Genomic DNA, 72,089 nt, shown 5'->3' on the forward strand with positions numbered 1-72,089 from the left:
TTCAGATTGTTGGGAATGAGATGGAATTCCCAGAATCTCAACTGACGTTTCTACCTGAGAAGATGGTCGATTTTGACAGTTTGAAGGAAAATGGGTATGATGTGAAGCCGTATTTCTCTGCTCAAGGATGGAATAAGTACTTCGACATGTTGAATGGTCCTATTTATCCAGATCTTTTGAAGAAATTCTGGATGAAAGCAAGAGTCTTTACAAAGTTTGAAGCTAAGCAAGAAGAACTTGCAGCAATCGAAAGAGATCCTAGTCTGAAAGGAAAAACTAGGAAGGAGATGGGTCTATTGGAGTTCACTGGTACACAGATTAGGTCTAACATCTGTGGTATCAATCTTACCTTCTCTCCAATTCACTTCAATGCTTTGTTGGGTTTGGACAACTCTGGGTTAGTACTTGATGATTTTGAGAAGGATACAAGATTCAGAGACGAACTTCTGCACAGGATGTGCATTGATATGAAGTTGAAGGGAAAGGTTAAAGGCCTGACAGATGAATGCAGAGTTTTATTCAAGATTATTTTGTCAACTATCAGTCCAAGAGTTGGTGGTACTGATACTATTTCATGGCCTCATCGTCATCTGATATACTTCCTTCTGACTGAAAGGAAAGTAAATTTGGGTAAATACTTCTTTGAGAGGATCTGTGAAGCCATATTCTTAAGCAAGTCTCAGAGGAAAACGACCATTGTTTATCCTAGATTGCTTTCAGATCTTCTTTTCCAAGGTCACATAGTTCAGAATCTGAAGAAGTTCTATCCAGAACTTATGGCTCAGAAGCTCTCGCCAGAAGTTCTGAATGCAAGCTTTTTGACAAAGATGCATTTAATCAACACCAAGCTGGTTCAACCTAAACAAGAGTTTAGAGTTAGTCTGGAAGATCGCCTGTATGTGGATGGATATCCAGTAATCTCTGAAATGGATGCTGAGCACATCATTCAAGATTATCTGAAGGTTCTTCAAAGTGAAGGTTATACTGTTGATAGGAGTATGGTTCCAAAGGCTCCAATAAACATGTATAAGCCTAAGAGGAAACCCAAGAGGAAAGCTGATTCTCAGGATGAACAAGTTAAGCCAGATCTTCTTGCTCAGAAGAAAGTTAAGGTTGAGCAATCAATGGCTGAACAGAGAACTAAGAAGAAACATGAGGATGTTGCTAACAAGGCTGCTGAAGCATCATCTAAAAAGCCAATTATTGTTGAGGAGGATAGCTCATCTGATGAGACTGAGTCTGATGATGAAACTGAATCTGATGAAGAGACTATTGGTGCCAAGCTACGTAAGAGACAAGTTCCTGATCCTAAAGGTTCTTGGTGTGTCCCTCTGATGTGGATATGGAGGTGTCACTACTCAAGGCAAAAATCTGCAATGCTCTGGATGCAGTGGGTGATGATATCAAGTCTGTTATTGGAAAAAGGGATATGGAGGTTGTTCATCTGATGAAGGAAGGCTTAGCAAGGGCTGGTTTGAAAAGGCTGACTATGTATAGTCATGAAGAGAATGAGCGTGCCAAGTTTGCTGCTGTGAGGCGTCTGTCAGCTTTCAAGGATTGCTGGGTTGATTCCAAACTTTTCAAGAGTCTTGAAGATCAAAGGATTGAAAATGAGCGTATGGCTGAAGCTGCTGCAAGGATTGCCCAACTAGCTGATGAGCTGAACCAAGAGGATGCTCCAGATGCTGACGTTCTTATGATTGATTATCAAGAGGATGGTGAACTCTCCTCTGATAAAGGAAAAGCTCCTATGGTTTCAGATCAGCTAAGAATTCTTCAGGATGCATTGAGGCAACAACAAGAAGATCTTGAGAGGCACAGATCAAATCATCAGAACTTAGAGTCCAAGGTGGATAAGCTTGACTCCAAAGTGGACTCCCTGAACGACAAATTTGACATCCTCTTAGCTTTTCTTCAAAAACCCTAGGCTTCTATGCACTTTATGTTTTTAATGTTATTTATCGTCTGAACAATCTTTTTGAATTTTAACTTGTTTATTGGTTTGATATTTTTTGTGTGTTGTTTACTTTTATTTTTTTACGATAAACAAGAACATAAGAACACAAGGTGAATTTAAAAGAAAATTTTTATTGCTGATCTGACAACGATGAGTACATTGGTAAAAAGAAAAAGACGACCTAATCCTAGTCAGATGGATAATACTCAGAAGAAATCTCAGATTTCTCCTCAGCATCCTCTGATGAAATTTCTATAGGATCTGGGTTCTGCTCTTCTTCTTCTTCGTCCTGTTCTTCTTCTGGAACATAGCCAGCCAAGAACTCAACGTAGTCAGCATCATCTTCATTTTCTTCAGCTTCAGAGTCTGATGAAATGATTATAACTTCAGCATCTTGTGGTTTCTTGTTGTCCTCTTTATCTTTTTCATCTTTTTCGCGTTCTTCTTCTTCTTTCTTTCTACGAACCTCTGCAATACGTGAACTAAATCTTCTCATTCTTCTTGATTCTTCTTGATATGCTTGTTTATTTTTTGTTGTGAAGAATGTTTGTTAACTCGTTCACTTTTTATAGGCTTTTTGGCGCGTTGGTTTTCGCTTTTGAAATAAATTCACCTTTGTAACAACCAATTTCCTTCCTTGACTGTCTTGGTTATCTAATTTTTTTTACTTTTTGATAATGACAAAAGGGGGAGTAGTTACGCATTAATTGAAAAGTTGATAAGTTTCAAAAAGCTGAAACCACTTTTGTTTGTTAAGTTATTAAGTTAGTTTTAAATTGTTTTACGTATTTCAATGCGGAGATTAAGTAATTTAAAACTGAAATTAAATTTCATAAGTAAGGATAAGTTAAAAGTGCAATTTTAACTTAGCCTTGTGAGACTCAGGGGAGAGCTTGCAAACCTCTCGCTCTGAAGAAAGATATGAAATTTGTTTTACTTTAAATACTTAAGTCTTATACTAAATTAAATTTTCATGGATAAAACTTAAAGCTTAGGCTTTATGGAGTATCAATCTTAGGGGGAGCTTGCAAACCTCATAAACCTAAGAGAAACATGATAAGTTAATTTAACAACAATTGTCAATTAATACTTATGTTTGTCATCATCAAAAAGGGGGAGATTGTTGGAACAAAATTGATTTAAAAATGTTTGCTCCTAAATCTATTAAGGTTTTGATGATAACAAAGTATTAATAAACAATTGGAAGGACTAAAATTTTAATCTAAGTGTGCAGATATTAGCTTCAGATAAGCTCTGAGTGAAGCTCAGAAGATAAGTTTTCAGAAGTTTACAAGCGCTCAGAAGATGTTGAACTTCAGAAGTTACAACCTTCAGATGATGAAGTCGTCAGAACTTCTTAAGTGTCTAAAGCTTCATCAACCTCTGAAGATCTTCTTGAAGTCTGTGAAGATTCTCTTTTGCAAGTCAACTCTTCTACCAATGAAGAAAAGGACCTTTCAAGCTTGATCAGAACAGCTACTCTCATTTTGTCTGTCCACTCTTGAGAACGTGGGTCATCAGACTTGTTAGCTGAATAAGGAAAGTCTTCTCTGCACATGGTCAAAGTGTCTGAAACTCTTACTCAGTTTTAGAAACAACCAAACTGCATCAAGACAAGTTGCTTGAAGACAAAAGGCTATCTTCTTCAACGGTCATTTCTGCAACGACTCTTTTCTAGCTGTATATATACTAGAAGGATCAGTTGTATTATCAAGATTATCAAGGATTTAACACGCGCTGAACAAACTCTGAATTCTGTGTATACAAGCTCTGAACCTCTGATCTAGTGTTTTTGCACTTGTAGTTCAAATACTTTGTATTCATTGTATTTGCTCTCGTTTAGGTTCTTCTAAGAGCAATTGTATACTTTCATCAATTTTACTATTTCTAATAGTTGAGGAAACTTAAGCTCGTGTGCTTAAGTGTGAAGTCTTAAGCTTGTGTGCTTGAGCATTGTGGTGAAGTCTCTTGCTTGTGTGCTTGAACATTTGTAATCTTGTGTGATTATAGTGAACTCCCTTGGAAGTGCAAGGGGACTGGACTACTCTCGTTTTGTGAGAGGAACCAGTATAAAATTGCTTGTGTGCTTTCTCTCTCTCTATCTTGTTATTATTTGTGTTACTTATCCGCTGCTAACGTAGTTAAGTTAAGAACTTTGAAAAAGTTTTAACTTAGCTAAAACAGAATTCAACCCCCCCCCCCCTTCTTGTGTTTTCACACCTTCATTCTTCATTGTGCTAAAGAAGCCTTTTATTAAGAAAAAGGTCCAACTAGTTGAGATCATCTCACTCACATGTGAAGTTACTTTTTTCGCTACTTGTTTCGTGCTCTTGAAGAAAGACTTTTCTGTGAGAACTGAGACAAAATTTGGGATTTTCATGCTTGTGCTGTTTTTAGTAGGGTATTGTTCACAAATTACTAACGAATGGTATGCTTTATGTGCACAAACAAAGCTACTAGACCCTGAGGAGAAATCATTGTTAACAGGTTTGAAGATTGCTTCAATTGGGCTTCTTTTGTATTTCATCCCTAAAAAATGGATCAAAAACTTGGAAAAGAAGTTACCTCAAAATGGCCATGCGAACAACGAAACTTGGGACATTGGTTTGGCGGTTGAAAGAAGCATGCACTCAGGTAGCAGGAGCTCAGGCACACCTGATATACCATGGTTGAAAAGAATAAGGGAACTCGCAAAACGTAGCTTTAGTAAGGATAGAAGTGGAGTTCAAATTACTGATCCTTCTACTAGTAGTACTACTAGATGGAGTGGTTTTTGGGGAAACAAGAGAAGTGGTAGTTCTTCTTCTGATTATAAGTCAAAACCAAAAGCTTTGTATGAAGATATGGAAGCCATTTTTGCTTCCAAGTCATAATACAAAAAATATACTTTAGACTTTGTGGATTTGCCATCTCTATATATATATATATGCCTACCAGCAAGCTTGTTTCCACGGTTTAATGTACAGAAAGGTTTAACGGCACAACTTGTTGTCAGTCTACCTTTTGTTTACGTGTAATTATCTTTTATATTTTGATTTGTTTGTGCATTTGCACAAAATACTTATACACATAGGTTGCTGGATTGGATCTAATAAAGTATTGAGTTGGGTTATTAATACAACCGATGCATCACCTTTAGAGCTAGTTAAACTTGTATGATGTTTAGTAAGTAAATTATTATACTCAATTTTCAAATAATAAATCATAGACACACATATAATAAATGAAAATCAAAGGGACTAGTTTAAATTCCAGATGTTAATAGATTAAATAAAAGTGACTTGTATTCTCTTTGGGCTTAGTCGCCTCTTCTTTAGCAAATCCAGAACTGCACACACACAAAAGATACATTTTTAGGACTGGGATTGAGTGACTTTTGCGCGCGAAAGTCACGTAACTTTCTCTCGTTATGCTCCACTCGATTCATCCTACATTTCAAAATGCTCCACGTGGCCAACTCAAAAATAATACTATATTTTGATTAACGGCACAACTTGTTGTCAGTCTACCTTTTGTTTACGTGTAATTATATTTTGATTTGTTTGTGCATTTGCACAAAATACTTATACACATAGGTTGCTGGATTGGATCTAATAAAGTATTGAGTTGGGTTATTAATACAACTGATGCATCACCTTTAGAGCTAGTTAAACTTGTATGATCTAATAAAGTATTGAGTTGGGTTATTAACTAGCAACAAAGCAATTTCTTTGTAAGAAAAAGAAATTAAAAGCCAAAAAAGCAAAATTCAAATTGTGAAAATATTAGTAGTTATCCATATATATACAATAATTCTGGTGTGGCTATAGCTACAGTCAGCCCCTACATGCATCCGTCCCTGTACACAGTGGTTGTCACTGCCTTGTGTTGTTTGTGTTTCTGCTCTTTGACTCTCTGATTATTTTTCATAGTTGTTGAGACTTTGTAAGTTTGCATGTTCCATGATGGCACTGTCTTATTATTCGTCTTAGTCCTTGTGATTGATTCGGAATGTGGTGATATCCTTGTCGTCCATCTGAAATGACTATGATTGCTTGATGTTGCTTGTAGTGAATTGTTGGTTAATGAATTTGTTACTTTGTTCACCGTCGGGTTCATTTGCCATTATCAAAGTTTTTCTGGTTTTTCTGTTTACTTGTTACCCGTTACTCTGATATTTGTATAGATCTGTTGAGATCTGCATGTTTCATGTTTGCCTCCGACACATTGGTGTCACTTAATATCCATATCAATTCATTGGGTTTTGGATCGTTTTTATATCTTTGTCCTTCTTTAGTTTGACGCCGGACTGATTGGCGTGAAAAAATTATTAATGCTTCCTATCATTTGTTGCAAGGAGCTTTGTACGTGGCCTTGTTTCCATGTTGACAGTCAGTTCACTTGCTAATATTTAAAACTCTAATTAGTACTCATAATAGTGCTCATTTTTTCTTTAAAAAAAAATTGTGCTCATTTGTTATGATTTAAAACACACGGAGAAAGAAAATTATAGGTTTAAAATTTATATGGATAAATAAAAAATAAAAAAAAAAAAAAAGTAAATTGATAGTTTTTTTATAAAAGCCAAAACTGATAGTAAATTGTTAGTTAAGCGACTATATATTTAAAGCAAAATAAATTAATATGTCTAATTAGATTAAGAGCGTCCCAATGATATATTATTTTGGGTATCATAAATTACTAATAAGTGGTTCATACAATATCATGTAATATTTATGCAACTCATATCTATTTTGTTCTAGTGGTGATACTACTTTGAGTACCATACATTATTAATAAGTGGTCTCTTCTATATTTATTTTTTAAACTTAAAATTGATGACATTAAATTGATGATACGATATATCATCAATTTTGATACCCTCTATATCACGTAAGAATCTCCAATAATAAAAATAAAAAAGTTTTTTCTAACCTGTGCAATGTTACACAGGATAAACAACAATTAATACACCCTTTTTTATGTTTTTTTTTTAGAAATACTATATGTCCCGAAAAAATAATCACAAAAAAATCTCCAATTGCTTTTTATACTAGTATCCGGACCCGTGCCAAGCACGGGGAAAAATATGACAAAAAAGAAAATCATTTTAATATATTAAATTTAAAATAAAAAATAAAAAAATAATATAAATTTAACATGCATAAATCAATATGCTCAATATAAATAACACTTAGTTAACTTTTGCTTATAATAATGACTAAAATTTGAAATGGTTTTTTAACACACTGGAATTTGTTCACTACACATGTAGTAAAATTTGAAATGTTTTTTTACGTATAAATGTGATCGGAAGAAGTATATTTTTATATTTTGACTATATTTTGTAAATGATAATATATTCTAATTAAAAAAGTGTATAATAGATATTAATTTTACTTAAGATACCTAAATTTCTCAAAAGAGTCATAAATATTAAGGACGAATTAGAAATAATCAATTAAGCTCAATGTTATATTGATTGATTTTTTTTAGTTGACAAAGCTTGTTTTTTAAAATCAAATCAATAAAGTTACGATTAAGTTAGCAAGAAGAAGTTAGAAGATCCTAAATAACATAGCCGTAAAATAAATATATTTTGCACTTTTAATCCCCTGAAATTTTACCTTTGCACCCACCAAAGAGAAGAAGCAAACACAAGAGAAAGAAAATAGAAAAGAGTACATTTGCTAAGAAGTTAGACGAAGCAGGTAAAAAAAGAAAACAGAAATATGTGAGTGAGTTGGGAAAAACAAGAACTAACGCAAAAAAAATACAGAGCGGCGGTTAGGAAGATGGTAGTGAGTTTTAGGTTTTCTTGAAGTCAATTTGGGCTTTTAACTATATGCCCAGCTTTTAATTTGTGTTTGAACTTTTCTCTCCCGACCCCTCTCATTTCTTTTCTACCCCCCAAAAATCTCATTTTGCCCTTTGCGGTATGAAATTTTTTTGTCAACAAACTTCGGTTTATATAAACCGAAGTTTTTAAACATGGAAAAAAAATTCGGTTTATATAAACCGAAATAACATATACCCCCCAAAAAGAAGGAAAATTTATGTGAAAATTCGTGTAGAGCTACCTGTGGTAAATTTAGCATATCTCTCTGCATATAGGTCGTATGCTAATGATTTTTAATCCAGTGTAAATAAGACAAAATTTACTTTAAGATTGACACCGGAATTATTAAATTTCATTAAGTATAGTATGAGAGAATCTACCTCTAAGTTTGAGAAACGTTTCTATAAAATGTTGTAGAGATACCTGTGGTAAATTTACCATAGCTCTCTGAATATTAGTCGTATGCTAATGATTTTTCATCCAGTGTAAAGAAGACAAAATTTACTACAATATTGACACCGGAAGTGTTAAATTTCATTAAGTATAGTATGAGAAAAGCTACCTACAAGTTTGAGAAAACTTTCTGCAAAATGTTGTAGAGATACCTGTGGTAAATTTATCATAACTCTCTGAATATAAGTTGTATGCTAATGATTTTTAATCCAGCGTAAAGAAGACAAAATTTAATACAAGATTGACACCAGAATTGTTAAATTTAATTAATTATAGTATGGGAAAATCTACCTACAAGTTTGAGAAAAGTTTATGCTCTGTTTCTGTACCAGTACCCATTATTTGGTCAAACTGAACCAAATGGATAGTTAACCCTCAAAAAAAAAATTATATTTGTATTCTTGACACCCTAAGCTTTCCAACGAGTGGTCGTTTACTCAAATCGGACATTGTTTAGTATTTCAAATAAATTGTGGAAGTTGGGGGTCTCATGCAGAATTTATGCAGGAAAGCTGAAAAAAATTTGGAACACAATATTTCGGTTTATATAAACCGAAATTTTTTAGCATGACAAAATAATTCGGTTCGTATAAACCGAAGTACCCCCAAGGACAAAAACGGAAATTCAGGGGTAGAAAAGAAATGAAGGGGTCGGGAAAGAAACCATTTTTGTGTTTATTTTTAGGCTTTTTAGTAGGTAGCCCATATGTTATTTTATGTGTTTAATAATTGCATTAACACACACACGCACATATATATATATATATATATATATATATATATATATATATACAGTGGCGGAACTAGAAAAAATATCGTGGGTGGGCCGAAAAATAGTCAATCTATTTTCAAATTGAATTTTTTGCTCTTCTATTTTCACATGTTACTATTTTGGTACCAACAAACTATATTTTTACTCTAAAAATTGTGATTTTTGGCTATAAAGGTGATTTATTGTCTCCAACATTGAATCTAAAGATGAAATATCAAATTTGAGACCAAAATTCACAATTTTTTCCAATTAAAATTCGCTAATTTTACAGCAAAAAAGTAATAAAAAAATATTGAGATAGGACTAAAATTGCAACAAATGTAAAATTATGGGACTTTAAAAATTTAATATTAATTAAACATATTTTTTATGTCATTTCATATTTATATACGCTAGTTCAAATGCTAATTTTATCTATTATTATAAATTCAATTAATTATAAACTAACATTTACAATAATACTTGAACTAATATGTGTACCGAATTACTTATAGTCATCAATAATATACTCTAAATTAATATTTATATTAATATTTGTACATATATATACCGGATGACTTAAAATCATTAATAATACATTTAAATTAATACCCTACACATAAAAAATTTATTTTTTGGGGGTGGGGTGGGCCGCGGCCCACCTCAGCCCACCCCTAGGTCCGCTGCTATATATATATATATATATATATATATATATATATATATATATATATATATATATATATATATATATATATATATATATATATATATATATATATATTTGAATGAACACTAAGCATCCCGTACAAACATAAAAAGAAAACAATTGCATCCCAAAAAAAATATTTTTTTCATTTTTCACCATTATATCAATTATTAATATGTCTCATCATATTTTATTTGATCTACTTTGACGACCTTATGATACAGTCTCATTTATGGAGTTGTGGGGGTTGCGACGGGCTGACGTTACTACTACACAGTCAGAGACACATCCAGACCTGATATATTGGTGTGGCTAAAAAAATTATGTTCACAAACTTTATAGTTAAAAAAAAATCACGCTTGCAGATTAGTTGAAGAAATAGTTTTATCTCTATAAAGCACATTAAAAAATAACAAAATAACAAAAAAAAAAAAATTATATTTGTAGTTGTAGAGTTGAAAGGAAAGTAAAAAAGAATAAAATTTAATATGTTATTTTGATCAATGAAAGTGTATAAACCTTTAATGATAAATTTTAATTATCCGATAAATTTAAAATTAAACCTTTAATGTTGGTGAATTTCAATAACATATCAAATTATTTTAAATTTCGGTAAAATTTTACATGAATTATTTAGATGATATGAATTTTAAATTTAACGATAAATTTTGTAAGTTTTATACTCGTTAAAAAGTTACCTCAAGAGGAGCACACTCTCAGGTCTCAAGCCAATACCAATGCACCAACCCAAGTGGGTACATTAAGCTTTAACTTTGTTTTAATTTTCTCATCTGAAATCATACAGAGGTGTCTTATTTACAATACATTCATGAACAAATAATTAGATTCCTTTCAATTATTAAAAATATAGATGTGGAGAGTCATGTATAGATAACTCGGAGTTGAGAAATAGATTTGGTTAACTAGCTTAAAATCTTTCAAACATGAAAAAATCATTCACCTTTAACTTGTTTTAACTTTTTCATCTGAAAACAATTAGAAGTGTGTCTCATGTCCAGTGACCCTTGTGAATAAATAGTGAGATTCATTTAAATCATTAACCGTACAGATGTGGAGTTATGTGTAAATAATTGGGAGTTGAGCAATAGATTTGGTTAACTAGCTTAAAATCTTTCAAACATAAAAAAATCATTCACCTTTAACTTTATTTTAACTTTTTCATCTGAAAATCGTTAAAAGTGTGTCTCATATACAATGACATTTGTGATCAAATAGTGAGATTCCTTTCAATTATTAATAATACAAATTATGTGTAGATACCTGGGGAGTTTGGCAACATACATGGTTAACCGAATTAAAATCTTTCAAACAAGAAAAATTCATGCACCTTTAACTTTGTCTTAACATATATGTGAAGATCATTATTGGACAAATAGGATTAGATAGGAGACTCGAAGCATGAGAATAGCCTAGAGTTTCTTGAGACATTGGCGGAAAGGAGACAACATAGAATTTGTGCATCACTCCAAGTTATATCCCACACACAATATGATACAAATAATATCATGTTCAACCTTACATAGTTGTTAAAAAACAATCAAAACAGAAAACAAGAGTAACATATAACATTATTTCAAGTACATGACATTACAAATAAAATCCATAAGTTTCCCCCTAAATACTAAGTAATTAAATATGCAATAAACAATTCTCATGATAACAACAAAATCATGATAAGCCAATTCCTTTTCTTCCTCTCATCAGACAACTTGAACTTCAACTTCTCAATGTATTTACTGCCCATTTAAGCTTGTTGAACGAGTGTTGTTTCAGATAATTCATGTCAAGCAGACACCATTTGCAAATTAGTTGCTTCAAGCTAATCATACCATATGATAACTTGGAGTTGGCTACATCAGGTGAATCTCTTTGATGACATGCGTCCTGCTGCCCTACGTCATCCTGACCTACATCCCGCTGTCATTGTTTTCAAGCATCCTGACCTAGCTTATGCTGCAAATTAAATACGCACAAGTTGTGACTTCAGACATTAAAACAAATATTACCAAACGATCACATAAAAATATTTAGGATAAAAAAAAGCTAAAAGCTTGAGATCCCACAACATCTACACTGTTATATAACAATCCAGCCAAGACAATGTTTGGTTGTTGATTTTAAAAAAGTTTAGCCCAATAATGATCTTCACCTTTCGGTCTTTCGATCACTATCTACAATCATGTAAATGCACTAGCCACTACACTCACAAGACAATTAAGAAAATAGGACGAGATCAAACACACAAGATATTATAAATAAAGTAAGGAAAGAAAACATGAAAAATCCAAAGGTATGTTGTAGCAGCAAAGTGAAGAAAGAAAACATGAAAAATCCTTCAAATCTTAATTTATTGAATAAGAAAATAATATCCAAGTAACTTCTAATTTCAACTACCAAAGTAAGATCACATGGCATGTTCAATATACATATTTTCAACAAAGAGATGAGATGGAGCAATATAAATAAAAAGCGCAGCAGAGCATATGTAAGCAACCAAAAGTTAAAGTTTTGTCCTTGAATAAGTTTCATAGATAAAAGTTAAATGTGAAAGTTTATTGATCCTAATATACAGTTTTCAACTCTTTAGCCACTTCCAATTAAACTTATTCATCTTTCATTGGCATGTATTCAATCAATGTCAACGACGGTTTAAAGAAAATGGTCGCCAACCTTCAAACCAAAATAGCGGCGACAGTTGGAACTAAATTGCCGCTGTCATACTGTCGCAATTCCACAACTTTTTTGTAGTGATTATCAGTATTCTTCATCAATATTTGTATTTTTTTAGTTATTTATATTATTTATATTTTGAATTCCTCTATTACGTATCCACAATTGTATTTATTCCCTTATATAAAAGACAAACAAAAGGAATTAACTCTAATTTCTCAATTAAGCCTCACTATATTCCACAAATTACAAATTGAACTTCACAAAGGTTAACTAAAAAATTATTGTGTTGTCATCAAGTTCATCTCTTGTTTGACCCATTAGTTAGAAAACGCAGTATAGAAGCAAGCTAAAGAGAAACAACATGCAATCAATCAATACATTGGAACGGTAGAGAGATGAAGTTACTCCATACCTTGGAAATGCAGAGAACAACAGAGAACGGAGGAGGGGTTGTAGTTCTTCGACTGCGGAGGGTTTGACGGATTGTGGTTCGAGATTAAACTGTGAAGGAGAATGAACGGCGGTGGAGGAGATTGAACTGTGGAGGGACCACAGTAGTGAGCAATTTGTACGCGCTGCTGACCGTGTAACCACCACCAGTAGCATGCTTCCAAATCCACCGATCTGCAATTCTATCTTATCTCATCATCCAAAATAAATATTAGGTCTGGTTTTTTTTCCTCTAATGTCAGCTTTCTGTAGCTTGTTTGATAGATCTATTCATCACTCTTTAGAGCTTGTGCAATACAAATTATAATACTCATTATAAAACAACACTTTATAATATATTCGACAATTTACTTACCACCAAATGCTTCCAAATTTAATATTAAACATGTCAGCAGCATACTTACAGACATATTTATATTATAAGTCTAGAGGAACATCACAGAAAAAATTAAATGGTAGATAAATATTTTTACATGATATGGTAAAAATTGTGTCCTAAACATCCTTGACAGGGCCAAACTGACCAAATGGATCGTTCTGATCTTTTGGCCTTCAAACCAATTATCACAGTTGAAAAGACCAAATCAGTCTAGTAAATGCCATGGTAGAAGCAACCATAGAGAACACAAATCATAGAAACTTAGATAAGGAACCAAATGAAATAAGAAAAAAAGTTCATAACCTTGATCTACACAATAGAAAGACAAGAAACAAAAATTGTAACGGCCTTCACCTTGGCTTGGCTTTATACTGATAGCAGGAAAGTGGCAGCAGTTTAAACCAACCATATCATTCTAAAATATTAAAAAACTTCAAACCAAAATTAAATTAAAATTAACATCCAAAACTGCAACACCGACAATTATGTAGAAAATAGAATCATGCTCCCTACTTCTGCATGCAAGTTTTAAACTCTAAGCCTAGTGACCAAACAACTTGAAGACCATTCCAGTTCTCAATATTAGTCTTTAATGCATATTTGAGTAGATTATGCAGTTGTAATGAGGCCTTAGTTACTCAATAGACAGTAATTTAATGTAACCACAAGAACAATTAAAGTCATTCTCAGCTTAATTCACTTAAGTGCAAAGCCAAGCTTATGTCTGTTGTTTACAGCCCAGGTCCTATAAACTCAACCTTAAGCTTATCATTCTAAAACAGATAAGCTTCATAAGATTAGAACTATTATGCAGAAGTATAAGTATTAAAAAGAAAAATAATAATAAGCTTGCTTGTTCTGTCCCAATTCAGTTTTGTATCCCTAAGATAGACTCAACAGAACAAATATTAATTAACCCAGTTTCCTACGACCAATACCTCTTCTTAAGTTCAATTAAGAATAATAAATTCTGTACAAAAAGTGCAAACATTAGAATTTTGCAGCAAAACAGATATTGCAGAAAACGTTTCAGCTTATAATTTCATTACAAGCCACACACATAATCATTTCAAGTATTACACTCACAAGCCATTATCATTTCAGCTACCTTATAGCTTAATTTGATCAAACGGAGCCTAAATCAAATCAAGTAACTACTTGTATAGCTTTGAATTCATTTGTAAATACATAAAATCTCTTACAGGTTCCGGACCTCTGTAACGGGCGCTAGGACTTCACCTTGGCTTTATAGTGATAGCAGGAAATAGGCAGCAGTACAGAGGCAACAACTTTGCATATTCCACCAAATCATGCTTTCATCAACGGGTTCAATTTCTTTTTCAATTGCAACAAAAGCTTCATGTAGACATATGATCAAAACAACACATTGACATTAGGCAACTAAATCAGTTGACTACAATAGCCAAAGCTGGACACATTAAGCCCAATTTCCAGGAAAAAAAAAAAAAACCATTTTTCTTCTAAATCCAACCATTCAAGCATTTTATCAAATAGCTTGTGCATAATGATGATGAATGCTCATAGATTGTGAGAATACTAAAATCATTGAACCCCAATTTATAACCTAAATCATTTCACCCTAATCCTAATTCATTTTTAAAGAATGCTTACCTTAAGATAAACAGAGCTTCAGATAACAAATTGCAACGAGGAGAGTGAGAAAGAGATCACATTGCAGCGTGGAGAGCGAGAGAGATCGCATACGCAGTGAGTAGAGCGAGAGACAGAACAAGACACAAACAAGAAGGCGGCGGAGTGGAGAGAGACGACATGGCGGCGACTGTGGCAGCTTGAAGGGAAGAGGGAGCAACGGAAATAGAAAAAAAAGGAAATGGCTTAATTGCAGTTTTGGCCCCCAAGTTTTACAATTGTGCGATTTTGGCCCCCAAGTTTCAATTGTGCGATTTTAACCCCCTAAGTTTGATAGTTGTGTGATTTTGGCCTCCCAAGTTTAAATTGTGCAATTTTAGCCCCCAAGTTTATCTCATTTTGCATTTGCTATCCCCTCGTTGACTTTTTGACTAAAAATTATTTATGTGGCATTTTTTTTAAAAAAAAAGTTTTAAAAAGAAATAAACATATTAATTTTTAAAAGGTTTAATCATTATTGTTTTTCAAAAAAATAGTTTGTAAATTTTTTTAAATAAAATATGTTTTCAATTTTTTTAATAAAAGGTTGAATAATTATTTAAAAAAAGAAGTTTATAAAGTTTTAAAAATAATTTAAAATAATTATTTTTTTAATTAATTTTAAAAACTTTGTAAACTGTTTTTTTTTAAAAAAAAAAACAACAATTATTCAATCTTTTATTAAAAAAATTAATAGATTTTTTCAATTTTAAAACTAATTTTATTGTTTTAATTTTAAAATGCCACGTGAGCAATTTTTAGTTAAAAAAGTCAACGGGGATTAGCAAATGCAAAATGAGATAAATTTGGGGGGCCAAAATCGCACAATTGAAACTTGAGGGGCCAAAATCGCACAATTGTCAAACTTAGGGGGTTAAAATCACACAATTGAAACTTGGGGGGCCAAAATCACACAATTATAAAATTTGGGGGGCCAAAACTACAATTAAACCAAAGAAAAATGACGAAAGGATAATGTCCCACAAGTCACGTGTGAGAGGTTTCTTAATTAGTAAATTGATCAATATACCCCTTTGTATTGTATATTTGTTGCAGGGTTTTTGTCTGGATAACATTTCTGTTGATTGTTGCTTTATACTGTGCAATGTGCAATCTTGTGAAAATGTTGCGGATGATTAGGCTAAAAAAGTCTCTTTTGATAAGATTGAATTATGCATAGCGGACATATTAAGCTTCTTTTTACAGAGTCAACAACTCAACAATAGAAGAAACACAACAAAAATTCATCTACACCTCTTGGTATTTTTCTTCTCGTATTCAATTCCTTCGTTCGTGTCATCGCCGATCACCACAAAACCCTAATTCACACCTTCAAATTCAAATCTCAATCTTTACTTCGACATAAACTGTAATTTCAGCTTTTGTTCTTAATTAATCACTGCCACCAAGCAACATCAAATTCAAACAGCTGTACTCTGTTTTTATCTAACACCTGCCAATTCACACCCAAAGCTTAAAAGGAATGGGTTCTATTCTGAGTTCACATAATACTCAGATGACCAAAGAAGAAATGGAAAGTGCTTTGAATAAAGCTAAGGAGATCGCTGCCTCTTCCCCCGTCTTTGTTTTCAGGTTTATTATTTCTATCTAATCTTAGTAACATATTTTCCTTAATCAATTTCTTATTTTTTTTTTTTTTTGACAAAAATCAATTTCTTATTTTTAAACTACTAATTTTGTTGAAAAAAAAAAAACAAAGGAACTTTTTAATGGGATGTCCATGTTTTATTATTAGGTAATTAGGTAATAGAGGAATCTCAAAATAGAGAGGGTATATTTATTGCCTAGTACTCTGTATTGTATTTGGAAATTGATTGTGCAAGCAAGTTTAGTTGTGTGTCTTTTTTTTAGGTCTTTGTGTGAACCCTCACAGGTTTTTTCTTTGTAAAAGGATGATAAATGCGAGTCTAGTTGGATGAAATGTAACGAGAAATGTGAGTGTTTTATGTTGCGGCAAATGTGAAGGAAGTCTCGTTGCTTAGAAAAGTGGTGGTTTACGGATCTCTCACTTATATGTTGCTCAGTATCATCTCTTTCAAGCTCTAATATCACTGTTGGTCTTTAGGGGGGGTCTCACTGAGTTGGATCAACACATTGGGATAAGAGCAACTGCACGAGTAACTTTTAACACCACACTTTTACCCAAAAGCTAAAACATTATGTTTATGGAGAATGGGTCCTCTCAATTTTGTTTTCCTCAATTTTCACATCTCAACCATCAATCACCTTTTCTCCATTTCTTTTAAATTTAAATATTATCTTATATTTGTTATCCAATGGTCTATTATCAACATTATTTCCTCGATTTGTTTTTCAAATTGAGAGAATCCTCTCTCATGTTTATGTGTCCTCTGACTTATATGTTGTTCAACATCAACTATGCAAATCAACGTGGGACTTAACTCACACTTGATATATCTCAACATTTTGTAAAGTATATTCCTTTTTTTTTTTTCTAATTTTTTGGTTTAATGTTGATAATCTCATTTTGTTAATTTATGTTGCCCCAGTAAGACTTACTGTGGTTACTGCAACCGGGTCAAGGCTCTACTCAAACAGCTAGGAGCAACCTACAAGGTCCTTGAATTGGATACAGAGAGTGAGTTTGCTTTCAATGCTTTTTCAACGGAGTATTTTATTTTTTTTCAAAAGTTGATTGTGAGGACCACGTTTGTTGTCCTCTTTAGGTCTTGCTTGTTTTTTTGTTGACAATATTAGGTCTTGTTTGTTATTGACCCTCTTAAGCCATGTTTTTTAAGTATTCCAATTAGATAGTTTAGTTCTGGTGGATCAACTTAACTATGAGATGAGGTAAATTGATTAATACTATGCATATCATAGCATAACATATCTTATCATAAAATTGTTTTGAGTTCATTCTTAGTACTTTACTTTCATATTGTTCATGAGTTGTTACCACTACCAATAGCTACCCCTGTAGATCTAATGGCTGAACTTTAAGTCTATAAGGGATGAGGCCAACATCTCCACAATTGTAAAATAAACTTCAGAGCCTGTTAAGGATATAGAATCAAAGCATTCATTGTAAGAGTGATTCTAGGAAAAGCAATCACAACCGATCAAACATTATAGGAAAGGCAATTAAACTTGTAACTGACAAGAGAAATCATAGGAGTAATATTATGATAGAATTCAAACTTACATGTCATGAATCCTATATACGCATTGTTTACATAGTATACACGTATTGTTTATATAGGATTCATGAATCCTATATACTATGTAAACAATACGTATTTAGGATTCATGACATGTAAGTTTGAATTCTATCATAATATTACTCCTATGATTTCTCTTGTCAGTTACAAGTTTAATTGTCTTTCCTATAATGTTTGATCGGTTGTGATTGCTTTTCCTAGAATCACTCTTACAATGAATGCTTCGATTCTATATCCTTAACAGAGTCAATTGTAAAATACTCCATCCAAAATGAAATATAAGCAAAATTAACTCATCTTTTTTGTAATGTAATATAAGCAAAAGTTAACAAATTTTTGACCAAATTAACAACTTCTCTTGTATTTGATGATACAATCTCTAAATTATCTATCATTTAATTTAAGTTTTTATGTTTTCAATGACCCAATTTATTAGGTATGGACTTGGGAGGAGAAGATCTTATATCCCTCTATAACCTAATTTTGATTTACCTAGAGGATAATTTAGAGAATAAAATAGGATTTTTTTTTTTGTTTTGGATTTGCATAGATTAAATGTGGTAAATTACTTTTCTTAATGTGTAATTAATTCATTCCGGAGGGAGTAATAGTTAGTGTCACTAATTTTTTTTTTTTTTTTTTGCTAATTATTTAGAGTGAGTATCAATCGTTAGTTGGTCCGATGGTGATTGACACTGGACTTGGTAGGGAGGATCACGGTTCGATCTCCCACAACTGCGATTGGAAGGAGGCTAGAACCTCTTATGCCAGAACTGACCCCCGAACAAGATTAAGCGGTCCAGTGGTTCGGGTACTGGTGATGAAAACAAAAAATATAGTGACTAATCAGCTCCCATGTGATTTCTTAGTTAGATGTTTACTCCCTCCTTTCTAAATTATAAGAGAAACACATTAAGAAAAATTAAAACATGATGATTTGGAGTATTTTTTTTTTTGTGTTTTCCTTGAAATAAATTTCATAGGAATATGTAAAAACAATTTTCATTGGTTATTGTTTATTGAAAAAAGTTGAGAGAACAAAAATTCAATGCTATTTGTATTTAATTTCATGAGAATATGTAGAAAAGAAATGAAATTTAGAGTGAGTAGATATTCTCCGGTTTAAGGCATGGAACACCTTATGGTTTGAAGAACATTTACACTTTAATGGGCACTAGCGAGACTTGAACTCCAAACCCCTGGAATCATATAGTTAGTATCATTCTAGTAATTATTATTTTTTAGTTCTCCAATTTTATTTTTATTTTTCAGATTTCATTTTTATTATAGGACTGAATTTCATCATGCTTACATGGTACTCCTACAGAAGCAGTGATTTGGATTTCCTGCTATACAAAAAGCACACAGTTTCGCGTTGTACTACATTCTGGCCGTCCGATCACGATCCAACGGATCAGATATATAGTGGTTACTTTTTACTGTATTTAATCTAAGCTGTTGGATCGTGATCGGACGGCCAAGATACAGTACAGCGTGAAACTGCGTGCTTTTTGTACAGCAGGAAATCCAAATCCTATACGGTGATTGTGAATGTGGAATATGCATAAATGAGAGTCTTATTTACTTCCCATTAAATCCAATGTGGAATACTGTATGCATATAAATGAGAGTGTTATTGTCGCCTTCTGCTATTGAATTTGTCTTTACTACCTCTTTTGAAGGTGATGGGGGTGAGATTCAAGCAGCTTTAGCTGACTGGACAGGGCAAAGGACAGTACCTAACGTGTTTATTGGAGGCAAACACATTGGTGGTTGTGACTGTAAGTGTGTTACTACACTTCTTTGTTGCTTCTTTTCCATTTGGTGCCTACCTACCATGTGGCGAAGACAGAACTAATAATGTTGATATGTTTTTCTCTCTTTATTTGTGTGTACTGTATACTCCTAACAATTTTATCACTTGTGTTGTTTATTTGTTGCAGCTGTTTTGGAGAAACACCGTGCAGGTCAATTGGTTCCTCTTCTCAATGATGCTGGAGCTATTGCCAATAACACTGCTCAGTTCTGAATAGCCACAGTATTTCTCGCACAAAAATATTTGTGGCATTACTTTGTATGAATATACTAGTAGTAAACCGCACAACAAACACGTGTAATAATGCACTTTAATTACTAGTACTAGTATGTTTGTGGAGATAAATCAAATTGTTTGAATGCTTATTGAATGACAAAAAATAATTATAATTATAATTATAATTATTTTATACTTTTTCGGTCCTTTTTATAAGAACACTTTGGAAAAATCAGGTCAAAAAAACAGATTGCAAATAGTTATTTTCATTTAATACTCCTATAAATTTAAACTTATTCCATGTATATCCTTGTTTAATTACTCTTAATTTAACTAACTTATTTTTAATATTTTCTTTTCTATCATAATAAATAAGAGCAAAACTGAAATCAAGCATTTAAAATAGTTACAAATTGGTCAAAATTTCTTACAAAAAGGACCAAATTTTTTTCCCAAAATATTCTTATAAATAGGACCGGAGGGATCATATAGTAGGCACACGCACACATACATAGCCTAACTAAAAATTAAAGATAAAAGAATTAATTGATGATGACTAAATTATTTACGAAATTTAAATAGTTTGTATTTGTGCCCATAGAAGTGTTCCACCAACCTATCTTTTACCATGTTTAATTCCATTTTACTTGAATAAATGTCTAATTTCAACAAATTTAAATTATACGAGTGCCCTGAATTCACTTGTTGACAAGTGATACTTGTATCCTTAAACTTGGTTATACAAATTATATATCCTTAAATTTCCAGTACTGCACTATTTCCCCATTAACTACATGGAAGTTATGGACTACAATGTCTTCTGTGTAGCTATTTGACTATTTCTAATTCAACTCACAAATGTTAAGAAGTCAAACCCACACACTTGACTCTATTATTCTTCACAAATTTAGCCTTTGCCACCAAGAACAAAGAACTAATGAATGGTTTCAATGAACTCTTGTCATGTTCTAAATTCCATGACACATTTGAACTGTAATGATTTAAAAACCTCTTCATTAGCATCAATGATATTGATTCAGCACTCTAAAGATACATTTAATTAAGAGGTCAAACAACAATGTACATTTCAAAGCCATATAAAAGGAAAAACCAAATGTATGAACAAATTATAATAACCAAAATCAAATTTAATTTGTGCTTTGCAATTGGCTAGTGTCGAGTGATGCTCCAGCAGGGTCAAGTTTATTCCAAGCTTAAAATCTAGGTACCACTGCATCTGCATCCTTCAAACTATCAAAATAAGGATCAACCATGGTTGCAAAAAGAGGGGCGGAGGGGGGGGACACCCTGCAAAAGCATATTTAATGGTGTCAAAGTGTTTTAAAAACAAAAGCAAACATTTGGTAGATCATTGATCTCAAAAAGTAAGCTTTCAACAACACATCTAAGAATATCAACACTATAACAAATTCCCAATCAATTATAACTAAATTAATCATGATCTTTCTATAAAATACATGAGCATCTACAACTCCAGCTACACTTTGTATTGACTGCATACTATGTTACTATGTTTATGAGAACATAAAATAGGAAGTGGACCAATAGTGAAAACATCATCAAGAATGTCCCACATGGATACAAGAATGTCTTTATACCTACAAATCAAATTATATACTTATATTATCTAAGATGAAAATATTCTTTTATTATTCACATAACTAAAGAAAATCAAATTAACAGGAAAGTACATAAAAAATAAGGTTCAGAACAACAAGCAAGTAAATCAGTATGCCAATCTTTCACACTTTCTTGTTTTTTTGGCATAATTTTATGAGTCACGTTGATTTTAAGAATAAACAAACACCTTAGAATCTAATTGAGCAAAAAAATAAACACATTTTGCTTGCCAGGTTCAAATAAACTACAACACTGAATTGAACCAATTACTTTCTTTTTTTATGGTAAACACTACATTGCACTGAATTGGAACAACATTGTTACAGTGCGCAGCTTGCATATCTGCCACTTAACCTTAGCAGTTTACCTAAATTCTGCAACTGCATAACGATGCATGCCAAATACCTGAATACTTGCACCAGTTAAGCGGCAATCATACAAAGGAAGAGGCCTGCAATTAGTTACGTAATAAGATCATTAGCATACAGAAAAAGACAAGTAAAGTATTTAAATGGTTTAACCAAGAGATAGAGATCATAAGCTAATCACATAACTGAGTCCTTCAACCCAATTTATCAAAATCCCTGTATATATGCAGAACATACATCCAGAACCATACCTGGAATCTAACACCATCCTCACAATCGTATTCTTCAACCCAAGTTTTGTAAATATTTATTTTATCATAAGCATATGGTAGATGAATTTATTTAAATTGTAGTTGTTTAAAAGCAATAATTATTATGAAAAATCCCCAATGCCAAGCATTTTGTGCAATAACCCAAACAACACCAGTAACACCTGCAATTGCTCCAAGAGTTGAACTAAACAAAAGCCTTTTTTTTTAATAGGCAAATTTTATTGAATAAAACCCAAAAGCAGAAGAAGTGCTTGATGGGATAAAAGTACAAGAACAGGGAAACACAAAAAGGAAACGCCCTGGAAGATTAATCAACAGCAACCGAAACACCTATAAAGAAGCAATAAAAAACAAAAACAGCAAAAGAGGAGGAAAATGAATCACAGATAGCAGGAGAGAACACTGCAGCAAAAAAAAAAACACAGTGCTGGGTAGGCACATCCTAGTGCAAAGCCCAAACTGCAAAGCATCAACGGAGGAAGCAGTCTCTCAGGTTCCAAAGCATGTGTAACCCAATCTAATGTAGTATTAACGAAATTGAGAACAGTTGAAGCCATCATAATCTAACTATATCAATCAAATAAGCAATGAAACCTCAAAATCACTCATGCATAAGCTTTCAAGCTAGTCAAATTTCATGAAATTGTTAAATCAAGAAAAAATGTAAATCCTGCAAAGTATACGAAAAACAAACATAAATACTCTGATAAATTTCATGATTTTCTATCAGATTGAAGAATGAATGAATGAATAACCCAAACGACGTGGCGTACCTGGAGATTTAGAGCAAACAATCAAAAGCAAGAATGGTACCAGATGGTCTATAGTGTAACTTTAATCATGGAAGCTGCAAAGAATCAAAATACACAAAAACGAATGAAAAATATCCATTAATGACAAAAACATAGAAGCAAATCTTGGTGCTGAAACCACATCATGTATCGTGATAAAAAAACAAACACGTTGAGTTCACAAACAGCAAATACAATACAACATGTAACTAAACAAAGGGTTGAATCAAATTTTGATTTAAATCAATGAAATAACTCCATTGTTAGATGAAAAAGAAACAAGATACAAAATATACAAAATAGAATCACAAATAAAACAAGAAATAAGTTCAAACCTTGAAATGAAACAAAGAATTAAAATCAAATCCTGCAAAAGAAAAAAGAAAAAAATCACAAATGAACCCTTCAATTAAACGACCAAACAACCAAAACACACAAAATCTAATGAGAAGGAGAAAGAATAAATAAGGATAAAAATTGTAAAAACAATACACACCTTGGCATCAACCACAAACAAAACATAGACAAGCCTTTCCTCCAACTTCCTCCGAAACAGGTATAGCAGCTGCTTCCAAGCAGTAGTGTGAATTTTTCCACCCTGGAATTTGAAAAACGAAATCACCACCACAACAAACAAAAAAGAATAACAAAAATCTCAAACGATATATAAAAAACGAAATCACCACCACAACAAAGCAAAAAGAATAACAAAAATCCCACACAACACAGCATAACAAACAAACACAAAAATCAACAATAAATGAACCATAAATCAACAATAAAACAAGAAACAAACCTTACCATCAAGAAGAACCATTCCCTCAGATAACCAGTCACCTCCCTGTAACGGGAAAATAGATTCTAGGGACGAAACCGATAGAATCAAGTCTCAAAGTAAGAATTCTAATGAATTGAATAGAATTCGGTACAAGTGAGATTATGCAAAGATAACGTATTTATTATAATACATGTGAAAAAATATATGCCCATGTAAATTATAAATACAAAAGTCTTACGTAAATTATAAAATAAAAATAGATTTCCGTCTTAATATATGAATATAAATATATAATCTTCATATAAATCAACAAAAAAAAAGTCATATATAAATAACAAAAAAAATGAACACAGACCCGATAAAAAATACAAAAAATAGATCAATGTATGAATATATGAGTAAAAATATAAAATCTCGTATAAATGTCTTAAAATAAAGCCCCCGAGCAAACAGAAAAAGTTAAATTAATTTCATAATATCTAAAGTAAAATAACTATGAAAAAAATAGGAAAATGCTAACTTGTTCCCTTAAAATTAATGTAACACATTTAATGATTTAAATAAAAAAATATTTTATTAAAATTCATGCAGTTAATTCAAGTTTAAATTTTCATAAATAAAATGCAGAAAAATTTATTATATAAAAAAATGCACAAAAATGAAGAGAATATTTTGATATTTGGATTCTTTAACATGTACTCTAAGAATTAACATGACCCAATAGTCTACACTAATTTAATTATTTTGATATGCGGACATAATTTTTTATTATTTAATCGTACACATTAATAGTCTACACTAATTTAATTGCGCGACATAATTTTTCTAATTTTGAGTTTTTAAGAGACTTGGGGTTGTTGTTGTTTAACTCCAGGAACACGATGTATTGTGATGGGATCCTCTTCTTCTACTTTTCTATTATATGACTTTATTGGACAGTGTGAGTGTTCCGATTTTAGCATATCTTATGCCTTGATTAATAAAACCACCTTATGTAATAAAAAATTATCATAAATAATGCATTCGACACAAACATTGAAATTTAAAAAAAAAGTTATATATGTCTATATCATAAATCAAATTACATTACATTGCAACAACTGAACATAAATCTCCAAAACGTAAAAGTAGCAAATTGAAAAGACAAACAAAACTAAAAAATGTAAAGAATTATTCTTCAATATCTTAAACTCATGTCTTAGATGAGTCCGTCATCATTCTACCAAACAAATCTACATATAAAATAGATTTAAAAATTGCACATAGTTTGTGACAAAAGGAAAATTGATGTGGGGTATCTTAATTATCAAAGTCATTATCTTAATGATCAAAGTCATTATATTTGAAATTAAAAAAAAAATTGCACATAGTTTGTGACAAAAGAAAGATATAATGAAATATGACAAACTTTTAGTGTGTGAAAGAAGAAATAATTTTACTCAAACAATGTATTAATCTGCGTACATAAACGAATAGATCAAAACATCATTTTATGTTAGATGGAAGGAATATTATTTGATACATCACATATGAGATTACGATTGATTTTAAATTACGTCGGACAATTTTTTAATAACGATATCTCCATCATATCTGCAGATTATGGAAAAATAATTATTTCTAATATTCTTTTTAAAATAAAGTTGCAAATAATATTTGATGAAATTACTTACCAATAAAAAATCTAAGAACACATCTTAGTCCTTCTGCAAAAGAAAAAATACAAAGAAAATGGTGAAAATATAACATACAGTGCAATATATAAAAATATTACATTGAAATGATATTGAAAAAGAAAAGTTTCCAACTTTAAAGATTAAGATGATGGAATAGAAAGTTTCGAACACTATATAAATTTCAGACGTATGATCCTACACATTTCAACCACAACAATTAGAAACACAATAGCTACACAAAAAGGATATTCACAGACCAAATTAAAATTCTTACCATATGACCAAAGATATCAAAGTACATGTCTCAGATAAACCAAAAGTGCTATACAAAATAAAAATAAGTCGGGTTGTTACAGATAATGTTTTAGCTAAGTGTGCAATGTTACATCATTAATGTCTTTGACGATGGATGATAATAATAAACCGAGGCTTTGGCTAACATGCACAAGTGCACCATATGGTGCATGGTACACAAGTCACCGATTCCATTATAACAAATACGAATTTTACAAAATTCACCGTTGGATTAAAAGTTTATATCATATAGATCATCCATAATTTTTTTTGAAAAAATTAAAAATTATTTGATATGTTATTGAGACTCATAAAGATTAACGGTATTTAATAAAAATTCATAAACCGTTAATTTTGACGGACTCAATAACATATCAAATAATTTTCAATTTTTTCAACAAAAATTATGGATGATCGATATGATATAAACTTTCAATCCAACCGTGAATTTTGTAAAATTTGTATTCGTTATAATGAAATCGGCGACTTGTGCACTATGAACCATATCATGTACTTGTTCATGGTAGAACTTGCTATAAACTGATTATGACGATAAAGTTGTTGAGTATGGTGAATCAAAATATGGGGTTTCCACATTCATGAGGTTGAAGACAATGATGATGAAGAAGATAAGATTGAGAATGATGATGATAAATTGGATGAAGCTGAACCCAGATTTAGTGGATAAAGTTTGATGAACCCAAATTTAGTGGATAAAGTTTAATTATGTTTAATTATGTTTTTTCGTATAAAATAATTAAGGAGAAAGCTACCTTATGACACATGATAAGAAACTAAATATAAAAATGTTCGCTTTTTCCAATACAACTTTTCCACTTTTGAGTTCTTTTAACATGTTAGCAAAATTCAATAATTAAAATCCAAATAGTTTTTTGACAAAAATTAAAATCCAAATAGTTAAACTCAGAATAGAGGGGACAAAGGGTGGGACAAAGGAGAAAGAAAGTGCAAATACATTTTATTTGATGTTGGAAGTCTATAATAATTTTTATACATTTGTTGAAATCGAAAACAAAATTTTGAAAACTAATAGTCCATCATGGACCACTTGTGTGACCAGTCCATGAAAGCATCAACTTAGATCTGTGCATTTGGAAAGGCAAAGGCACTTATGACTGGTGAGTTTGCTTAATTTGGAATTTGCATTGAAAGAATGCAAAGAATGAGAAAGAAGAATGCAGCAGCGGCTGCGGTTATACAAATGGAATTAGGGTTGCTCTATTCACAATCATAGAAATATGGGTGATTTGGGTCACAGTCATAGCAACATGGGTGACTTAGTTAGTTACAGTCATAGAAATATGGGTAACTTGTACATGCTTATTTATGAATGCACACATGTGTGTCTACAACAACCATTAAGTGTTGATCACTCTGAATGAATGCTTCTGCTACTACAAGGATGTTGTAGTTCCTATGGTTGACTACATTGTATGCTTGTGCTCTATCAGGGGGAGTGGTAGTATGAATAAGTGACAAGTGTGATGCCAGATGCTGAGACATCTTGGCTTTATTCTCTGGTGGCTGGGAATTTATTTTTCCTAGTTCTATGTTTGTGGGAATTTATTTTTCCCTGGTGATCTTTTGTTGAATGGATGTACTCTGATTATAGGAGTTTATTTCTCCTATCTTTGAATCCACTATGAGAGTTTATTTCTCTCTATCTGCTCTGTGAGGCTATATGTGTTTATTCCTGCTATTGCATGCCTCTGATGCTACTTACCTCTCTTGGTAGTAGTCTTACTATGTGTTACTTTCTTTCCTAGTTGTGTGATCATGTTGACTCGAAGGAAAGGTAATACTGTATCTCTCTATATACTGGTCTAATATTGTTTTAGCCAAAATTTGCCAAAGGGGGAGATTGTTGGGTTTTTGTATGTTGGCTACATTTTGCAAAAACAACTTTTAGCCAAGTGTTGAGACATATGTGCGTACACCAAGTGTTGAGACAGATGTAACAACACTTGTATGTCTGATTGTTCGCGCCAGCTAGCGTTTTTATTTTCTTCTCAATCTTTCGAAGATTTGATTGAAGAATTGTTTCGTGGTTTCTTACTCAACAAGGCGCACGTGATCAATGTGTTTCAGAAGGCAGCTGAACCCTAGTTCTATTTTCTAAAGGAATAAAATAACTTTTAGAAAATATAATATTTGTTTCAAAAATATATCTTGTGAAGATTGCTGCAGAAAATATAAAAGATTTATTTCAAATAAATCTTTGTGCTTCAAGAAGATTAGAAGATTTAATTTTAAAATATATTTACAACAAATATATTTATGGGAGGAATATTTGATGCAAAGAAAGATTTGGTAAAAATATATATTTTGCATCTAGAAGATTTTTTTTTGGAGCTGGAGCATTGTGAAAAGCCCACGAGGCTGTGCTATATAAAGGGTGCTGCTAACCCTATTTTATATACTGAAACTTGAAGCTAAAATAGAATATCAAAGATGTAGTCTTTTAAGGGTTTCGTGTCTTTAAGCCACTCTCTAGGAGAGTTGGTGTAAAGTGAACCACTCGGGTTGTGAGATGGTCACTATGTCCTCACTCAGAAACCTGTAGGTAATGAGTTGAGTATTGTATTTGGAGGAAGCTTTTAAGCAACTCCAAATTGTGAACTTAGTCGTTGGCTAGGTGGTGATGTTATTGAAGTGTGTCGACTTCATCTTTGTCAAGGAGAGTGTCTTCATTCTGTTGTTATTGAAATCCTTACTGGTTGTAAGGTTGAGGGGAGTGAGACGGGGTCTCATATCTAGGAGTTCCTAGGTAGAAGTGTCATTGGGTAGGGATTAAGTGAGGAGTTGTAAACGGGGGAGTTTAGCTCCGAATTAATACTGCTGATAGTGAATTTCCTCCTGGATTGGTATCCCCCAGATTAGGCTGTTAGGCTGAACTGGGTTAACAATTATGTGTGTCGTTTATGCTTTTCAGTATATGTTTTTAATGCTCTGTTTTATTGTTCTTACTGCTAAGACAAGTGTTGCGACAAGTGTCTGCACATCGTGGACAACACTTGTCTACTGTGTACCAGAATTTCAATTGGTATCAGAGCAGGCATCCTGTTCTGTATCTGGGTGAGATCCTAGGGAAGATACTTTCTGGTTATGAACAAGTAAGGAATACTGAAAAGTTGTTTGGACTTGAAGAAGTTCATATTTGTTTGAATGGTCCCTAGAAGTGGAGGATGGACTATTCATGGCACGGTGTATAGCTTTGATGTTGAGCTTCTGTATGGTTTGATTTATTTTCAAACTTTTGTTGACATGTTGCACCTGGAGTGTGGAATTTGTGCAAAGGTCATTATGTTGTGCCTGAAGTTTGTTGAGGAGTTTTTCTGCTTTGAATTCCGCTGCATATATATATATATGATGGAAAACTCTTGGTGGTTTTGAGTGTGCAACACTCTGTTCTCCTCTGAAGAGGTTCAATTAACTTGTTGGAGATGCCAACGATACTTGAGGGTGATCTCAAGTCCACTCATAAAGGCACTCATACATGAGTTTGTTGAAGAGAGATCTGAAGGTAGTTATGAGCAATTTATTTTTGCTTCTAACCCTAAAAGCCAACCTCAAATAGCTTTGATAAAAGATCTCTTGGTGTGTTCCTTGAGAAGGGGACTGATGTCTTCCCAGATGTTAGTACATCTGACCAGCAGTATGCAGAATCTTGTTGGATTTATTTTTACACTAGAAACTTATGGTTGACTTCTTGGGTGAGTTTATTTCTGATCCAAGTAAGTGGTGGTGCAGATGTGTGTTTTGATTTTCCTGTGGAAGCTTGATAAAGGTATCTCATTTAGATTCTTTATGTGGAGGTCAAGCTCAAATGTCAAGGACATCTTCTCTGACATCTGGAGAATCCTTCTGATCAAAGGAACCAGATTTATGGAATCTTGTTTATGGCCATGAAACAGATTCTGTTTGGAGGAGAGTAACTTGCGTATACCAACCACTAGATGTGCAGCTATTAAAGGGGAGAATGTATAATTCTCTAGAGTGCTCTGAGAAGTTATTAATATGGAGTCCTTATTCTGAAGCTGTGAGATCTTGAAGACAAGTCAGACTCAATGTCTTGACATCTTGAGAACCTATTTTTTTGTTCAATATGTCTAGTGGTATTTCTCTAAAACAGGATGGAGGTTGTTTACTCTAACTTGATATTATCAAGTCTACGAGAGCATGGAACTCTTGTTCTGTTGTAGTGAAAAGAGCTTCATGGGATTATGAACATTGAAGCTGCTTCAACCTATATCCAATGGGTGAATTGTTATCTGCACTTTGGAGTGTCATCCAAATCACTTAGGATAGGCATTTCAGTTGTTTCTAGCAAGGAGGAGTTATTATTTTTGGGAGCAAAGGATTATTGCTCTTTGGTATTGAAAGTTGATCAACTACTGATGGTTGATTCTCTTGTGGCCCCCTGCTGTTGTTAATTATGATGTTGGTGCTTCTACTAAGACCACAAGTGAATGTGTTGCTGATTCTCTCAAGGGAATTGTCCCTGAGACTGATGTTGTGCCAAATATTGACACATTTGTGGCACCTGAGACGGATGTTGGGTCAGATGTTGACACATCTATGGCATTGGAGACAAATGTTGTGCCAAGTGTAGGTACATCTGTGGTACCTGAAATTGTCACAAGTGACACTGTTCATAATGATGCTACTGAAAAAGAAGGAACTCTTGTGGTAGCAAAATCTAGTAATAATCTTGTGGATTACTCTGAATCAGATGAAAGCAGTAAGACCCTATCTAAAGGTAAGAGAGTGAGTGATCCTGATGTTGTCTTCATGCATGAAAACGTTACAGGTGACAAACTTGTGACAGAAGTGCCTGATACTGGTGTTGGTAAAAGAACTAGAAGTAGGACAGGTAAAGGTGTGACAACTGTTAGTACACCTGTCCATCAGTCTGAGGCAGAGAAGTCTGCGAAAATGGCTGGGAAGAAAACTGTGACTGGTCCCCCTAGAACCAGGAGCAAGGTGATTCCAACTTCTGAGGTCAAGAAGAAGATCTTAAAGAGAAAAGAACCCCCTTCTAGTGATTCAGACTTTTAAAGGGAGACAAGTGTAGCTACATCTGGTGACACATCTTGAAGAAGTGTGAAAGGTTTGATGAGAAAAGTGTCTGATCTCGGTGACTGTTTTGATAAGCTGGTAAGGGAATTTGTAGTGAATGTTGCTGACAATTGTGATGACCCTAAAAAACCCTTAGTAAAGGCCAGGTTTGATTATGGCTCTTATGTGTTTGATGCCACTTTGGAACATGCTTTTCTTTTGCTCTACAACTGCCCATAGCATTTACAACCCTGTTGTGTGGTATTATACTTGACCAACATCCAACTATTCTTGTGGATGATGATGTTCCCTGTAGAAGGGCTAGTAAGCTGACCGTTAGTAAGAATTTACTGTCTAGGAGACATGTAGATGCCGGTGTAGGTACATCTATCCAGCAAAAGGCTGGTGCTCTCACTAGGTAGAAAATGATAACTGACTTTACTAAGTCTAGTAGAGCTGTTGAAGCCAATAAACTGAAGACTGTGATGATCCTTTGAGCTAGGAATTCATGAAGGGTTTTTTAACATGGGTTGATGTGTTGAATTTTCACCTGCTGTGATTAATAAGTTTTTGGCCAGGAGTGAAGATCCTGAAGCTGAGGTAGAGTTATCTGACTGTGCTATAGATTTGAGTAACTTCATCTACATTGTTGGTACCAAGACCAAATGAGGTTTTGACTCTTATATTTTTTAAAACTACTAAGCATGCTAAGTCTTTGGCTGTGAAGATGCCAACAACATTTCCCACTGTGCTTTGTAGTATTATTCTTGATCAGCATCCAAATATTTTGATCAGCTCTGATGTTGTCTGTAAGAGGGAATCTCCTCTCATATTGCACTATAGACTAGTTGAAGGGACAAATGTTCCACATAATGTTGCAACATCTGGCAAGAAAACTTCTGGCTTCATGATCAGAAAAGAGATGATTGCTGATTTGATGAGACCTATGCAAGTTGAAAACCTTGGTCGAAAGAAGTATGTCTTTTTAGTTGTTGATGATTCCTCCAGATTTACTTGGGTAAATTTTATTAAAGAAAAATCAAATACTTTTAATGCCTTCAAAGACCTTTGTCAACGCCTCCAAAGAGAGAATGAGGGTGTAATTGTCAGGATCAGAAGTGACCATCGGAAGGAATTTGAAAATGCTAAATTCTCTAACTTCTGCTCCTTTGAGGGAATTAGTCATGAGTTCTCATCTACCCTCTCTGAGCTTTGGAAGGGGAGAAAACCAAATGTTAATTATTTCTATGTCTTTGGGAGTAAGTGCTACATCTTGGCTAATAGAGAACAAAGACGAAAAGATGAATCTCAAAAGTGATGGTAGGAATGGTGATCCTTTTGTTGTTGTCAATAAATCCCATACTATGACATGTTTCTATCTTGAACCTATCAAAACCCCTAATGTCGAATCAAATGTTGTTACGCATGTTAAAAGTTTTGTCAGTTCAAATGTTGTGGGTAGTGTTGGAACATCTGTCAGATGTACCTCTCAAACTGTCAATCTAGTATGAATGTTGCTGTTGTTGATGACATTGTTGTTGAAATTGTGCATGTGTCATCTTCCAAGGTTGTTGGTTCTGACACTTTGTCATCCCTCACTAAAGTTGTGGTTGAGTCCCCCAAAGGAACCTAACATAAGTCTAATGTCATATCGGATGTTGAAACATCCTGGACCAACCCGTTAGTGTTGTTGAAACCTGTTCTGCAATCCCCCAAACTGATGGAGATATGGTTCTGAGAGTCCTCAATCTAATGAGCTTGAAGATCAACTAATGGTGGTTTGGAGTATTGAGGTTTTGAATTTGGTAGAAGAAACTGATCTTGAGGATCTTCCACTTGACCAAAGATGTTGCTGAAAGTGTGACTAAAAGAGAACTAGCATGGTACGATTGTTTGGATGTGCATTCTGCTGAGAAGTATTATAGGTGTTCAGATGTGTTATGATCAGATGCGATAATGCTCAGATATGTGATGATCAAAGGTGATTACTACTATGGTAAGTGACTGTTTCAGACCTGTTTCTGAAACCTCTAGTTTGATGTTCTTATATGATGACAATATATCTATTGTTGAAGATGCTTTTGGTATATGTCTCTTGAGATTGAAACTGAATAATACTCATCTGTGTTGAATAACTTGTCTGTTCTGGTACGAGATGTTGTAACATCTGTCTCAACATCGTGTTATCTTAAGTGTTCCAACATTGTGTACAACATCTGTCACCAAAATGCCAGAATGTGGTTGACTATGAGCCAAATATTGAGGATGATGTTCTGGGCATCATGTCACTTGATAGGAAGAAAGTTGACATCTCTTTTGTCCTCTTAGAATGTTTCATTCATTTTAAAGAAAATGTCTAGAAATAGAAATTTATGTTTTAAAGGAGATAATGTTATGAGAAGCTGGATTTTTTGTGAGTATGCTTTTAACTATGAAGCAAGCTACAACGTTTATGGTGAAGCTACCAATAACCTTTATGGGTGTAATCTCTAAAGAGTATTATGAGACAACTCTTTGAGATTGAAAGATCAGAAGCACTCCAAAGCCAAAAAGGGAGTGTCTTTGACTTCTGACTATAGATTCTTTTGTCGGACCACATGTTCCTAACATTGTTTTCTCTGCCGGTTGGTTACATGTTGTTTCCAAAGACAATGGTTTCTCATGCTCTTGTCATGTTGTGGAAACAAGGGGAAAATGTCTATTTTATGAGTGTTGACTATGGAGTTTGATGTGGTAGATATGATATGGTTCCTCCACTACTGATTTATATATGATAAGGTATGTATCCCATGGTGTTATCTTCAGTAGTAGTAGCTTTGTGCACTTTGTGGTTGATGTGATGAAGATAGTATAAGTTTATACCTTATGACTTATGATCTTCATGCTATATTGTTGGAGTTTGGTTATGGTATTGTGGATGAAAGTTCGCATGTTCTCTTTCCACTACTTCTGTTCTCCGTATATTTTGTGGGTCTTGCCCAGGATTTCTAGCACCTCTGTGTTGCTCTGTAATATATGCACTATGAAATTTCTGTTTTTGCTACTCTATGTTCTGATATGTATGATGTTTGTCAAAATTATGACTAAAAAGGGGGAGTAGTGTGTGTGGACAAATGTGTGGACCGATGTTCTTACATTTGGTGAAGTTGGTGTTCTTATGCTTCTATGCTCGTATTGAGGGGGAGTGTGAGTTATATATATATGCATGTGTTGAGGGGGAGTAATGCTATTCAGGAGGAGGAGTAGTGTGCAGCTAGCCTGATAATGTGTTCTGATAGCTTATGCTCTGATAGCGTGCTTGATGGTTGTGGGAGTGCTATGTTCCTGATGTGTGATGTCATGCCTTATGTCTAGACATCCTGATATGATGTGTGAGAATTTATTTTTCTCAGTATGTGGGAGTTTATTTCTCCCTATGTGGTTCTTTTGTGAGAGTTCAGTTCTCTCTGTTATATAACTTGCACTTCTGATACTGTTATGGTACCTCTATGCCTCTGTTCTTTTGTTTAATGCACACTGACTTTATTTGTCAGAATTTGTGGCTAAAAAGGGGGAGTAGTGATCTATGTAAGATCTATGTGCGTGATGTGTGGACAGATGTGCTGACATCTGGTGTGTATGTTGTTGTTGCGATTCTCCCTGCGATGTGTTAATCTGCTATGCCTATGTCTGAGCGGAGTAAATGTTACCTTCAGCTATGTGTGATGTGCATGCAAGAATTCCAAAAAGCATTTAAACTTGTAGCATAGGGCATGATCATAATCATAGTCATAGAAATATGGATGATTCATCGTGCTTAGTCATAATCATAGAAATATGGATGACTTTTATGCTTAGGATCACAATCATAGAAATATGGGAGATTTGGGTCACAGTCATAGCAATATGGGTGACTTATTTAGTTACAGTCATAGAAATATGGGTAACTTGTACATGCTTATTTATGAATGCACACATGTGTGTCTACAACAACCATTAAGTGTTGATCACTCTGATTGAATGTTTCTGCTACTACAAGGATGTTGTAGTTCCTATGGTTGACTACATTGTATGCTTGTGCTCTATCAGGGGGAGTGGTAGTATGAATAAGTGACAAGTGTGATGCCAGATGCTGAGACATCTTGGCTTTATTCTCTGGTGGCTGGGAATTTATTTTTCCTAGTTCTATGTTTGTGGGAATTTATTTTTCCCTGGTGATCTTTTGTTGAATGGATGTACTCTGATTATAGGAGTTTATTTCTCCTATCTTTGAATCCACTATGAGAGTTTATTTCTCTCTATCTGCTCTGTGAGGCTATATGTGTTTATTCCTGCTATTGCATGCCTCTGATGCTACTTACCTCTCTTGGTAGTAGTCTTACTATGTGTTACTTTCTTTCCTAGTTGTGTGATCATGTTGACTCGAAGGAAAGGTAATACTGTATCTCTCTATATACTGGTCTAATATTGTTTTAGCCAAAATTTGCCAAAGGGGGAGATTGTTGGGTTTTTGTATGTTGGCTACATTTTGCAAAAACAACTTTTAGCCAAGTGTTGAGACATATGTGCGTACACCAAGTGTTGAGACGGATGTAACAACACTTGTATGTCCGATTGTTCGCGCCAGCTAGCGTTTTTATTTTCTTCTCAATCTTTCGAAGATTTGATTGAAGAATTGTTTCGTGGTTTCTTACTCAACAAGGCGCACGTGATCAATGTGTTTCAGAAGGCAGCTGAACCCTAGTTCTATTTTCTAAAGGAATAAAATAACTTTTAGAAAATATAATATTTGTTTCAAAAATATATCTTGTGAAGATTGCTGCAGAAAATATAAAAGATTTATTTCAAATAAATCTTTGTGCTTCAAGAAGATTAGAAGATTTAATTTTAAAATATATTTACAACAAATATATTTATGGGAGGAATATTTGATGCAAAGAAAGATTTGGTAAAAATATATATTTTGCATCTAGAAGATTTTTTTTTGGAGCTGGAGCATTGTGAAAAGCCCACGAGGCTGTGCTATATAAAGGGTGCTGCTAACCCTATTTTATATACTGAAACTTGAAGCTAAAATAGAATATCAAAGATGTAGTCTTTTCAGGGTTTCGTGTCTTTAAGCCACTCTCTAGGAGAGTTGGTGTAAAGTGAACCACTCGGGTTGTGAGATGGTCACTATGTCCTCACTCAGAAACCTGTAGGTAATGAGTTGAGTATTGTATTTGGAGGAAGCTTTTAAGCAACTCCAAATTGTGAACTTAGTCGTTGGCTAGGTAGTGATGTTATTGAAGTGTGTCGACTTCATCTTTGTCAAGGAGAGTGTCTCCATTCTGTTGTTATTGAAATCCTTACTGGTTGTAAGGTTGAGGGTTGTGAGACGGGGTCTCATATCTAGGAGTTCCTAGGTAGAAGTGTCATTGGGTAGGGATTAAGTGAGGAGTTGTAAACAGGGGAGTTTAGCTCCGAATTAATACTGCTGATAGTGAATTTCCTCCTGGATTGGTATCCCCCAGATTAGGCTGTTAGGCTGAACTGGGTTAACAATTATGTGTGTCGTTTATGCTTTTCAGTATATGTTTTTAATGCTCTGTTTTATTGTTCTTACTGCTAAGACAAGTGTTGCGACAAGTGTCTGCACATCGTGGACAACACTTGTCTACTGTGTACCAGAATTTCATTTTGAACAGCACCAGAATCACTATCTATCATCACAAAAAAACAAAACTGCAAATTCTGCATCGAAAACCACAAAACTTTCAATTTGGGCCAAAACATATAATCATCTAAAGAACAAGATGAATTTTAAATTTAACAAATTGTTTTCAAACTTGAAAGTGTGTGATACCTATCATTATTGTTGTTGATCCAATAACATGTCCATCAAGTGCTTGACAAAGAAAATTCTATAAAGGCACTCATGAATTTTCTTTTGCATAACAGAACATTAATTTTCACCATTGTTCTTATTATTAGCAGTTCCAAAAAAAATTAGCATTATTATTAATAGTGGTAAATGGTGCTTTCAAAGAATCCCATTTGCTATTCGTACAAAACAATTTCCCCTCTCTAAAAGATCTCATTCATCAACCATCACCCCTTTGGTTTAATCCTGAAATTCTGGTATAGCAGAACCAGATGTTGTACAGGATGGCGAAACATCTGGTATGTCATGAATAATATGGCAAGGCATATAACATTAACAACAGATACTGAAAAACGTAAACAGTGGATGTTCTACACGATGCTCCAACATTTGTCAGGAGCGATAGTATACTGATGTTGAACGCGATGCTTAAGCATCTCGTACCAGTACAGACAAGTTAATAATAAAGTGCAGAACGTAAAACACAAGTTATTTGTTAACCCAGTTCGGTGCAACGTCACCTAATCTAGGGGATACCAATCCAGGGGTGAATCCACTATGATAGTATTAGTTCAAAGCTAAACTCACCCGTTTACAACTTATCACCTAATCACCACCCGTGCTATATTCTACCTAAGACACACCTAGGTATGAGAAGCTCCGCTCAACTCCTCTTATTCACAGCCACTGTGATTGTACACATAACAACTTGTAGATTAAGACACACTTCTTAAACATTCACCAATTCCGTACTTCAAAGCTTAGGAATGGTTCACACACACTATCTCCTTGCTTAGAAGCTCTAGAGATATTACAACACTCTACTCATTACCTAAAGGTTTCTGAGTGAGGACATAGTGACCATCTCACAACCCGAGTGGTTTACTTACACCAACTCTCCTAGAGAGTGGCTACATGACACGAAACCCTAAAAGACTACATCGTTGTAAATATTGATTTCGGTTTCGGTGGTTTGTACAATGGTGTCGGCTTCCTTTAAATAACCTGCGCTAGCATGGGCTAGGTCTTGAATTGGGCTTCGAAAACTAAGCAGGATCAAAAGTTCCTTCAAGGAATATTCTTCGAACAAATGTTTTGTTTCCTTAAATGGATGATTTGATTAGAAACAAAACTAGGTCATGGCCGCCATCTGAACCATAAGAAACGACGCTACTTGGCGCACAAGTAAAAATCACGTGGATTCCATAAATATAAAACGGCGCGAGATCACAACGTAACAGGCCCGTCCCACTGGATGTGGTATCCAATGTTGAAGCATTCTATGCAACATCTTGCTTGTACCGGATGCTGTAAGCATGTAGTTCCACATCTAGCTTGGACATTTGTTTTAGCAAAATGAGGCCAACATAAAACACCAACAATCTCCCCCTTTGGCAAATTTTTGGCTAAAACAATATTTGACCGTTTAACCATTCCAGAGAGATACAAACACATACATTCCATAAACACCAGAGGTATGCAACAGCGGAATACGAACACACCTGGCTTCACATAATACTTCGGCAGAGAGATATAAACTCTCACAGTAGAACCACACAAGGAGAAATAAACTCCTTCAAATAGAGAAAGATAATTTCTCTTTAAGAACAGATCATCCGGATGTTTCAACATTTGGTAGGTCATTAGACATACATTAAGCGCATACATTAAGCGCATACAAGCAGAGCACTACATCACTGTACTACTCCCCCTTAATCTCAGAACAAATACTCCCATTGAGTACATCAAATCATGCATATCATATAAAATATTAGGATAACCATATCAGGACACTAGAAAACAACGTTCTTACTCCCCCTGAATACATGCATGGTAGAGCATGAGCATACAACATATGAAGTTTTCAACATAGCATCAGGTAACATGATGCTTCAACATCAATTAAAACATTTAGCATTGCGCCAGATAAATCAAACCACCACACATAAGTCTACTCTTCACAGATTCAGTAGACAATCATCAGAACATCAGACGCAATCAGATCAGACATAAATACTAACTTAGTGCTCTCTCTCCTTTTTTGGCCACAAAATATGCCAAACAGAAACTTCATGCATTAGGAGCAATAATTATGAACATCACAGAAATCCATAATGCAGAGTATCAGAGCATAACAGGTCACATACCACACATGCAAAGCACATTCAAAACATATGCAGAGCACATACATCAGATATTATACATCACATACTGCTACCGTGCCACACCAGATGTTAGAGCATCCGTCAGCACATCATGTACACAGAACACATCATAGATCATCACTCCCCCTTTTAAGCCATAAATTCTGACAAATAACAACGCATTAAGCAAACCACAGAGTAGCAGTTGAGAAAGTAAATTCCAACATAACTGAGAAAAATAAATTCTCAGACAACCAGGATGTTTCAACATTTGTCGGGACATTGCGCTACACTCAAGTACAGAATCAGTCAGAGCAATCAAACAGACCATTACACAACAGAATAGTATCTGCTTACTTCATTATGCTACTCCCCCTCAATATCAGAATCAGAGAAATTAATTTCACTTCCCCTGAATATATCGACACATGCTTATCATAATGATAATCAAAAAACAATTCTTACTCCCCCTCAATTTTATCATCCATATCAGCATATAAGCATACAGCAACACAGATTCAATACTACACTACACGGATTAACAGATGTCTAAGCATCAGGTAGCACATCAGGCATTAGCAGCACAACTTATCATACCTACCAACTACCAAACCCCAACAATATAGCATGAAGATCATAAGTATAAGACACAAACCTATACTATCTTCATCACATCAATTACATAGTGCACAGAGCTACTACAACAGAAGATAACACTATATAAGATACATACCTCATCAGGTATAAATCAGCAGTGGATGAGTCATATTATATCCACCACATCAAACATCATAGTTAACACTCATAAAAGAGACATCTCCCCCTTGTTTGCATGACAAGGGCATAAGAAAATATTGTTCTAGTAACACTTCTCATAGCTCCTATCTATGGTAAAACACAGATTTCCAGAGACATTGTCTAAGACGACAGAAGAGACACTAACACCCCAACTTTCTTCTTGTCAAGTGACATGATGTTTAGCACATCATCCTCAACATCAGGCTCAGAGTCACAATAACCTTTGCGCAAAACTCCACACACCAGGTGCAACAGTTTAACACAGGTTTGAAAATAAATCAAACCATACTGCATCTCATCACCAAATCCACACGCCTGAACAACAATAGACAGGTTTAATACACACCCTGTCATAAATAGTCCATCCTCCACTTCTATGGATCATTCAATCAATATGAACTTCTCCAAGTTCAAACAATTTTTTAGTATTCCTTTCTTGCCCACAACCAGAAAGTATCTTCCCTAGGATCTCATCCAGAAAACAGAACAGGATGCCTGCTCTGATACCAATTGAAATTCTGGTATAGCAGAACCAGATGTTGTACAGGATGGTGAAACATCTGGTCTATCATGAATAATATGGCAAGGCATATAACATTAACAACAGATACTGAAAAACGTAAACAGTATATGTTCTACACGATGCTCCAACATTTGTCAGGAGCGATAGTATACTGATGTTGAACGCGATGCTTAACCATCTCGTACCAGTACAGACAAGTTAATAATAAAGTGCAGAACGTAAAACACAAGTTATTTGTTAACCCAGTTCGGTGCAACGTCACCTAATTTGGGGGATACCAATCCAAGAGTGAATCCACTATGATAGTATTAGTTCAAAGCTAAACTTGCCCGTTTACAACTTATCACCTAATCACCACCCGTGCTATATTCTACCTAAGACACACCTAGGTATGAGAACCTCCGCTCAACTCCTCTTAATCACAACCACTGTGATCGTAGACATAACAACTTGTAGATTAAGACACACTTCTTAAACATTCACCAATTCCGTACTTCAAATCTTAGGAATGGTTCACACACACTATCTCCTTGCTTAGAAGCTCTAGAGATATTACAACACTCTACTCATTACCTAAAGGTTTCTGAGTGAGGACATAGTGACCATCTCACAACCCGAGTGGTTCACTTACACCAACTCTCCTAGAGAGTGGCTACATGACACGAAACCCTAAAAGACTACATCGTTGTAAATATTGATTTTGGTTTCGGTGGTTTGTACAATGGTGTCGGCTTCCTTTAAATAACCTGCGCTAGCATGGGCTAAGTCTTGAATTGGGCTTCGAAAACTCAGCAGGATCAAAAGTTCCTTCAAGGAATATTCTTCGAACAAATGTTTTGTTTCCTTAAATGGTTGATTTGATTAGAAACAAAATGGATGATTTGATTAGAAACAAAACTAGGTCATGGCCGCCATCTGAACCATAAGAAACGGCACTACTTGGTGCACAAGTAAAAATCACGTGGATTCCATAAATATAAAATGGCGCGAGATCACAACGTAACGGGCCCGACCCATTGGATGTGGTATCCAATGTTGAAGCATTCTATGCAACATCTTGCTTGTACTGGATGCTGGAAGCATGTAGTTCCACATCTAGCTTGGACATTTGTTTTAGCAAAATGAGGCCAACATAAAACACCAACAAATCCAATTCATAAATTAATTTAAAATAAATAAAAATTCCATCTTCTTAATTTCAAGTGTGATGAATGGCAAAATTAAGGTTAAAATCTGAAAGGAAATTATGAAAATGGACGTTTGGAGAGAGAAGGGGAGACCAAAATTTAGTGTGGCAAAGAGTATTGAAATCATGTGGGGCAATTTAATCTGATGGTTAAGATTAGTGGTACACCGGCGAGAGACTTAATTAAGCCCTCACCCTAGAATCCACAATATTTTTTACTCTCATATATACTTAAAAAAATTATTTATTAATTATCCGGTTTAATGACGGTTCAACCGATTGAATCATGAACCAGAGGTCTCAACGGCTCGATGTTCAGTCCGTTTTTTAAAACATTACGTGTATCGGAATGTTCACGTTTTTTGTACCGAATCCTAACAATATAAAAGTGGAAACTTTTTTTTTACTCAATAAAAGTGAAAACTTATTGCCAACTAGAACATCGACCCGTGCGGTGCATGGGTCTGATTAGCTGTGAGATATATAATGATTAAATAAGATATGATAATTCCAATAATGTAAGGTATATGAAAAAAGTTGAGTAACATTAAACGATAGTTCAACAATAATTTTGGAAAAATATTCATACAAAGAAAATTATGTTATATTACGGAAGACTTCCTTATAGACCACATTTGAAGTCTTAGTCGTATCTTCACTGTCGTCATCGATGATCGATATTTTTAATCCTTTTCTAGAAGTAACTCTTGAAATTGCAACATACAACTGGCCATGTGAAAACACTAGCGACGGAAGATATATCCCAACATGCTTTAAAGATTGTCTCAGACTCTTATTAATAGTCATCGCAAAAGAAATCATTATAGGAAATTGTCTCCGTTGAAATTTAAAAGGAACTCTCACATCAGATGGTGTCAGAGAAAATCTAGGTATGAAAACCTGATCACCAATATTACTTCATGAAATAATTTTTTATTCAAGAGCACGTTTTCTTCAAGAGAACTTGTTCCATTGCATAATCCTAATTTTTGATTCAAATTCCTTAATAGCATAACTGGAACTCCAACTTTAAGTCTCAACTTATGATTTGGAAGTCCCGACGGAAAAATCGCGTTAAAAAATTCGGGAGTATGAACATCATCCACTGTTTGACCGTCTACATTTTGTGTGAGTGGAGTATCATAACTCAAATATGTTTTTTCTTCACCAGGAATTAAATCCAACATATAATCATTTATTGTGTCGACTATTGAATTTTTAGGAGCTAGTATAGCTCTATTTTGGAAATACGTTATATCGTTCATGTTTTGTAAAAGTTGGAGATAGATGCTTTCAACGATAGAAAGCAAGAGGATCACCTGAATTTGGAATCAATAAATCTGATGGAATGTCAAGTTCTAAATCATCGTCGTTGTCATCTCCAATTTCTCCATCGCTAACACCAAAAACCCATTCAGAAAACAATCTTTTTTGTTCAACGTCTGCACTCGAAGCACCACCGAGAAGCCTCATGTTTTTACTCAATGTTAAAACTTCATAAAAATTCCAAAGAACCGAAGAATTAATAGTAGCATGAACAACTTCTGGCCTTGTACCTTTGGGTATTACTGGTAGAATTTGTCTAAAATCTCCGACAAAAACAACAATTTTTCCACCGAAGGGAATGTGTTTATTTTTTTCATCAACAGACTTGAGAATATCTTTTAAAGTTCGATCAACAGCTTCGAAACAATGTTTGTGCATCATTGGTGCTTCATCCCATATGCATTATGTATTAATAGCGCCAAAGGACTTTTAGGAACTATGGTACATGTTGAAAACTCGTCAACATTTAGAGGAATACAAAACCTTGAATGTGTTGTTCTACCACCAGGTATAAGCAATGCAGCGATCCCACTTGAGGCAACTATTAAAACTATCTCACCTTCTGAGCGTAATGCGGCTGACATGGCCCTCCAGATAAATGTCTTCCCTGTACCGCCATAACCATAAAGAAAAAACACATCAGGTTTGTTTTCGTTAACTCTTGTCATGATTGTGTCATATACTTTACGTTGCTCTGAAGTCATAGTTGGCATCAATCTAACATGTTCCTCAGCTAATGATTGTCTGTTATAATTCAATTCGTCGTGTATTAAACTATTTTGTATATCAGGAACTAATGATGTGTCTTCTCTAGGCATTGAAGGATAATCTTTTAAACTCTTCCCACAACTATGTAACATCATCTCAATATCTACTAGTGCATATTGTATCAATTGATCATCGGTTAATATTAAATCTGCAATGTTAAAATCAAAATAATGAATGTGATTAGTGACATGACTATGGTTGTGTTTGCTGTATTGCAAAAAAAAATTGATTTTGAGTTTGATAGATTTGATTTTGGTTAAAAGTGAGTTAAACAGAATTGATTTATGTTTGGATACATTAACGTAAAAATAAAGGGTATTTATAAAAAATATCAATTTTTTTCCTTTTTTTTTTGACAAAATTCTTTTTCCAATTTTAAAAAACTACAATTTAATAAACTATAAATAATATAAAAAGTGATATAAGCAAGGTTACATGAGTAAAAAAATAAACAACTAATAAGTATGATTTTATAGAAATAGATGAAAATATTTTATACCTGGAGCACCAAGCAAGCGTCTCTGTTTGTGCAAAATGTCATCAATCAAAAGATGTGAAGTACTAGTCCAAACTATTTATGGCCTAATCAGCTGATCTGACACCAATAATGTTGCAAACACTATCCTTAAAAAAGTCCCTGAACCCCAGTGACTTGTCTCTTTTATTGCCTCTATATACTCCTTATCATCATCTAGCAAACCTCTTGTAAAACAGACTTCCTTGAAACTATCATATTTTAAATATCCACTGTTTTTAATTCATCAAGAGAAGTAGGACCTTTGACGTAGTTTAACAACGTCATCAAATAAAACCTTTCACCCGCACCAGGTGGTGCAAAGTGAACTCCTCCAATTCAAAAACCTCTTTGTCTTGGAGCCCAATGATGCAAATTTTCTTTCCACACAAACTTAGTTGGGAATCAACTATATGTTAAATTTTTTGCCTCTGGTAATTTCTTGTTTGCATCCTTCCATGCCAAAATTTTTGATGTGCGACTCTTTGGTTTGTTTAGAACGTCTTCAATACGCTCGTTATCTTCAAATAAAACAGTGTGCTCATCTTCAAGATGATAATTAAGTCGCTCAATCGTAGGCTCTCTATAGCGTATATCAAAAGAAAATATCCTCCAAGCAGCTTCACATGCCGACAAATATCTACAGTCATTATACATCTTTATTTCATCAAAACATTGTGACTTGTCGCTTCCATTACCAGATGTATAGAAATTTGCTGTAACACGATCATTGTGACTTGTCACTAAATGCAAAATTGTGTTGTGTGTGAAAATTCTAATATCAATACTCGGTATCATAATTTTAATAGAAATAACATATAAAATAAAATTAAATATAAATAATTGAGAATTTTGGTGTAAAAAACAATCTATTAAAAAATTTGGAACTATACTAACTTCGGTTACGCAAAACTCAACGTAGTAGGTCAGATATCTAATTTGCAATTCATTAACCAACTTCTCCCGATCAGATAAATGATTGGGATTCAAATGACCTGTTTAAATATATATATATATATATATATATATATATATATATATATATATATATATATATATATATATATATATATATATATATATATATATATATATATAAGGTTAGCATAAAGTTTTAAAACAATATCGATTTCAGGAATAAAGATAATAAATCACAAAACAAAATGAAAGTTTAGACACACCTCTGAGTAAATTAGGGATGACAATTTGACCCATACCCAGTGGGCACCCGCAAAAATACCCATAACGGGTAGGGTAAAAACCCGCATTTTGGGTACGGGCACGTGTATGAGTAATTACCCGCAAAAATGAACGGGTATGTGTACCTTAGTACCCACCCCGCCCCATACCCACATAATATATTTATTTATTTTATATATATTTTTATATAATAACATATATATATATATATATATATATATATATATATATATATAGGGGGCTGCTAACTTAGACCCAGTTGGGTCTAAGTTAGCAAGGTGCACCTTTTCAGTTGGACAAAAATACTAATTTTTTTAATTTTTGAAAGAATAAAGCAACAGGGGCATTTCTGTAATTTACCCAACAGTACACGCGCCCCCACCTTCTTTTCCCACCCCCCAGGACACATGGCAGCGTGTGATTGCACAAAATCCAAGCGCGTGCATCACACGCGCCGACAGACGCGCGTGGCTGCAGCCCACACGCGGAGAGAGAAACTTTTTAAAAAAGAAAGGCCACGTGTCAGCATATGATTGGCTGCGTTAATTTTTTTTTCATTTAATACTTTAAACTCAATTATTTCATTGTAAATTAATTTTTTATTTTTTTATTTTTATACCAAAATTCATATTTTTTTTTTGTCTACAAATAGAGACTTGGTTCGTTTGATTTGGACACAGAAAAAAAAAACCCAATTTTTCACTACCTAAATCTCATTTTTCACTACCTTACATCAACTCACTTAAACCATTCTACTAGGAAAATGGTTTCAGAGTACAAATCTCTGAAACCATTCTACATGCTAAATGGTTTCAGAAGCAAATAACTAATAATCAACTTACTGAAACCATTCTACCAGCAAAATGGTTTCAGATTACAACTCTCTGAAAACATTGTACCAGATAAATGGTTTCAGAAGCAAAAACAATTAATAAATTACTCACTGAAACCATTCTACCAGTAAAATGGTTTCAGAATACAACTATGTGCAACCATTCTACAAGCTAAATGGTTTCAGAAGCAAATGACTAATAATCAACTTACTGAAACCATTCTACCAGCAAAATGGTTTCAGATTACAACTCTCTGAAACCATTGTACCAGATAAATGGTTTCAGAAGCAAACACAATTAATAAATTACTCACTGAAACCATTCTACCAGTAAAATGGTTTCAGAATACAACTATGTGCAACCATTCTACAAGCTAAATGGTTTCAGAAGCAAATGACTAATAATCAACTTACTGAAACCATTCTACCAGCAAAATGGTTTCAGATTACAACTCTCTGAAACCATTGTACCAGATAAATGGTTTCAGAAGCAAACACAATTAATAAAATTACTCATTGAAACCATTCTACCAGTAAAATGGTTTCAGAATACAACTATGTGCAACCATTCTACCAGTAAAATGGTTTCAGAAGCAAACATTAGTTTTTAATTACCGTTTTATCTCATTTAATTAACTAAAAATAGTTTCAGGTCTCCAAAAATTTCATAAAATACACCAAAAGTTCCAGAATATTATCTACTATTTTCCTGGTATAATGGTTTCAGTGAGTTGGTTGAGTGGTGCGTGTTAAATTACAACACACAAGTAACGTATTTAGTAGACAAAAAATGAGATTAAGGTAGTGAAAAATTGCGTTTTTTTTTTCGGTGTCCAAATCAAACGAACCAAGTCTCTATTTGTAGACAAAAAAAAATTATGAATTTTGGTATAAAAATAAAAAAATAAAAAATTAATTTACAACGAAATAATTGAGTTCAAAGTATTAAATGAACAAAAATCACGCCCAGCCAACCATTGTGTGACACGTGTCCTACTTTTAAAAAGCAAATTTTTCTCTCTCCATGTTGTAATCCAGTGTGGCGCAGGCGCTGGAATCTGATGGATCAGGATGATCTGGGATGTCTGATTGATCAGACAGTCTTGATGAGATCAGATCTTGGCTGTCTGATGGAAATCAACGGTCTGTAACCATGGTCCTCCGGTACGCGCGCGACACTGGATCCGCGTCTATTAATGGGTATTTTGGGAAAAGAATGTGGGGGCGCGTGTATATGTTGGTAAAATTACAGAAATGCCCAATAGCTCTATTCTTTCAAAAATTAAAAGAATGGGTATTTTGGTCCAATTGAAAAGGTGCACCTTGCTAACTTAGACCTAACTAGGGTCTAAGTTAGAAAACCCCATATATATATATATATATATATATATATATATATATATATATATATATATATATATATATATATATATATATATATATCAATTTAAAAAAATACAACAATTAAATTATTAGACATTTTTAATAAAAATGTTTATTTATAATATAAACACAATGTGACAAGGAAATAAACTTTAACATGAGATTGGTAAATTTTTTGTTTATAATTTTTCTGAGTCAACATTAAAATCTTTTTAAAAAAATAATTATATTAAAACGATATGATATTTTATAATCGATCGATTTATTTTTATCAAAAATGCGGGTAACGGGTATGGGTACTTAGGTACCCATAGGGTATGAGGACGGGGACAAAGATCGTTACCCACGCGGGTATGGGGATAGGTACGGGTATTTTTTTAAACTGCGGGTATGGGGATGGGTACTATAGTACCCTACCCATACCCTACCCATTGTCATCCCTAGAGTAAATTAAGTCGAATTGTGGTGAAGTTGTTAACACGAGACATTGAAATGTGAAAGATGATTTTTTTTAATAGATTTCAATATTGTTGAAGGTGTTATAGTATGAGAATATAGATATAACTTTCCAAATCACACGTGATAATAACTTTCCAAATCTCACATGATAATTATTCTCTAAATTTATGATCCGGTAGAAAAAAAATCATTGATCAGGAAAGACATAAAAATATTTCGTGATGGATAATATAGTCAACAATAATTTTGATATGATATAGTTTTAAAATTGATGGTGCTTATCAATTATTGCACATAATTTTAATTACAATTGGTATACTTGTCATAGTGGTTGGAAATATTGCCTTGCACTGAAGGGTTGCAAGTTCGAATCTTAGTCAAGACAAAATTATATTATTTTTTAATAAAAATTGCAAGATAAAATGGAGAAAAAACATGGAAAACAAATTAGGGTTTAGGGTTTGCTTGTGTATACAAGCTTATAATATAAAATATTAAACTATGTTCATACTCTTGGTGAAGACAACGCTTGCGCAGATTTTTTAGCTAAACTTGGAGCTCACAACCCTGAATCCTACTCTCATATAGCTACTCCGCCTATTGGAATGTCCCTCCTCCTACTCACTGATGTTGGCGAAACTTTATTTTCTAAATAGTTTTTGCTTTTTGTTTTTTTTTTCTTCTTTTCCCTGTGTACAAAAAAAAAATGCAAAATAATGCAACCTGCTAGATTCATTCACGTTAGAAAAAGATTGTCATAAAGTATGCATGCCTTGAATAAAATACAATAATTTAAAGTATATTTAGTTACCATTTTTTTTTCACCACAGTATTTGGCACATTAGATCGCCTAATATAATTTAGGGATCAGTTCTGGCATTAAGTGGTTTGAGTCCTTTCCCGATGGTAATTGCAGGGCATCACACTGTGGTTATCCCTACTAAGTCCAACGTCAATCACCACCGAACCAACTAACGATTGATAGATTTAGTTCCTCTATTTTTGACCTACTCACAAAATTAGTTCCTCTATTTTTTTATTTTAAATTTTTTGGTTTTCACCACCGGTATCTGGTCCACTGAACCGCATAATATGATTCAGGGGGTCAGTTTTGATATCAAGTGGTTCCAGCCACTCCCGATCATAGTTGTGGGATCAAACTGTGGTCGTCCCTACCAAGTCCAAATTGTCCAACGCTAATAACCACTGGACCATCTAACGATTGAATAATTCCTCTAGTTTAAAATCACACGGTTTTGATCCTTCAACTAAGTTTTGGTATTTAAAAATGATAATTTAACTTCTTTTTTTTCCCATAAAAATAATTTAACATATTTTAAATGAAGTATTATAGAACTTAGTAAAATTGAATTATCAAAAGTCATAAAATTATAATAAAACTCATTAAAAACTTCAATTTTAATTTTAAAAATTACTCATTTTTATAACTTAATTAATAAAATATAAATAATTAATAAACTTGAATAAATCTATATATCATCATATTGTATGTCATATCATTTAAAATGAGAGATCAATTTTATAAATGGGTGAAAATAAAAAGATAAAATTGAAATTAAAGTTTAAATAATTTTAAATAGATTAAAATAATTGACTCTAAAAGATTTATCGGGTGATTGTATTCCTCATCATTGTCATTTTCATCACATCGACTTTTCCTAAAGCAACTTAAGTAGCGGAGCGGACAAGGGTATAATGGTAATTTCGTAGGGCGCAGCCCATAATCAGTAGGGTGGCAAAAGTACACCTCGTGATTTATTAGGATGTTGATCCTACCGAATGAATATGTGACCCCGTTGCCTTATGACCCAAAGATATAAGGCCTATGAAGGAGTCCCTCTCACTCTTGATAAAAAAAAGTATGAGTTGTCTTCAGGTATCTCTCATCTTCATACCGACAAAAAAAAAAAAAGATTATGCTCAAAACCAATTCAAACATTGTTTTTCATGTTCACCGTATCAAAATCTCCTACTTGCTCAATTTCTTAATACATTTAATTTAATTTGATAACATCCCATTTGGAGAATGAAAATGAAAAAGACCAATTTTTATTAATTATATTATTACTAAAATTAAATAAAAAATAAAAAATATTCCGTGTTTTGAAAACAAAAAAGGCAAATGTTAACATGTGCACCTAAGGCACATGTTAAGAATACAAATATAGAAATATTTTCTCGAAACATGTGTATTATATCTTTTAAGCATTAAATTCGTTTATAATATTAAATGCAAATTTCTAATTATAGAAATCTTAACATGTGCCATATATGCACATGTTAACAGCACCCAACAAAAAATCTACTTTTTGTAAAAAAAAAAAAAAAAAATAAAATATTCTACTCAATAAATAGATAAACGTTACAAAACAGTTGACTCGACAAAACCAAAACCCAAACCCAATGGCTCAAACTATCTTCTCCTCCATACTCTCTTCCTCTTACTTCCTTCACCGCTCTCACACTCCGAACCTCTCCCTCCGAACCTCTTCCCTAACCTATCCATTTTCTTCTCCGATTCACCGAACCACCACTTCCATTGCTGCTGCTGCTAACGCCGTTCGTCCCAATGTTGTTCCTCCCATTGAATCTGTTACGCAGGTAGGTCAATTAATCAATTCTTCATTATTTTTAAATTAATTATGTGATAGATATTTCTTTTATTGATTCAGGTTATTCTGTGTTTTGTAGCTAATTGAATCGTTGATTAATGGTGTTGATTTGTCCGAATCTGAAGCCGAATCTTGTCTTCACTTAATGTTGAATGAAGCTAATGAATCTCTGATTAGCGCTTTTCTTGTGCTTCTGAGAGCTAAAGGAGAAACTGTTGAAGAAGTAACATACTCATTCACTATTTTTTTTTCTTTTTCAAATTGTTTTAATTATTCAGTCTTGCTGATTTTACTAAACAATTTCCGTTGACTATTCAACATTATCATAAATGCACATAATAACTTGGGAGGCATACATTTACAATCCTACCAAGCACCGACAAAAATGCCTACACAATACCGACAACGACACTATGAATGTGTCTGATCTGCTAACAATTAAGGGACTGATTGTACTGTGCTTGGTTTTAAAACTGTTTTTAGGACTTGATAAATTTGAGGACAGGAGATTGATAAAAATTTGTCCCTCACTAAACCACACTACAATTTTTTGTTTCAAGCACAAATTGTTTAAAATACAAAAATACTTTTTCTTCATTAAATATCGTACAAGATAAAAAGTTGTTCAATACCTTCAAAGTTTGTCCCGTGTTGTTTTGCGTTGTTTTGTCCCGTGTTGTTCTGTCTGGTATTTACCTTTTGTAAACCAAACAGACTCTACAGTAATAATTTGAGACAATAAAAGTAATTGAATCTAACTATATGTGTTGGACACTAAACATGTCTTCCATTTGAAGTGTCGGTATTACATAGGTGTAAGCTAAAAAAAATGTGGAACAATTGAGTAAGAGATGATTGAAATGTTTTATTTTATTTTATTAAATGTGTGTGGATAGATTGCGGGGTTGGCGAAGGCTATGATGAAACATGCTACGAAGGTTGAAGGTTTGGTTGATGTGGTTGACATTGTGGGAACAGGAGGGGATGGTGCAAACACTGTTAACATTTCAACTGGAGCTTCCATTCTAGCTGCTGCTTGTGGAGTAAAAGTTGCAAAGGTGATGTTCTGTTATTAATTGAGAATGAGATTTAAATGAGTTCCTGCTTTGGTGTGTGATGAATATTGGGTGTTTCCTTGTTGCAGCAAGGAAGTCGTTCGAGTTCTTCCGCATGTGGAAGTGCTGATGTGTTAGAAGCATTGGGAGTCATTATTGACTTGGGTCCTCAGGTTAATGCAAATCACTCGTTTACTGCCCCTCTCTGTTAACTAGTAGAATTTCTTAACAAGATATTTTTAGCGATAAAAGCATTTGAGTAAATTTTTATTTCTTTCTGTTTTTGCAAATCAGGGGGTTAAAAAGTGTGTGAGTGAAGTGGGAATTGGATTTATGATGTCTCCGAAGTATCACCCTGCAATGAAGATTGTCAGACCTGTAAGAAAGCAGCTCAAAGTAAGAACTGTATTCAATATATTGGGTCCAATGTTAAACCCAGCACAAGCCCGTTTTGCAGTTGTTGGTGTATACAAAGAAGACTTGGTAAGTTCCATCACCGATAAATTAATTGATCTACCATCAGTGGCGGCTTGCACACATGTGCAAGATGTGAGACGGCATCGGGCCTCAAAATTTTGAGGGCCTCAACTCAAAATTTTGAGGTCCTATAATATTGCTTATATATTATTTATACCTATAAAATATCAGATGTATATTAATAGATTAATTTTTAGGCCCTGAAATAATAGTTATATATTGTTAATGTTCATCAAATATCATATGAGTATCAATAGATTAGTCATCTATACTCGTAAATATAGTTCTAGTCCATTTTAATCTTTGCATAAAATTTAACCTTAGATTAGGAGGTTCCTTTTTGACGTTATAAACAAAGATAATTATTTTGTATTTCTTGTCCCATTTGATTTAATGCAATTGGTTTAATATTGATAATTTATATGTTTACAAGAATAAGAATCATATTTTTTGTAATTTTTTTTTTTTATTAAGGAGCCACTTTTATATTTTGCACAGAGCCTCCTAAAACTCGGAGACGGCCCTGTCAACCATGTACTAATGTATTCTCAATTAACCTTTTACTTCTGTTAAGAATATTCAATCAAAAAGGGAGAAAAATATAAGAAATCTATTTGTTCATAGCATTTTTCTTTGTGAAGATTGATATTTGTGAAACCTCATATTTAATTGGTTTATATTGAAATTTTTTAAACAAGTTTAACCCTTTTTCTTGTATTTATATCATCCGATTTTAGTTATTGTTTCCGTTAAACATTGACTGCGAAGCAACCGAGCTCCGCTTTTGAGGTTTTGTCTCCTGGTTCTTTACCTAACAATCATTGCATTTGTATCCTTCAAAAGAAATGTAGATCATCGATTGATTGACTAATTCATCCATATAAGAATGTTTCTGTTCAAATCAGAACTTTTAAAATGCTCAGGGTCATCCTATTTTGTTGATGTGGTTGTAGTATAATACTAAAATTGACACACACGATGGTCAAATCCAAAAACATTTATTTTTGGTTTCTTATTTTTTATATCTTCTCAAAAAGAAAAAATAGACAGAGGAGTTGAGGATCTAATTCTTGTCGTTTTTCTCCATCTCTGTCATTCCTAATAAGCTTTCTGTCTTGGCCTTTTGGATAGGTTTTCAAAATGGCCAAAACACTTGATAGATTTGGCATGAAAAGAGCTTTAGTTGTCCACTCTGAAGGTTTGGATGAAATTAGTCCTCTTGGTGAGATCTCTTGCTTGCTTTACATCTTGAAATCATTTATTTGAAAGACATTGGTGTCTGAATCTGACTTGTGTGGTACGTTCTGACTCGACTTTACCTTCAGGACCTGGTCTGCTGCTTGATGTTACTCCAGAAAGGATTGATAAATTCTCATTTGATCCCTGTAAGCATATGATAATTGATGGTTTTTATATGTTTCTGTTATGAATTGATACAGTTCATATGCTACTATTTGGGTGTTGTAATGGATCTTTTACTGGACATGCATACCTTTGCACACTTTACATTAGATTGTTTATTGGAACAGTGGAGTTTGGCATTCCTCGGTGCACTCTTGAAGACTTAAAAGGCGGTGACCCAAAATACAATGCAGAGGTTCTCAAACGTGTTTTGGATGGAGAGAGAGGACCTATTGCCGATGCTTTTGTGAGTATACTTGTTTTTTTAATCATATAGAAAACTTAGACGGTGGTATTTTTTGTGTAGCTGATGGGAGGGATGCTGCCCATGGAATGAAAAATATAATAATGCTTTCAATGCAACTTTGGCTAGGAGTTTATGAAAATTTGGTTAAGATGGAATATATTCCCTTCTATCTTAGTTTGATCCTGTTACTTAAAATTCTATGTGAATCATTTTGATTCTAACCTTTTCATTTTGCTATGGGCTTATGGCTTTGCTTGTGTTTGAAGAAATTGAATATAATATGAAATTATGTCAAGATTAAAGATTTCATGATGATGAGATATGGATGGTGTATACTTTTATTTCTCCCATAAAGTAAAAAATGTCTTGCCATTCTAGAGACAACTATCTTACTGAAATTCAATTAGTTGCACATTCTCTATTGCTCTTTTTGTTTCAATTTTCCTGTAAAATACTGAAATTCATTATATGTCCTGCATTATCTCTTGGTACTCTGATCACTCGTTAAGTATGTACACATTAGTAGTATCATAACACATTATGTACAAACTAGGTTCTCAATGCTGCAGCAGCTCTCTTGGTCAGTGGCTTTGTGAGGAACCTAGCTGAAGGGGTGTCTTTGGCGCGTGAAACACAACAATCAGGAAAAGCTCTTAAGACTCTCAACTTGTGGAGGGATATCTCAAATGTGAGTTAAATTTTGGATTCTGCATCTACCAATTTCATTGCACTCATGTGTTGCTAACATTCTTTTGCATCCTGTTATTGCAGAAAATAAAAGATGCCGGGGACATATAATATGCCCAGGTCATTTCATGTGAACCAGAATTTCGTTTTGTACACTGGATTCATACAAGGAGCCTGATACTGTACATGTATTGTCGAATAGATATACAAAAAGGAATTTAAATTATTATCGACTGTAAACGTATTTATCCTTCAGAACCGTTCAAAATGTAACATTCCCCTCTAGTTTGGGAATATTGTAACTGTGTTTCAATTATTATAGATAATAAAAGTGGTTATTTCATTTTGGAAGATGATATGTATAGCCTATGACACTTAACATTTTTCTAATTCTTGTAAAACTTTATTGTGAGATTGCAACAAATGGCTCAAAGATGGATTGTGTTTGACGTCCGATTTTCATCTGACTCAATTCTTTTCTACCCCTCAAAAATCCAAGTTTGCCCCTTGCGGTTTGAAACATTTTTGCCAAAAAAACTTCGGTTCGTATTCACCGAAGCCAAATATTAGACCATTTCGGTAACTGCAAACCGAACATTAGCGTTTTCGGTACACAAAAAACGAACGTCAGCTTGTTCGGTATCTGCGAACCGAAATGTCCTAGATTTCGGTATGTTGGTCGCTGGAATTAGGCCATTTTCGGTAGAATTTTACCGAAATAATTGTTTCGGTACCTGCGAACCGAAATGTCCCAGATTTCGGTAAGTGGTTACCGAAATTTATCAGCATGTCAGCTTATTTCGGTTGGTATAAACCGCAGTACCCCAGGGGCAAAAACGGAAATTCAGGGGGTAGAAAAGAATTGAGGGGGGTTGGGAGAGAAAACATCATTCAGAGCGCCTTCACCTCTTGGGCTTGACGCTCCATGGTTGTGGCCCGTACCAAATATTTTGGTCCCAAAAACTTCGCTCATACTACACAGAGATAGCTGAGTGAGTAGAAACAGAATAGACCAACTACGTTTGTGTTATGCTAAACGATTGAGCTACGGTATGATTTATGAGATTTACTTTTCTACCCTCCTGGTTACTCACGCGCAATACGAATTTCCTTTTTTACCCTTCCGTGACTTAAGTAGTGGACGTTATAGAAATGAAATTTTGAAAATTATAGCGTCCACTACTTAAGTAGCGGACGTTATAAAGGTAGGGTGTTTTGGGGGTTGTCCGCTACTTAAGTAGTGGAGCGGACAAGGGTATATTGATAATTTCGTAGGGCGCGGTCCATAATCAGTAGGGTGGCAAAAGTAAACCTCGTGATTTATTAGGATGTTGATTCTACCGAATGAATATTTGACCCTGTTGCCTTATGACCCAAAGACATAAGGCCTATGAAGGAGTCTCTCTCACTCCTGATAAAAAAAGTATGAGTTGTCTTCAGGTATCGCTCATCTTCATACCGACAAAAAAAAAAGATTATGCTCAAAACCAATTCAAACATTGTTTTTCACGTTCACCGTATCAAAATCTCCTACTTGCTCAATTTCTTAATACATTTAATTTAATTTGATAACATCCCATTTGGAGAATGAAAATGAAAAAGACCAATTTTTATTAATTATATTATTACTAAAATTAAATAAAAAATAAAAAATATTCCGTGTTCTGAAAACAAAAAATCTACTTTTTGTAAAAAAAAAAAACAAAAAAAACAAAAAAATTCTACTCAATAAATAGATAAACGTTACAAAACAGTTGACTCGACAAAACCAAAACCCAAACCCAATGGCTCAAACTATCTTCTCCTCCATACTCTCTTCCTCTTACTTCCTTCACCGCTCTCACACTCCGAACCTCTCCCTCCGAACCTCTTCCCTAACCTATCCATTTTCTTCTCCGATTCACCGAACCACCACTTCCATTGCTGCTGCTGCTAACATAGCCGTTCGTCCCAATGTTGTTCCTCCCATTGAATCTGTTACGCAGGTAGGTCAATTAATCAATTCTTCATTATTTTTAAATTAATTATGTGATAGATATTTCTTTTATTGATTCAGGTTATTCTGTGTTTTGTAGCTAATTGAATCGTTGATTAATGGTGTTGATTTGTCCGAATCTGAAGCCGAATCTTGTCTTCACTTAATGTTGAATGAAGCTAATGAATCTCTGATTAGCGCTTTTCTTGTGCTTCTGAGAGCTAAAGGAGAAACTGTTGAAGAAGTAACATACTCATTCACTATTTTTTTTTCTTTTTCAAATTGTTTTAATTATTCAGTCTTGCTGATTTTACTAAACAATTTCCGTTGACTATTCAACATTATCATAAATGCACATAATAACTTGGGAGGCATACATTTACAATCCTACCAAGCACCGACAAAAATGCCTACACAATACCGACAACGACACTATGAATGTGTCTGATCTGCTAACAATTAAGGGACTGATTGTACTGTGCTTGGTTTTAAAACTGTTTTTAGGACTTGATAAATTTGAGGACAGGAGATTGATAAAAATTTGTCCCTCACTAAACCACACTACAATTTTTTGTTTCAAGCACAAATTGTTTAAAATACAAAAATACTTTTTCTTCATTAAATATCGTACAAGATAAAAAGTTGTTCAATACCTTCAAAGTTTGTCCCGTGTTGTTTTGCGTTGTTTTGTCCCGTGTTGTTCAGTCTGGTATTTACCTTTTGTAAACCAAACAGACTCTACAGTAATAATTTGAGACAATAAAAGTAATTGAATCTAACTATATGTGTTGGACACTAAACATGTCTTCCATTTGAAGTGTCGGTATTACATAGGTGTAAGCTAAAAAAAATGTGGAACAATTGAGTAAGAGATGATTGAAATGTTTTATTTTATTTTATTAAATGTGTGTGGATAGATTGCGGGGTTGGCGAAGGCTATGATGAAACATGCTACGAAGGTTGAAGGTTTGGTTGATGTGGTTGACATTGTGGGAACAGGAGGGGATGGTGCAAACACTGTTAACATTTCAACTGGAGCTTCCATTCTAGCTGCTGCTTGTGGAGTAAAAGTTGCAAAGGTGATGTTCTGTTATTAATTGAGAATGAGATTTAAATGAGTTCCTGCTTTGGTGTGTGATGAATATTGGGTGTTTCCTTGTTGCAGCAAGGAAGTCGTTCGAGTTCTTCCGCATGTGGAAGTGCTGATGTGTTAGAAGCATTGGGAGTCATTATTGACTTGGGTCCTCAGGTTAATGCAAATCACTCGTTTACTGCCCCTCTCTGTTGACTAGTAGAATTTCTTAAAAACATATTTTTAGCGATAAAAGCATTTGAGTAATTTTTTATTTCTTTCTGTTTTTGCAAATCAGGGGGTTAAAAAGTGTGTGAGTGAAGTGGGAATTGGATTTATGATGTCTCCGAAGTATCACCCTGCAATGAAGATTGTCAGACCTGTAAGAAAGCAGCTCAAAGTAAGAACTGTATTCAATATATTGGGTCCAATGTTAAACCCAGCACAAGCCCGTTTTGCAGTTGTTGGTGTATACACAGAAGACTTGGTAAGTTCCATCACAGATAAATTAATTGATCAACAATGTACTAATGTATTCTCAATTACCTTTTACTTCTTGTTAAGAATATTCAATCAAAAATGGAGAAAAATATAAGAAATCTATTTGTTCATAGCATTTTTCTTTGTGAAGATTGATATTTGTGAAACCTCATATTTAATTGGTTTATATTGAAATTTTTTAAACAAGTTTAACCCTTTTTCTTGTATTTATATCATCCGATTTTAGTTATTGTTTCCGTTAAACATTGACTGCGAAGCAACCGAGCTCCGCTTTTGAGGTTTTGTCTCCTGGTTCTTTACCTAACAATCATTGCATTTGTATCCTTCAAAAGAAATGTAGATCATCGATTGATTGACTAATTCATCCATATAAGAATGTTTCTGTTCAAATCAGAACTTTTAAAATGCTCAGGGTCATCCTATTTTGTTGATGTGGTTGTAGTATAATACTAAAATTGACACACACGATGGTCAAATCCAAAAACATTTATTTTTGGTTTCTTATTTTTTATATCTTCTCAAAAAGAAAAAATAGACAGAGGAGTTGAGGATCTAATTCTTGTCGTTTTTCTCCATCTCTGTCATTCCTAATAAGCTTTCTGTCTTGGCCTTTTGGATAGGTTTTCAAAATGGCCAAAACACTTGATAGATTTGGCATGAAAAGAGCTTTAGTTGTCCACTCTGAAGGTTTGGATGAAATTAGTCCTCTTGGTGAGATCTCTTGCTTGCTTTACATCTTGAAATCATTTATTTGAAAGACATTGGTGTCTGAATCTGACTTGTGTGGTACGTTCTGACTCGACTTTACCTTCAGGACCTGGTCTGCTGCTTGATGTTACTCCAGAAAGGATTGATAAATTCTCATTTGATCCCTGTAAGCATATGATAATTGATGGTTTTTATATGTTTCTGTTATGAATTGATACAGTTCATATGCTACTATTTGGGTGTTGTAATGGATCTTTTACTGGACATGCATACCTTTGCACACTTTACATTAGATTGTTTATTGGAACAGTGGAGTTTGGCATTCCTCGGTGCACTCTTGAAGACTTAAAAGGCGGTGACCCAAAATACAATGCAGAGGTTCTCAAACGTGTTTTGGATGGAGAGAGAGGACCTATTGCCGATGCTTTTGTGAGTATACTTGTTTTTTTAATCATATAGAAAACTTAGACGGTGGTATTTTTTGTGTAGCTGATGGGAGGGATGCTGCCCATGGAATGAAAAATATAATAATGCTTTCAATGCAACTTTGGCTAGGAGTTTATGAAAATTTGGTTAAGATGGAATATATTCCCTTCTATCTTAGTTTGATCCTGTTACTTAAAATTCTATGTGAATCATTTTGATTCTAACCTTTTCATTTTGCTACGGGCTTATGGCTTTGCTTGTGTTTGAAGAAATTGAATATAATATGAAATTATGTCAAGATTAAAGATTTCATGATGATGAGATATGGATGGTGTATACTTTTACTTCTCCCATAAAGTAAAAAAAGTCTTGCCATTCTAGAGACAACTATTTTACTGAAATTAAATTAGTTGCGCATTCTCTATTGCTCTTTTTGTTTCAATTTTTCTGTAAAATACTGAAATTCATATATGTCCTGCATTATCTCTTGGTACTCTGATCACTCGTTAAGTATGTACACATTAGTAGTATCATAACACATTATGTACAAACTAGGTTCTCAATGCTGCAGCAGCTCTCTTGGTCAGTGGCTTTGTGAGGAACCTAGCTGAAGGGGTGTCTTTGGCGCGTGAAACACAACAATCAGGAAAAGCTCTCAAGACTCTCAACTTGTGGAGGGATATCTCAAATGTGAGTTAAATTTTGGATTCTGCATCTACCAATTTCATTGCACTCATGTGTTGCTAACATTCTTTTGCATCCTGTTATTGCAGAAAATAAAAGATGCAGGGGACATATAAAATATGCCCAGGTCATTTCATGTGAACCAGAATTTTGTTTTGTAAACTGGATTCATACAAGAAGGTGCCTGATACTGTACATGTATTGTCGAATAGATATACAAAAGGAATTTAAATTATTATCGACTGTAAACATATTTATCCTTCAGAACCGTTCAAAATGTAACATTCCCCTCTAGTTTGGGAATATTGTAACTGTGTTTCAATTATAGATAATAAAAGTGGTTATTTCATTTTGGAAGATGATATGTATAGCCTATGACACTTAACATTTTTTTAATTCTTGTAAAACTTTATTGTGAGATTTCAACAAATGGCTCAAAGATGAATTGTGTTTGACAACCGATTTTCATCTGATCTGATGATGTCACTATGATTTGTTGGAACTGTTTGGTACCAAACTGTTTTACCACTTGATCATTCAGAGCGCCTTCATCTCTAAGCTATTTGGTCCCAAAAACTTTGCTCATACTACACAGGGATAGCTGAGTGAGTAGAAACAGGATAGACCAACTACGTTTGTGTTATGCTAAACGATTGAGCTAAGGTATGATTTATTAGGATGTTGGTCCTACCTAATGTATGTGACCCCGTTGCCTTATGACCCAAAGACATAAGGCCTGTGAAGGAGCCCCTCTCACTCCTGATAAAAAAAGAATGAGTTGTCTTCAGGTATCTCTCATCTTCTCACTGTTTTACTATATATATGCTGAGACTGACTTTGGCATCTGAGTGCCTTTTGCAGGTCCCCTCGGCTACCATTCTCACTGTAAAGGTCATCCACCACTGCCGGATATCTCTCACCATCAACATTCCTGAGGTTGATTGATGTTTTCAGACGGGAACATTGACGCCCGCCATGGGGACGCGGTAAAACATTTCTTCGGCCACACATTTCTCTTCATCCTATGAAATCTGGTGTGAGAGATGGGATCAATCTGTTACCTTTTGTTAACATCAGGTCATGGAACAAAACCCCCCAAATCGAACCCTTTACTAGTAAAACCTCATCCTCAGCCACACACCATTTTCCAATTTATGGGAAGCTTCATTGCCGGGATAGTCGTATGAATCTAAAGGAGGGGTGAGCCGAATTTCCATCTCTTTGAGAACCCTAATAGCCACCCTTCTTGAAGTTGCTCTGACCACCATGATGCCAGCTCATGAAGATGAGCACCATATTCAGATTCTCCATCTCATGCTCTGCCTGTTGAGCTGTTTATTTTCACAATTGGAGCAAGTTCACCAGTGATCTCTGTCACGGTAAGTAACTTCAGTCAACATGTCAGCCAACATGTCAGCTCTATTATTCTTTTTTTTTTGTTTTTTTTTTTTCATATCTCACATCATCGCTTCTTTGTGATCTGTGGCTGTTGGAACGGAAAACGCTCAAAACCACCGCAAGTGACCGTCATTACCTCTGTCAGGAGTGCCAGCTGCTGCACTGAAAATTCATAGCCCTTTCTTTTGCTGTCATCTTCCTCTCCCTTGGTTTTATGAGTTGATTTGCACCTTTCTCGACAATTTCAAAACCCCATGTTAATGGTGCGCTTAAAGGTGTGTTACCGAGCTTTTTAAAGATTAAAAAACACTTTGGATTTTAATTCCCAATTGCCGTTGCTATAGCTGATTAGTGATTATGTATCCGAGATTTGAAGTTGCTTGGCAGTTGCTCTGAAATTAGGCGAAAAGTGTTTTTGCAAAGGGTACAAAGTTTTCAGCCATTTTTGTTTTGAAGTTTTGTGAGAGGAAAATGTAGGCTGACTCTTCTCATTACTCGATATATTGAATACTGGTGGGTGCTTGTAATTAAATGTATGAGTCCCCGATATTGAATTTTAATTGTAAACCGTTTAAATCTAGGATAATATTCTAGTTTCAAAATTGTCAACAAGATATGTTTTGATTTTTTTTTTTATAATGTCCCCCAATTTTTTTTTTATTACGGCAATGCCCCCCAATCCAAAAATATTTCTGTAATACCCTTTTTTTGGGACAATTTCTATGCGCTGACAGCAGAAGTAGGTGGCGGAATTGCCAATTTCGCCATGTCCTTGTGATGGCGGAACTCCCATCCTCGCCATTAACCCACCTTTATTTTTTGTTTTTTATTTTTGTTTTCTAGTCCTCCCCTCCACAAGTTTCCTCAACCACCCACCATATTCAAAACCAACACAAACACCTCCATCTCTGTTTCTGCAGATCAACACACAACCACCACTATATTCATTCCACCATTTTTCATCTTCATCATATTAAGTCTTTCATCAACACAATCACCACCACTGCTTTCATTCACAAATCACCTTTAACATCATCAACACCATAAAAAAAAAAAAAGAGATGTAGAACAAATACAGAACCAAAACTACCACTTCCATCACTACACTTTTCAGCCCATATAAAAAAAATAACAACGAACAAACCTCATAAACAGGGCTAGAAAAAGAAGAATCCGAAACAAAATAAAAAGAAAGGTAGCAGATTTTTATTTTTTTTTGGGTTTTGTTGTGTTTGTTTAGATTCGGAGTTTTTGGGTTTGATTTGTGTTCAAAACTCGTAAATAAGTGTTTAGTAAGAGATTTGGGATTTTTTGGTTGAATTTGGGGTTTTTTGGGGTGGTTTTAGGTTTCCGGCGCGGTGTCGCCACCACCGAAAACCAGCCGGTGCGGTGTATTATCTGCCGGTATCTGGGCAAGGCGGTGGTCCTCCGCCGTTGTTTTTGTGTTCATGATTAACACCGATGAAGATTCATCGGTTCTTGAGAGAGAGAAGAGAAAGCGGCGTGAGAGGAAGAAAAGGAAGAGAGAGAAATAAACTTATAAAATGAATTTTTCTGATGGTTTGGGGTATTTATACCCATGTTGATCCTACGCGCAGGTCCACTGCAGCTGCACCATAAGTCTTTCATCACAATCACTGATATTCATCAGACGGCTTAGATGTCTTCCCTCCTTTGAGCGGAAAACAAAAAAAGAACAGGAAAAGGTCTTGGTCAATGGCGTAATTGCCAATTTCGCCATGCCCATGTGATGGCGTCATTGTCAGTTCCGCCATCAGAGGGGACCTGCAACACGTCAGTTTTTGTCCCAAAGAAGGGGTATTACGCCAATTTTTTTGAAAACAGGGGTATTGTTGTAAAAAAAAAAATTTAGGGGCAATTAAAAAAAAAACTCGTGTTAGTTTAAGTAGATCACAAGTGGTACAGTAATGGCTTGATAAAGAGGTCATTGCTATGGAGACTTGTGGTCATTTACAATCATTGATTGACGGCCCTTTCTAGCATGGGAAAGACTCCTAGGTCTCCCATGATGGGAAAGTTAAATATTACCTGCTTTTGCAGGTCAAGCAGGTTTTAAGAATATAATAATAACTTATGTTTTTTGAAGCAATAATAACTTATGTTATTTGTACAATTACCCCATATGCCATATTTATGAAAACTACCCATAACAACTTTAAATTTTAATTTAATCCCAAACAGAAAATATAATTTTTTTTTACAGACAACAAAAAATATAATTTTAATTTCTTTTTCTTTTTTTTAAATTTGCATTTTTTTATTATCATCTTTACACAAACAGACAGTGGCGCCGAGATAGAAGAAAGATCTCTAGTAGAGATTTGTGGGAAAAAACATCTGGAACTCGAGTTCCTGCCGCTTCCGATTCCGGAAGAAAAATTGGAAGAAAAAATTAATTCATTTTTTCAAGTAAGATGTGATGGACAAAATTGGAAGAAAAACTATAACCTATAATTTCGTAGGGAGCCCCTAATATGGACCCCAGATTAAAAGGACCATTGGTGGACCTCAAAAAATGACCTGTTCTAGCCAGTCACTGTTTTTTTGAGAAAAAAAAAAACTTCCTTTCATCTTCTTTAATCTATAAATTGTCAAAAAAAAAAATTACACTTTAATCTACAAACCCATCTTTCAATTCCTACAACCGTGATCTATCTTTCATTTCTCTCCACTGAAAAGGTGCAAACTTTTCACTTCCACTTCCCTCTCTTTTCCTGAAAACACCCTTTGTACTGTGGTTAGTTTTTGAAACAAAAGATTCCCCTTTGATTTCCACAGCATCATTTTTTTCTTCCCAGTGCCACCATTGTTGCTCAATAATTTTGAGTTCAAGTTTCCATTGACTCTTTATTTTTTTCGGAAACAAAATAGCTTTAATAAACCAACCAATATTGTAGAAAGAATTAAGATGAGGTTTTTTTCATATGGTTGTTCAAGATCTGCTCTAATGGCTGTTAAAGTTATAATTTCAATACACTAGATAGTCTAGATTTACGACTAAAAACTTGATTTTGATCAATGAATTTACAATGGTCCATTTTGAAAATGGTATTTGGAGAAAAAACAAAATAAAATACTAAAATACTAAAAATCTAAAATAAATTCTTATCAAAATAAAATGGGATAATACTGTTCATTGAGAGAGAGAGAGAAAAAAAAAACAAGAAATAGCAATAGAAAAGCATATGTAAAAGTGACTTAAAATAATTATTAAAAGAAATAACCGGCTATTATAGGTAACTTTGAAAGGTTCATGCTTGGACCCTTTTTAAGAGGGTGCATATTAGGGGGACCCATAAGACCCAATTTTGTAACATACTTGAAATAGTATTCAAAAAAAATTATAAACTCTTTTTGAAAATCTGTTACTAAATGGAGATTCTTTTGCCCAAATGAGCTTATAAGATATAAACTATAACCTAACTAACGTGTCTTCTCAAATAGTGTCATACACTTTCAAAGTATATTATACTATTATATGATAAATTTTACATTTTAAATTTTAACTATAAAATTAATATATCTGGACTATTCGCTTTGGTGTTGACTCCTAATTATAAGAAAAAATTTACTTTTAGATTCATAAAAAGAATTGTTTCAAACAAAAAAAAAATTTAAAAATACGAAATACATCAAAAATATTTTACTACCATTTCACCTAAAATCATATGAGAATGAGTCAAACACTATTTTCGGATAGTCTTTTATTATACTATTTGACCTAAAATCATATGAGAATGAGTCAAACACTATTTTCAGATAGTCTTTAGGTTTGATTTGGCCTAAAATCGTATAAGAACAAGTCGATCATAATTCTCGGGTAGTCCTTTACTACTTTTTGACCAAAAATCGTATGAAAGTGGGTTGCTAACTATCCCTGAGTAGTTTTTTACTACTATTTGACCTAGAACTAGAATCATATGTGAAGAGGTCGAATACTATTTCCAAATAGTCTTTAGGTTTAATTTTACCTAAACTCGTATGAGAATGGGTCGAACAATATTTTCGGATATTCTTTAGGTTTGATTTGACCTAAAATCGTTCGAGAATGGGTCGAACACTCTTTTTGGATAGTCTTTAGGTTTTGATTTGACCTAAAATCATATGAGAATGTGTCGAACACTATTTTCGAATAGTCTTTAGGTTTGATTTTACCTAAAATTGTTTGAGAATGGGTTGATCACAATTCTCGGGTAGTCCTTTACTACTATTTGATCTAAAATCGTATGAGAGTGAGTTGCTAACTATCATCGGCTTGGGTGGTCTTTTACTACTATTTAACCTAAAATCATACAAGAACGAGTCGAACACTATTTTCGGATATTCTTTTAGGTTTGATTTGATCTATTATTTGACCTAACATCGTATGCCATTGGTTGCAGAAGCTTCTAAAGTTCCCATTGGATTATAATGCTCTCCAAAATCACAATTTTGCTTTGGATTTTTACCAATTTGATATAAATTATAATGATATTTTCTGTTCAACTCATTTTATAGTGTGAATGTGTGATATATTAATAATTTGGATATGAAATATAAATAATATTTTTTATTTAGAGCGTTCAATTTTACCTTATTGCACAAACAATTAATTAGAAATTCGTATTTCGACAATGGGTTTATGGTGAAAGTAATATGGACAGATTTAATGAGACTTAAAAAAAATGGTTGGTACCTTATTACTATTGATTTCAAATTTTCTCAATCCGACCATTCAATCTCACCTAATTGGACTAACAATTAATTAGCAATTCAAATTTTGACAATCTAACCATTGAATAAAAATAGTCTAACTAAGAAATTATGAAGGTTTCATATGGAGATGAAAGATTGCTCAAAATACAATGCAGAAAGAAATAATAAAAAATATCAACCTCAAATATCTTAACGGGATTCAATCTTGTAGGATAAAATTGAGAGTAAATTAAAAAAACATAATTTAATATTTCATCCTAATTAATCATACATATAAACATAATAAAAATTGATTTAGGATAAATTTTACCATGTTTAAATTATCATCAATGCACAAACATGATTTTAAACTCCTACATGATTTTGCATAATAATTAAAAATGTTGTGACTACCTTCGTAATTAATTAAAGTTATATAAATTATTTTAACATTTAATCCAGAATATTTAAATTGCATAGTAAGTAATTAAATTCAGTCACACAATTACATGAGAAGTTGAGCACAAATATCTTAAGATTGAATTGGTTGCCGAAATACAATAGGTTATATATTGCAGTTCAATCCGACTTAAAATCAAAAGTTACACGCAGCCAAGTGGTTGAACCATAGGTTTGTTATTTGTAGTTTCTGGGTTCTAAACTGGCATGCAACAAAAATTATTATTTTTTTCAAATTTTTTTTTTTGCTTCTTCAACCTCCAGATGGGTCAGAATGACCCGGTTAAAAAACCCACGGATCCAAAACTGTAAAACGCTATTTTGGACAACTTTAACACCAAAAACTCAATTTTTAACTATGAATGTAACAACCTTTCCGTATGATTCAAGATTTTTCTGTATCTAAAACAGTCATAGTCTGAGATCTATATTTTTAAAGAAACAACCAAAACCCAAATTTTAAAACATCCAATTTTTCTGTGTATCAAAGAATCAAAACATTAAAACTAAATTTTTTCAGATTCAACAAAACACAAAAATTGCTCTGGTATCAAATGTTAAATTTGAAATGAAACTTTAGAGAATAATGGTAGAGGAGAAACTCAGAAGAAGAGAAGATGAGGACATTTTTTAAAAATCACCTATTAAGATTAATCTTTTCAGCAGCATATGCTTTCTGCTTGATAAAAAATAGATTTTTTGTTTTATTTTAAAATCAATGGGTTGAAACTTCGATAATAGAAAATAGGCAAAATTATATTGTAGGTCCTTTATTGTAACACTTTTATCCTTTATTTTTGTTTTGTAATATTTTAGTCATTTATCTTTGTTTTGTAACATTTTAGTCCTTTATCTTTATAAATATGGACAAATTAGTCCTTTATTTAATTTTTGGGTGTTGTTAACATGTGCATATAAAACACATGTTAAGATATCTTAATATAGAAATTTAATATTTAATGATACAAAAATTTAATGCTTAAAAAGTTAAAATTTAATGCTTCAACATTTAATACTTTCTATTTTTGTTTCCTTAATATGTGTCTTTGGTGCACATGTTAACATTCTCCTTACTTTTTTATTAAAAAAATGATGATGTGGCAGAACACATAGGATAAATTTATTTATTTTAATATTTTTTAATTGAAATGGAAAAAAAATTCAGAAAACATGATGAAGGTTCATAACTTCATCATGATGTTCATCACCATATTCAAATTAAAAAAAAAAAAAAGTGTTCATCATTTTCCAAATTTTTCACCTTGAAACCCATAATTCTTCATCTTCTCCACCTTGAAACTCATGACATCATCAATTCAAACTTATCAGCATCAAAATCTAGTATATAATTAAAGAAAAGATTTTTAGAACCCAAAGAAACCTAACTCGAATTCATCATAAATACAAAATGCAGAAAAAATCTCAAAGGACATCAACATCAAAACATAGATCTAAGATATTTTTGGGTGTATTTTTTTCTAGGTTTCATTTGTTGTTGTTGTTGGTTTATAATTATGTGTTTCTAAAGAAAAGATTTTGGGTTAACTTTTTCTGAGTTTGAGATGATTAATTTGGTGGTTGTTGATGAATTTCTCAGTTTTGAATTTTGTGGTTGATGAATCTTTGGATTGAGTACTTAATTTTGGGTTGGTAAATTATTTCTAAATAAATTATGTTTTTAAAAAAACAATATTCAGTTTTTTATTTATTTATTTGAAGATGGGATGAATATGATGAAGATGATGAACCTTCATCATATTTTATGGAAAGTTTTGCATTTCAATTAAAAAATATTTGCAATAAATAAATTTATCCTATGTGTCTGGCCATATCATCATTTTTTAAATAAAAAATTAAATAAATGACTAATTTGTTTGTGCTTATAAAGATAAAGAACTGAAATGTTACAAAACAAAGATAAAAGACCAAAGTGTTACAAAAAAAATAAGATAAAGGACCTGCAGTGTAATTTTGCCTATAAAATATAAGAGTTATATTCATCATGGACAAATTTTAATTACTCAAACATAAGTAGGCATTACTGTAAATAAAAATTAAACTGAAGAACAGTGGACCCTCAAGTTGCTGGTAATTAATCCTATCCACTACTTATATTATTAATAAATCTCATGGTTAAAAAGTCATTTCCCATCATGGGAGACCTACCCTCCTTGTCCATGCTAGCCTCGGCCTTGATTGACCTCTGTTTTGTACCAAATATTGTGTATTATTACAATCTGAAACTTGGTATATATTTAGAGATTGATTCTAACGTGAGAGAGTGAAACAAATCTCTTATCGTGAAAATAGTTTTTTTACCATTGGAATAGATGACAAAATAATGAAGGGTAAAGATGAATGACCAGATATTTGTTACTACAGTGTTTTGAGTATTTTAAATTTTATTTTTTCTTTTTGTTTTTTAATCAAAGTGGAAGATGAAAAAACAACAAAACCTGTGTCATAGCCACCACCTCACCAACTAGCCAACAAAAAGAAGGTAAAGAATACAGCAATCAAAGAAACAATCTGAAGCTTACTCTCTAAAAACTTCCAGGACCCAAAAAAAAATTCATGAAAAACTCGTGAAAAACTCTTGTTGTTTTCTTCACGTTTTCCCTCTCTTTTTGTTCATCTTTCTTCCTAAAATTCATGAAAAACTCCAGATGTTCAAACCAAGCTTCAAACAAACCCAAAAAAAAAAAAAATCCAAAAACCGACAATTTTTGTGTGCAGAGATCTGCGTTTTCTAGATCTGGGTAAAAGCTTTTTAGATATGGTCATGGATAACTTTCTCTATTTCAATCGATGATGATTTGCCTTTGCCTTTGCCTTTACCATTAGCATCAAACCCCTTTCACTCATCTTGCTTGTGATTGTCATCTCGAATCTTTCGTATTTCATTTTTTTTCTTTCTTTTTCCTCAAATATGTTCTTTTGCAAAGAAATTAAGTGAAAGAGGAAGAAGGACATATTTGAGTGTAGACATCGTGATAAAATTTGTTTGAATTTTATAATTTTGGAATATTTTTTTCTGGATTTGTTTGAAGCTTGATTGAAGATCTGGAATTTTTCATGAAATTTATAAAAAAAGATGAACAGGAGGGATGAAGAAGGTGATGAAAAATAAATAAAATTATGTATTAGTGGTTTGACAATAATTATGTATTAGTGGTTATTACTAGATATAATGACATATTTGTTAGCTGAAAAAATATTTTATTATTATTATTATAATTATTATGTGTTTTAAGGTTTAATAATAATTACAATATTATATTCTCAATTAATAATTACTAAAAAAAACAAACTCGAAACAACCTTTGATAGCAAGTAAAAATCACTCTCTCACGGTGAGAGATATGTTCCACTGTCTCACGCTAGATGGCGCCTTCTAGCATGGGCAAGTGTCATAGGTCTCCCATGGTGGGAGAATGAAAAAGCAACAAGTCCACCATACACCCTTCCACACCTTATTAATTTTTCTTCTCTCTTCTTCCTCGCCCATTCGTCCTTCTTCTGGCCTCTCTTTCTTTCTGTAACAACACACAACTCTAATTAATGGAGTAAAACCCTTAAAAAGTTAATGATTTTTAAGCAAACTTCGAATAAAAATGTAGATTGAATATTTGTCTTTAATTAAAATTGCAGATTTCAATTTTTTTTATAAAGATGTAGATTTTTTGTCAACAAAAAAATAAAGATGTAGATTTTAAATTTGCGGGTCCTTTGCAAACAACAATAAGCAGTTGACAGATTTACAAACTAGCAAGACAATATTTAGTAACACTATTTGTGAGAGGATATAAGATCAGCAAACTACGTAAAGGTATTAAATCTGGAGCTCATGAACACGTCTTTTGTTTCCAAATTTCTTTATAGAATTTTTTCATTTTGTCTCATTGTAGATTATCATTCCTAGATTATGATTTGATTAAGATGACAAATCTGGGTTGTTGAGTGAGAAAGATACTTTGATTATTCCTAAATTTTTTCTTCTATGTGAATTGAAATTAATCATACTTTGGTTTTATAACATGTTTGATATGTGGTAGTGTGCCGCGACTGTGTTTGAAATTTTTGTTTTGATCTGACATAAGAATTTGTGCTATTTTAATTGTTCCATGGCATTGTCTTGTTCAAATTTTATGAAGAGAGACTTTACTTGTTTTTATCGAATTTGTTCAAGAGAGGAATTTTATTTTTTGGATATTTTATTCCATGGTTGAACCATTATATACATGGTTATAAACATCTGAAAGTGTTAAATGTGTTAATTATATGATCATTATCTGGTTGAATCATTATACATGGTTGCACCTTGCTGTTCAATTGGTTCTAAAACCATGGATGATCTTGTTATTGAATATTATAATATAATATTCATGTTTCAATGTTAATTTAGGACTTCATGCTTAAACTATGGATTGCCTATTTCACTTGAATTTTTATTTGTAAGGTGAATTATTAGACGCAAAATTTTGGTATTTTCTTTTGGAAATTTTGGACACATGAAAATATTTTATTGATGTATTTGAGAATAAATTTTAATTTTAAATATCACATTTTCAAATATTTGTGTCCAATCTCTTCCTGGAGATTTCACGTTTCCAATTTCTCAGTTTAGATTAAAGCGTCTCATAAATTTTATTTGAGATTGTTCTCGGTAAATAACAGTATCGCATCCCCTTTTTGAACAGAACTATAAGATATGTTTTGGTTATTTCCACTATCTATTGATTGATAATTGGTATACTAATTTGGGCTGTTTCGTTGCTTTGAAATATATATATTGGTTTATGCAGTCACTAATTTATCCTAAACATAATTAATTTTGTTTTGTGTGACCGACATTAAACTATACGATATATTCTATGATGACATTCTTATTTTTTTTTTTTCTTTCCGAAATCCAAAACTAATGCACCAGATATTTTGGGTATGCATATTGATATTAGTTGTTTCCATATGTGCTCCAATGTTTATGTAATAGTATCACGGTGTTATATTTTTTTTCTTCTGATGTCTGATTTATTCAGTAAAATCTTTAAATATTTGGTGTTGATTAAATGTGAGAATTATATGAGATTTGAGCCAAAAATGTTATTTAAGAAAATCCTTTTTAAAGTTTTAACACTAACATGAATCATTTTATTAAAGTGTTATAATTGGGAATTTATTTTAAGCTCAACTTTGTTAACAATGACACCAAATATTATTTATATGAATTTATAAATATTTTGTAAATTCTATATTGTCTTGTTATTATTCAAATGCTCACTTGGAAACTATTATTGAAATTATTCTTTTGAGCAATTATTAAGGTAATTAAAAATTGAATTATCCCTGCATTGATTTATTATTAGAGTCATTTTTATTATGATATATAACGTTTTACTATTAACTAGTAATAGACCCGTGCTATCGCACGGGTCGTAACGTTACGCTGCATTTTTTTTCAGTTCGACTTTTCATAAGTCCACATATGTAAATTAACATTAATATAACTGAATTAGAAATGAAACACGTAAAATCAAACATCAAACATCAAAGTAACTGAATTACAATTTCTTGTCAATGTCTATTACAATTTGAAGGAAAACTTGAAACAAAAAATTAAACATTTAGGTAGGTTACATATGGATCTCACATATATGTATCCAATTAGGTTGTAACCTTAAAAACTTTGCCAACATTTGGATAA

At 33.3% G+C, this 72,089-nt stretch overlaps 4 protein-coding genes, 2 long non-coding RNA genes and 1 pseudogene across 10 annotated transcripts in view; 3 read left to right on the forward strand and 4 right to left on the reverse strand.

The window, feature by feature from the left end:
• Nucleotides 1–11,248: 11,248 nt before the first annotated feature.
• On the reverse strand, nt 11,249–15,037 carry LOC123917388. The gene is made up of 3 exons (XR_006812441.1): nt 14,844–15,037; nt 12,795–14,567; nt 11,249–11,662 (listed from the first exon to the last, which is right to left on the reverse strand). It is a non-coding gene; the product is annotated as an uncharacterized LOC123917388 (long non-coding RNA).
• An 865-nt stretch (nt 15,038–15,902) lies between these two features.
• LOC123917431 (glutaredoxin) lies at nt 15,903–20,281 on the forward strand. Its single transcript, XM_045969136.1, has 4 exons — nt 15,903–16,454; nt 17,393–17,481; nt 19,744–19,842; nt 20,005–20,281. The coding sequence occupies exons 1-4, from the start codon at nt 16,345–16,347 to the stop codon at nt 20,088–20,090; spliced, it is 384 nt and encodes a 127-aa protein (XP_045825092.1). The 5' UTR covers nt 15,903–16,344; the 3' UTR covers nt 20,091–20,281.
• Nucleotides 20,282–21,090: 809 nt separating this feature from the next.
• Nucleotides 21,091–24,096, reverse strand: LOC123917622. Of its 3 annotated transcripts, none has more exons than XR_006812500.1 (6): nt 23,967–24,096; nt 23,662–23,763; nt 23,501–23,532; nt 23,148–23,221; nt 22,140–22,185; nt 21,091–21,401 (listed from the first exon to the last, which is right to left on the reverse strand). It is a non-coding gene; the product is annotated as an uncharacterized LOC123917622 (long non-coding RNA). The 3 variants fall into 3 exon arrangements; XR_006812502.1 differs by having other exon boundaries at nt 22,102–22,185; XR_006812501.1 differs by having other exon boundaries at nt 23,962–24,047.
• Nucleotides 24,097–39,896: 15,800 nt separating this feature from the next.
• On the reverse strand, nt 39,897–44,891 carry LOC123914897 (annotated as a pseudogene).
• Nucleotides 44,892–50,364: 5,473 nt separating this feature from the next.
• On the forward strand, nt 50,365–54,818 carry LOC123914486 (anthranilate phosphoribosyltransferase, chloroplastic-like). Of its 2 annotated transcripts, XM_045965682.1 has the most exons (10): nt 50,365–50,589; nt 50,680–50,823; nt 51,497–51,658; nt 51,745–51,828; nt 51,950–52,138; nt 53,264–53,354; nt 53,458–53,517; nt 53,662–53,780; nt 54,334–54,468; nt 54,552–54,818. In XM_045965682.1, exons 1-10 carry the CDS (start codon nt 50,392–50,394, stop codon nt 54,576–54,578), a joined length of 1,209 nt encoding a protein of 402 aa, XP_045821638.1. In that variant the 5' UTR covers nt 50,365–50,391; the 3' UTR covers nt 54,579–54,818. The 2 variants fall into 2 exon arrangements, with proteins under 2 accessions (XP_045821638.1, XP_045821636.1); XM_045965680.1 differs by lacking the exon at nt 54,552–54,818 and having other exon boundaries at nt 50,369–50,589; nt 53,662–53,788; nt 53,824–54,414.
• A 1,404-nt stretch (nt 54,819–56,222) lies between these two features.
• Nucleotides 56,223–60,190, forward strand: LOC123915739 (anthranilate phosphoribosyltransferase, chloroplastic-like). Of its 2 annotated transcripts, XM_045966956.1 has the most exons (10): nt 56,224–56,452; nt 56,543–56,686; nt 57,360–57,521; nt 57,608–57,691; nt 57,813–58,001; nt 58,636–58,726; nt 58,830–58,889; nt 59,034–59,152; nt 59,705–59,839; nt 59,923–60,190. In XM_045966956.1, exons 1-10 carry the CDS (start codon nt 56,252–56,254, stop codon nt 59,947–59,949), a joined length of 1,212 nt encoding a protein of 403 aa, XP_045822912.1. In that variant the 5' UTR covers nt 56,224–56,251; the 3' UTR covers nt 59,950–60,190. The 2 variants fall into 2 exon arrangements, with proteins under 2 accessions (XP_045822910.1, XP_045822912.1); XM_045966954.1 differs by lacking the exon at nt 59,923–60,190 and having other exon boundaries at nt 56,223–56,452; nt 59,034–59,160; nt 59,196–59,785.
• An 11,718-nt stretch (nt 60,191–71,908) lies between these two features.
• The window catches only part of LOC123917878, a 20,054-nt gene continuing 19,873 nt past the window's right edge, over nt 71,909–72,089 (reverse strand). The window contains exon 4 of the mRNA XM_045969758.1: nt 71,909–72,089. This exon is cut by the window's right edge and continues 171 nt beyond it. Within this exon, the coding sequence (XP_045825714.1) occupies nt 72,050–72,089 (40 nt within the window). The 3' untranslated portion in view covers nt 71,909–72,049.

The sequence above is a fragment of the Trifolium pratense genome, linkage group LG3 (genome assembly GCF_020283565.1).
Source record: "Trifolium pratense cultivar HEN17-A07 linkage group LG3, ARS_RC_1.1, whole genome shotgun sequence".
Lineage (NCBI taxonomy): Eukaryota > Viridiplantae > Streptophyta > Magnoliopsida > Fabales > Fabaceae > Trifolium > Trifolium pratense.

What these genes read in the sequence shown, in the direction of transcription:
- LOC123917431 (XM_045969136.1), top strand. Translation starts at nt 16,345, where the DNA reads ATGGGTTCTATTCTGAGTTCACATAATACTCAGATGACCAAAGAAGAA. An exon ending in TCCCCCGTCTTTGTTTTCAG is followed by an intron (nt 16,455 to 17,392) that starts GTTTATTATTTC and finishes ATGTTGCCCCAG; the next exon opens with TAAGACTTACTGTGGTTACT. An exon ending in ACACATTGGTGGTTGTGACT is followed by an intron (nt 19,843 to 20,004) that starts GTAAGTGTGTTA and finishes TATTTGTTGCAG; the next exon opens with CTGTTTTGGAGAAACACCGT.
- LOC123914486 (XM_045965680.1), top strand. Translation starts at nt 50,392, where the DNA reads ATGGCTCAAACTATCTTCTCCTCCATACTCTCTTCCTCTTACTTCCTT. An exon ending in CCATTGAATCTGTTACGCAG is followed by an intron (nt 50,590 to 50,679) that starts GTAGGTCAATTA and finishes TGTGTTTTGTAG; the next exon opens with CTAATTGAATCGTTGATTAA. An exon ending in AAGGAGAAACTGTTGAAGAA is followed by an intron (nt 50,824 to 51,496) that starts GTAACATACTCA and finishes GTGTGTGGATAG; the next exon opens with ATTGCGGGGTTGGCGAAGGC.
- LOC123915739 (XM_045966954.1), top strand. Translation starts at nt 56,252, where the DNA reads ATGGCTCAAACTATCTTCTCCTCCATACTCTCTTCCTCTTACTTCCTT. An exon ending in AAGGAGAAACTGTTGAAGAA is followed by an intron (nt 56,687 to 57,359) that starts GTAACATACTCA and finishes GTGTGTGGATAG; the next exon opens with ATTGCGGGGTTGGCGAAGGC. An exon ending in GTGTATACACAGAAGACTTG is followed by an intron (nt 58,002 to 58,635) that starts GTAAGTTCCATC and finishes CCTTTTGGATAG; the next exon opens with GTTTTCAAAATGGCCAAAAC.